Below are 72089 nucleotides of genomic sequence, written 5' to 3'. Positions count from 1 at the left end.
CTGAATTTATGAACAGATAAGAGATTATATTTGAAACTTGGCACATACAAGACATTATGTATTGTCAAGTCAGAGAATATTTGAACACTCTCTATGTGAGTAACAGTTATGAAATGAGAATTAGGAAGATTTATGTTGATTGGAATTCTAAGAGTAGATAGAGAGATAAATGACTCAGAATTGAAACACATATGCTCAGAAGCCCCTGAATCTATGATCCAAGTTCCAGAATTAAAAACAGAGAAACAAGTTCCAAAATACTTCAAAATAGTACCAGCCACTGCATTGGCATTGATCTCAGGTCCTGCATTTTTTGTTGCTGATTCTGGCAGTTTCATCTGCTTCATTACTTGAATGAACTGTCTAAACTGTTCCTTGCTCATGTGCTGACTGACTTGATCCATGTAGTAGTTAGGATCTTCTTCCTCCATGATAGCTCCATTTCCTCTTACTGGTGTTGAGTAGGTCTTGTCATTTGTGAAATTGAAATCCTCAGGGAAACCTATCAATCTGTAGCAATCATCTATGACATGACCTGTTTTACCACAATGAGCACAAGAAACATTAGGGTTGTATTTTTTCTTTCCTTTGAACCTTGGATTCTGTCTTGGATATCTAAGAGCCTGCTGACCCTGTTGGTAGTTGTTCATCCTAGGATAGCCCATGTTTGGCTTAGTTCCAGATCCTGATCCTGATGCACCTGGGCTGAATTTCTGAAACTGCTTACCATTTTTGTTTTGATTTATATTGTTATTAACCATGAAAAATGAGGAGTCAGTAGGAATGATAGGACTCATGTATGTTTCCTTTTGGTTTTCATCTTGTAAGATCAATGAATAAGCAACATTTATGTTAGGTAGTGGATTCATCATAAGAATATTACCCCTAGCTTGAGCATATGTGTCATTAAGACCCATAAGAAACTGTATGAATCTCATCCTCCACAGATTTCTCCAATTTCTGTTTTCCCTCACAGATACACACACAAGTACACTTGTCTCGTGAATCCAGAGAAGCTAATTCATCCCAAAGCCTTTTGAGTTTAGTAAAATATCCTGCAATATTGTTAGTTCCCTGTACCAATCTGTTAAGTTCCTTTTTCAGGTGGAAAAGTTTAGCACCATTTGATTGACCAAATCTGTGTTCTAGACTCATCTAGAGTTCTTTGGCAGTTCTAGAGTATATAACACTATCTGCTATTTCTTTTGAAAGGGAATTAAGAAGCCAAGATGTTACCATGTCATTACACCTGCTCCAAGGCTGCAGATCTGGTGATGTTGAGGCTGGTGAAGGATGTGTTCCAGTGATGAAACCTAGTTTGTTCTTTGCAGAGAGTGCTATGAGCACTGATCTCTTCCATCCCTGATAACCTCTTCCATCAAAAGTGCTGCTCACCAACCCCATTCCAGGAGAATCTGAAGAATGCAGATAGAAGGCATGATTGATATCAATCTTAGTTCCTGAGGGTGATCCTGCTACCAGAGTTGCAGGTGTTGATTCAGGATCATTGACAGCTTCGTTAGTCATGATTGTATTTGATTAATGTGATTAATTACTGCTCTGATACCATGTAAGAATAGCAAGAAACAGTATAGAGAATGTTTGGGAATTTTCTATGTATTCATCTCTTCCTCTAAACATGTATATATACACCTATAAGGAAAAACAAAGAACATTCTATTCCTAACAGACTGTACAGGTGTCCTGCTCCTATTTGCTAACTCCATAACAAACTTTGATTCTTTACAGTATCTGAGAAAGGGTAAAATAGGTAATCTAAGTAATATAATTCTAGGTATATACATGGGCTGAGAAGATTCATTGACTTCATTTCTTTGGGCCTATATTTATTTCTGTTGTCAAAGAGTGCTGAGACCCAATGCACTTAGGCCCAATTTTCTTGGAACCACTCGTGTGCTTCGAAGCACTTCAATGATTCCTAGGGTTCTCTTTACATTCGTCTTCATTTCTGCATTTCTCTATTGAAGGTATCTCTGAAAGTTCAACATATTTAATATATTATATCGTTCTCTATCGTTACGTAATGTCACACATCAATGATTTGAATGATAAATCAACTAGAAAAGTAATGTACGAGATAGAGCTACTATGAAAAGGTATGACCAAAATAAAATATAATTATTAAATAATAAATACAGACAAAATAAGAAGAAAATTTTAAGGTAACAATTCGATCACACCAATTGATCATTACATAAAATGGATTTTTTCATCGGTATCATATACTGTACATACCACATTCATTTTACATATATGCCCTTAACATGCAGTTGACCTGCACATACAATTCGAAAGCACACACATTGAATATAATTGACCATATAGAAAATTGAAGTCTTCACATATATACACATACATCCAACTTTTGCTCTAAGAATGCATGTATACAGTTAAAATCAAATATTATATTCACCGCGATTTCAGTTATACTTAGATATTACATGCTTGGAAATATAGTGTATTGTGCTCCGTTTTGAAAGAAAATACTACTATTTAAAAAATAAATAAAAAATAATCTACATAAACATTATTAAAAAAAACAATAATAGCACTACTTATGAAAGTTTCCCTAATTAAAATACCTAGTTAGATAAATATTTTGTCACGCCCCAAGCATACACCCTGGGCGGGACTGACACTCGAGAACCATTGTTGGCCCCAAGCGAACCCTTGGCCTGACTTACTTACTTAGCGGAAGACTTAACTCAATCATAACTGTACTTTTAAAAGTAAACTGAAAGCTCAAAGATAACTAAGAATGTATTAAAATAACATTCACTGGCCAAAGTGGCAACTCAAGTCTCAAAACATAAGCCAATAACAAAATAGTGACAAATGAACTAACTAACTGTCTATCTATGAAGCCTCTAAAACTGAGATGGATGTCGAAACAAGACCTACGCCATCCTAATGAACTAAAATACTGAAAGTAATAAAAGGGATCCTCCGAAAGCAAGGAGGCTCACCAACAACTCTGGAGCTCAACTAGAATCAACAATACACTGGATACTGATCCTGATAACCTGTATCTGCATCATAAAAAGATGCAGGCCAAATGGCATCAGTACATTGAATGTACGAGCATGCGAGGGGAATTCTAAAACAAGACATAAGCTTGAAAGGAACTGTAAGAACAAACCTGGTCTCAACTGAACTGAACTGAACTGAATTCATTTCAACAAGTGTAGTAGAAAGAAAACTTTTTAAAACATGGATAACAACTCTGTGTATTTAGAAATACCATAGTAACTTTGTATGTATGCAAAGATACATTATGAACTTTTGGAATGTATATAAAAATACAATTTACTTCTGTGTATATAAGAATACCAAATACTGTTGTGTAAGTTTCTCTAACCAACAACCATCACTTAAGAGCTATTGTGATGATATAGCGTTTTGCCTCGCGCTGCTAGGGCCGTCCTATACCTTGCCGTGGGTATAGAACCTGGCTACGAAGTGGATCCACTAGTCTATGCTAAAAAGCACTAAGGAATCATCTAAAAAGTATGATCATTTTCTACCCATAATGGCTACATGATTTATAGGAGCTGGGAGTTGTCTCAACTCTCCCACATATCAGTGCTCAATACTACTCCCAAAATATAATACTAGCTCTTATGGTTAAAAAAAAACATAACTTCTTTTTGTGATTTGAGATAATTGCTCAAAACTTAGCTCAAAGGCTCATCTTGAAAATCAAGATTTCCTCTCATGCTTAATTGTGAAAGCATTTACTCTTTACTGAAAAACTAGTTCAAAGGCTCTTTTGGAAATCAAAGTTTCCTATCTTGATTAACTGTGAAAACATTTTATTCTTTGGGAATACATAGTCCCCATATAATCTTTTAAAGAAATGAACTTCAATTCTTACTCTTTATTCAACTCAAAACTCAAGTCTTAAAACAAAGTTAAAACGTTTGAAAAAAACTTTTGGAAAACTCTATGAACTTCTCTTGACTTGACTCTTAACTTTCCTTGAATTGAATTATGGATTTAAGGTTCATGATCTCATGTTATGAACATGGCGATTCCTTGCTTCTTCTTCGCTTTTCTCCTCTTCTTTTCTCTTCTCTCAAAACCTAACTTATTTTCAATAGCGTAAACTTAATCCAATCACTTGAGACCCAAACTTAATTACCAAAAATGAATTTAATTAATTGGGTAGTGAAAAGACCATAATACCCTTCTAAAATCCGGTATTGACTTTCCTTATCTAGACAGCACAACTTCAAATGGACATATCTCACTCATACGAACTCAAAACTGAGCAAACTCTGCGGCGTTGAAAAGACAATTCAAAGATCTTTTCTACAGTATCTTGTAACACACCTAACTCATCATGAGCTAGGAGTTATGGTCGTTTGAAGTTGACCCAAAACTCATACATACCACATTCATTTTACATATATGCCCTTAACATGCAATTGACCTGCACATACAATTTGAAAGCACATACATTGAATATAATTAACCATATAGAAATTTGAAGTCTTCACATATGTACATACATCCAACTTTTGCTTTAAGAATGCATGTATACAGTTAAAATCAAATATTATATTCACCGCGATTTCAGTTATACTTAGATATTACATGCTTGGAAATATAGTGTATTGTGCTCCGTTTTGAAAGAAAATACTACTATTTTTTTAAAAAAAAAATAATAATCTAGATATACATTGTAAAAACAAACAATAATAGCACTACTTATGAAAGTTTCCCTAATTAAAATACCTAGTTAGATAAATATTTTGTCACGTCTCGTGCCTACACCCTAGGTGGGACTAACACTTAAGAACCATTGTTAGCCCCAAGCGAACCCTTGGCCTGGCTTACTTACTTAGCGGAAGACTTAATTCAATCATAACTGTACTTTTAAAAGTAAACTGAAAGCTCAAAGATAACTGAGAATGTATTAAAATAACATTCACTGGCCAAAGTGGCAACTCAAGTCTCAAAACATAAGCCAATAACAAAATAGTGACAAATGAACTAACTAACTGTCTATCTATGAAGCCTTTAAAATTGAGATGGATGTCGAGACAAGACCTACGCCATCCTAATGAACTAAAATATTGAAAGCAATAAAAGGGATCCTCCGGAAGCAAAGAGGCTCACCAACAACTCTGGAGCTCAACTAGAATCAACAATGCACTGGATGTTGATCCTGATTACCTGTATCTGCATCATAAAAAGATGCAGGCTAAATAACATCAGTACATTGAATGTACGAGCTTGAAAGGGGAATTCTAAAACAAGACATAATCTTGAAAGGAACTGAAAGAACAAACCTGGTCTCAACTGAACTGAACTCATTTCAACAAGTGCAGTATAAAGAAAACTTTTTAAAACATGGATAACAACACTGTGTATTTAGAAATACCATAGTAACTCTGTATGTATGCAAAGATACATTATGAACTCTGGAATGTATATAAAAATACAATTTACTTTTGCGTATATTAGAATACCAAATACTGTTGTGGGAGTTTCTCCAATCGACAACCATCACTTAAGAGTAATTGTGATGATACAACATTTTGTCTCGCGCTACCAGGGCTGTCGTCATATACCTTGTTGAGGGTATAGAACCTGACTACGAAGTGGATCCACTAGTCTATGCTAAAAAGCACTAAGGAGTATCTAAAAAGTATGACCTTTTTCTACCCATGATGGTTACATGGTTTATGGAGGCCGGGAGTTGTCTGAACTCTCCCCCATATCGGTGCTCAATACTACTTTTAAAATATAATACTAGCTCTTATGTTTAAAAATAAAATTTCTTTTTGTGGTTTGAGATATTGCTCAAAACTTACCTCAAAGGCTCCTCTTAGCTTGGAAATCAAGATTTCCTCTCTTGCTTAATTGTGAAAGCTTTTACTCTTTACTGAAAAACTAGTTCAAAGGCTCTTTTGGAAATCAAAGTTTCCTCTCTTATTTAAATGTGAAAACATTTTATTCTTTGGGAATACATAGTCCCCGTATACTCTTTTAAAGAAATGAACTTCAATTCTTACTCTTTTCTCAACTGAAAACTCAAGTCTTAAAACAAAGTTAAAACGTTTGGAAAAGACTTTTGGAAAACTCTATGAACTTCTCTTGACTTGACTCTTAACTTTCCTTGAATTGAATTATGGATTTAAGGCTCATGATCTCATGTTATGGGTGATTTCATGTTGTTTAGACGTACCTTAGAGTGTAGAAATCAACTAGGAAACATAGGTACGTTTCAAGGGAACTAGTACGGAAAGAAGTGAGAAAGGGTAGAAGACCTAGCGTCCCTGGCGCTCTGAGTGGCGCGGGGCGCCAAACTCAAAACTTCAGACACTGGCTAGCGTGGCGCCCTAGAGGCCATACTACGGAACACTTTGTGGGGTGCTCTGAGTGGCGCGGCGCCCCACCCCTTTTCCCTAGATTTTTGACGAATTCTCTTGGTCGTTTTTCAACTCTAAACCTTCTAGATTCAATTAGGTCTTTCCCCCCAAACACTTAGATTCAACTACATAATCAATAGCGTAAACTGAATCCAATCACTTGAAACCCCAACTTAATTACCAAAAATGAATTTAATTAATTGGGTAGTGAAAAGACCATAATACCCTTCTAAAATCCGGTTTTGACTTTCCGTATCTAAACAACCCAACTTCAAATGGACATATCTCACTCATACGAATTCAAAACTGAGTAAACTTGGTGGCGTTGGAAAGATAATTCAAAGATATTTCCTACAGTATCTTGTAGCACACCTAACTCATCCTGAGCTAGGAGTTATGACCGTTTGAAGTTGAACCAAAACTCATACTTAACTTTGTCAAACTTTCCAAATTTGATTCTTTCCAAAAACGGTTTCTTTCTAACTCTAAGTCTTTCTAGTAGCGGGGAGTTACATAATCCTACCAGAATTATTAATTCTCCCTATAATTTGAAATAATTACATATTTGTCTCATAATTAATTATTTCATACAATATTTCAAATCATATACATCTACATACATGTATGTTTGCTACCAGATACACCGAAATAGGAAGAGAGACGAACGAGATAGAAGGGAAGGGAGCGAGATAGTCTATATATGCGTGTGTGTGAATTACACTAGATTTATATATTTGGGATACCTGATATATTTTGAAATACATATACATAGGGACAAAGACAAGAAGATAGGAGCGAGGCGAGCGAGATACTTGGATACAATGTATCTGAAATAAATTTTTCCTAATTTTGGCTTCATGTATCCGAGTTACATGTATCTGGACGCGTCAGATACACGTACCTAGACGTTCCATATACATTTATTTGAAATCCAAATTCTGATAAATTTTATAATGTTGAAAACTCGAGTGAAGGAAAGTAATTTACACCTAAACTAGTAGGATTTGTGTTGCTTTCCCTTCAAAGATTTTAAAAAAGTGGGTCTCTCCAAGATACATGTCAAATGGGTTGTGCTGGCCTGGACCTAATCTAGCCCATAACGCGATGGGGGATTTTGCTGGGCTCAGATTTTTAGCCCAGATCTTGGTCCGGTCCAGCCTAGTTTGCTGCCATATTGTGTTTTTAGACTAGCTTCTTTTATGGTTTTTTTCCTCATTAAATCAGTTAGTAAGAATTAAGAAATAAATATGAAAATAGTCTTATGTGACATGTGGGACAACTTTTTTATACGTTTAAAGTTTAGGGAAAATTACGCGAATAAGCAAATATATACTAGTTAATTAACTAACATAGTTATAGTTTGAATTAAATACGGCTCACAGCTTAATTTTAGATGTAATTATGTCACTTATACATACACAAATACAAATTTATATACACACACCACAATTATATGACAGATATGCAAATACAATTAGCCTCTCTCCACTCTCCTTCCTCTCTCAATCTTGCTCGCATCTCTCCTTCCTCTCCCAATATCGCTCGCATCTCTCCTCCCTCTCTCAATCTTGCTTGCCTCTCTCCTCCCTCTCCCAATCTCGCTCGCCATATTTACAAATACATATGTATATTAGTTACATATATACAATTATTTGACAGATATACATATACAATTCGACAGATAGACATATACAATCTGCTTCTCTCCACTCTCTGCCACTCTCTTGCTCGCCTCTCTCCTACCTCTCCCAATCTCGCTCACATCTCTCCTCTCTCTAACATGTAGCTACAAATCGTAATTAGCAAACTATAACTTAGGTTATTTTTGAGTGGCTATACGCGAGAATTCCCCTAAATTTTACTCCCTCCGTCCCATTTTATGTGGCACCATTTCCTTTTTGGTCAGTCCCAAAAAGAATGTCACATTTCCTTATATGGTAAGTATTTAAAGGTACAATTCCTCTTTTACCCTTGTTGGTCCCACTTAATCTTAAAAATAATACTCCAATACATTTATGAGGAGAGAGAAACGTGAGTCTACTTTTAAAGGGCAATTTGGTAAACATTTCAAAGTCTTCATTTATTTTTTAAACTCCGTGCCCGGTCAAATATTGCCACATAAAATGGGACAGAGAGAGTAATATATTTCAGCTACATTATATTGTTACTATTTTATATAATGTTAATATTTCATAGATACTGTTTATACGTATAATATACAATATATAAGAACTGTATATATACAATTTAATACATGTAACTAAGCAAATTAGCAAAATATATTATACATACTATCTAAATATGTTCAATTCTATTTTTGACTAAACCTTTACAGCTTCTTTAGATGGTAGTAGTTACCTATGTATTGTATCTTGTTGGTAGGGTAAATATAATGTTTGTTTTGATTTTTATTTAAATTTTGTTGTATCACATTGTTTTTTACTTCAATTTTATTATATCGTATTATTTTTACTTAAATTTAATCATATTTTATATCGTTTAATCCATTGTTATATAATGATCAATTTGGTTTTGATATAGATTAAAGTGTTAAAAACACACTTAAACTATCTCTTTTTTTAGGTTAATACCTAAACTATTCGGAGTATGACTTTCATATCTAAACTATCACTCATTAGTTTAATTTGAGAAACAACCGCTGCCTTTTATTTTTTTTTAAATTGTCACATGACACTCCTCCACATGGACAAAACATCCACCTTACTAAAATTAAACAAATTATTAATAATAATTAAAAGTTAAAAATTAAAGTATAAATATATATATAAAAAAACATTTTTGTTACCCACTTCACTACCTCCTCCCACCATATCCTCCCCTTCCCCCCTCCTCACCCTTTACAAAAATCTTTTTTTTTAGGAAGGAGTGGTTGGTTTGGAGGGGGGGGGGGGTTGAAGTAAGATTTTCTTTGAAAAATATTATAAATAACTTTTTTTTAAAAAAAGAAAAAGAAATTGGGGTGGGTGGGATTGTCGGGGGTATGGAGTGGGGGAGGTGGTGGAGTCAGTAAGAATTTTTTTTAAATTATATATATATATAATCAGACGCATCCGTTTGTAGTACTAATTTGTTATTTTCCTCTGATAATCTAAGTTTTGGTAACTTAAAGCATTCTTCTTTTAATTTTTGCAATATATTCCTTTTCTTTGCAAGGTCTAGAAGAAATATATATATATATATTCCTTCATTATTATTCATGTCTACTTCCGTTAAACCTATTATGGATCTTTTAGATTCTGACCATCTGCTATCATATAAAGTGATTAATACTTTAGTACCTAAATTTTTTCTAGTCAAACCTTTAAGTCCGATTAAACCCACATATAAATTAGAAAAAATATGGGTGATAGATTTAAATATTAGAATAAACTTTGTTTTAGAATTAGACTTCTTATTACATAACAACGGAAGCTGTCTCCTTACTAGAGACGAAGTAATATTTTCTAAAAATATGACTCAGGCCTCAATAACAACACAATCAGTTCCAACGAAATCTAGGTATATTAAAAATACTGATAAATTTAATATAAATACACAAAAATGTAATAAAGGAGAAGCGTGCAATTGTACTAAAATACATGTTATTGAAGAAGAAATTAAAGAAATTGAATTATTAGAACTAAGTCTATCTGATATACAACTGGAAAAAAGTTATAATTTAATAGAAATAAATACAAAACTTTATAATTTCAGAAAGGGATTACAACATATATAAGTCATAAAAAATTAGAAAGACCTAGAGGAGGTAATTTCCATCTTAGATAAATTAGAAATAATTGGAGAAAGACCTCTAAAGCACTGGGAGGCCAATCATATAACTTGCAGACTTGACATTATTAACCCAGAATATACTGTTAAAACTGCTTCAATAGAATCCACAAATGAAGACCTAAAAGAATTTGAAGATCAGATAAAAAAATTATTAAATTTAGGAATAATAAGAAGGTCGACTTCAAAACATAAGTCAGCCGCATTTATGGTAAGAAATCATAATGAAATACTAAGAGGAAAAGTTAGAATGGTAATAAACTACAAAAGACTTAATGACAATACCAGAATGGATGGATATAAATTGCCAGACAAATCAGAATTAATAAATCGAATACAAGGAAGAAATTTTTTTAGCAAGTTTGATTGTAAATTCGGATACTGGCAAGTCAAAATGCATGAAGACAACATAGAATGGACAACTTTTACTTGCCCAGAAGGACATTTCGAATGGTTGGTAATGCCCTTCGGTTTAAAAACAACTCCTCCGATCTTTCAAAGAAAGATGGATGATATATTTAGAGATTATAAAAAATTCACTTTAGTCTATGTAGACGATATCTTAGTTTTTAGTAACAACACCAATGAACATCTAGGACATTTACAAACGGTGTTTAAATTGTTTGTAGACAATGAAATTATAATTAGCAAAAAGAAAATGAAATTATGTAAGAATCTTATAAAATTCCTAGGGGTAGAAATCGAAAATGGAAAGATAAAGTTACAACCCCATATAGCAAAAAAGGTCCTCGACATGCCTGACAAATTAGATAACACTAAAGACTTACAAAAATTTCTAGGAATATTAAATTATGCACGAAGTTTTATAAAAGACCTAGGAAAAGTAGCAGGACCCTTATATTCTAAAACTGGAATTCATGGGCAAAAGACATTCAACATGGAAGATATAAAATTAGTACAAAAGCTCAAACAAATGGTTAAAATTATACCAGATTTAGCCCTCCCACTAGAAACTGACTACCCAATAGTAGAAACCGACGGAAGTCTAGAAGGATGGGGAGCAGTATTAAAAACAAGAATAATAAATATGGAGACAATAAAGACGAAAAAATTTGCGCCTATCACAGTGGAAAATACAAAGAAAAAGGAAATATGAGTAGCATAGATGCAGAAATTTTAGCAGTCATATCTGGATTAAATAGTTTTAAATTATATATTATTAATAAAAAAGAGATTTTGGTGAGAACTGATTGCGAGGCTATTAAAATCCATCAGAAAATAGAAGGAAAAAATAGTAGTAAAAGAAGATGGCTAAATTTTTTAGACACTACGTCAATATACAATATATCTTTAGAACATATAAAGGAAAAAGATAATTCCTTAGCAGATCAACTAAGTAGACTTATGAAAACTAATTGTTTATTTACAGAATGAGTACAGGCAAAAACAAAGACAAGGCATCCAGTTCAAGTTCAAGCAACAATGGATAGCAAGACAAAGACTTATATCTGCAAATTCTATTAAGAAACACTTTATTTCAACCACAGACACGATCAGAAGAATCAAGACTAAATATTGCGAGCATGAAAAGACTACATTTTGGGAAACAAAATCTGATTTTTTATCCCCCATCTAATCTAAGTTTCAGGGTAAAACCAGAAACGGAGATAGATAAACCTCAAAGATGCCTAATAGACAACCTGTGGATAGCATACAACAGAATTCCTAGAGACAATAGTTATTTCATTTCAGTGGTAAATTCATTAAGCCATTACTTTACATACAAAAATAAAGACAAAAAATTCAGATTCTATGTAGTAGTCCAAGGGAGATTGCCAGGGGTTTTCCAGACATGGATAGAAGTAATAGACTCAATCAAAGACTTTCCTACCCCACTTTTTAAAGGATTCAATGATTTCAATGAACCACTAAACTATGCTAGAGGAACTCTTGGGCCAAATTATTTCACAAGCCCAACTTTAAGACAAACTACAAGACCTTTTCTGCAATACAATATCCAAAAAGACACAGACAAATTAATATTCTGCGATCATTGTTCTTTAATGACTGAAGGATTCAAAAGACTAAACCACAATTGAGAAACTAGAGACCGAGAAAGGAAAATTGACTCAACATATCCACTCATTACAAAGAATAAGGCTTTTACTTGAGAATACTAATCAAACCATACCATTACAAATTCAAGACAACTCAGAAGGACTAAAGAGTTTTCCATCTCATTTCAAAATGGATAAGACGGGTGTACATTCCCCAAAGAATGTAGAAAGAGCTATTGTACCGGCTAAAGGTACAGCTAGTCCTGTTCAAACGATAGCGGGTAAAGACTCATCAAATCCGTTGATGGCTGACACTTTGCCAAAAAGTGTAAGAATTTTTCCAGCAAGTTTCAATGTGGTGGCAGAAACAAGTAAAAAGACAAAAGGATTCTTACAAAAAAGAANTACCGGCTAAAGGTACAGCTAGTCCTGTTCAAACGGTAGCGGGTAAAGACTCATCAAATCCGTTGATGGCTGACACTTTGCCAAAAAGTGTAAGAATTTTTTCAGCAAGTTTCAATGCGGTGGCAGAAACAAGTAAAAAGACAAAAGGATTCTTACAAAAAAGAAAAAATAATAAAAGGATAGAAAAAATAATAAAAAGTTCCCTTTACAAGTTACTTACAGAAAAAACTAAAGAGGTTATACAAGAAAAAAATATACGAGAAACCCCAGAGCCAGACCCAACAGATTCTGATCCCGAAGACACAGGGAGTAGAAGTGATGAAAACGATCAATTTATTCGGCACTACGACCCAAATAAAGACAATGATTCAGGAATGAGTTTCGATTCCGAAGTGCTACACAACCTGGATACCTAGAGAAATATGTAAGCAATGATGTCGACATAAGAAGACAAAAAAATATGTAAGCAATGACATCACAAGCCATTATTATAAAGAAGACTCTACTAACTATCCACTACTATAGAAAGGACTCCACTACCTATAAAGAAGACTCCACCAGCAAATGAAGACAAAGAGGGACCATTAAATTTTGAAAAAAGTTTCATAAGCTATGTGACGACGGGGCCCAAAGAGCACCTGACAGGTAAAGAAAGTTTATTCGAAATTTGAAATTCGAACTTAAAATCTGGATCCTCAGCTACAAATAGAAGGCCATTTGCCAAAAGAAAGGTAGAGCTAAGAGAAAGCAGAGCATACATCAAAGAGTTTGAAAGTTCTAAGAATTAGTTTACATATTCCCCTTCCCTTTCAAAAAGTAAAAAGAGTGTGAGTGTTTGTTGTGTTTGTACAAAGAGTGTGAGTGTTTATTTCCTGCAAGTAGCTGCAAGGTCACCCGGGGCTCCCGAAAAGGAAACCTCATTTCTGACCATTATCATGTAAGTAGTTATCTGTTTTTCTAGAACTTAGTAAGTTTCTCTTTACGTTATGTATGTATTATTATGTACTGTTATTATGAATGTATAATATGATGTTTATATCACAATGATGTTCATATACTGTTTAAATTACTCTTAGTAAATGGTTAGTTCCTTACCTTCTTAGTAACCCCGATGGATTAACCTGTAAATACCTAGGGAATTTGAAAGTCCGCCATGGTCAGGGAACCGAAAGGATTGTGTATCCCAGGGTGTGGTTAAAGAAGCAGGTGCTAAGAACATGAGTTAAGGAAAAGAGATGAACAGAGTAAGATGAACATTAAAAAAAAGAAAAGTAATTTTGGGAGAAATTACATAGATTTAGCAACAAAAAACTACTAAACTAGATAACGGAGCAGGAAGAGGGAGTACTAAGTAGGATTTTACAACTAAAATTTTACAACTGCAAGCATATTATTTAAACGTATTTACTGTACTGAGTAGGATTTTACAACTAAAATTTTACAACCACAAGCATATTATTTAAACGTATTTACTGAGTAGGATTTTACAACTAAAATTTTACAACCGCAAGCATATTATTTAAACGTATTATATTGGTATCAGAGCGAGAAGTTTTTGGAAAATTAACAGTTAAAATCTAGACAGAACTAATATATGAAAAAACACCCTTTTGCCAATCAATTAAGATTAAAATATTGGTACTTATATAGAGAAATACAGATAAAATCAGAGTGACTGAAATTAAAAGAGGCATAAAGTCTATATCTAAAAGTGCTAGAAACAAGAGACTTAGCAAACAAACTTTGTAATCACGGGGGTCTATATTCGTCTAATAGACCAACACTCGTCAACCCAGAATTATTAAGCGCATTAAAGTGGGAATTACATAGCATATATAGTAATATCCAACACGCAAATAGACACATAAGAGTCCAAATGATACATATTAGTAAACTGACTCTTCATTTAGGATAGATAAGCAACTTAGCACAAGTAATAGTATATATGCCATTTAGAATATATAAGAAAAGATTTAGGTCATACGAAAAACAGATAGTAATTGACCAGGAGCATCATTGGTATCTACTAAGAATAAGACAAAACTATTTAGATATATACGACTTCTTAATAGAACCAGACAGTTATATCTAGAACAATTAGAATTGTATTCAGATTTATTGACATCTCCACAAATAATGTCTATACACTAAGAAATAAGACAAATATATTTACAAATACCTACAATAGGAGCTAGAATTTATCATTACATAAAAGAAATTAGAATAGAAAAACAAGATTGAAAAAACAGAACCTTATATTTAGCATAAAAACAAGGATAGGAAGTATTAAGAAGTTAGAATACTTAGAATTAGAATTAGTTTCAGAAAAGAAATATCGAAGGCTAAAATTTGGATCAATACTTAAGTGTAACTTTACAGAAGGAGACCATATCCTACATAGTGATAATCAACATTTAAATACTATTACAAATTTAATAATAAATTTAGCAGAACACAGTCTTAAGAAATTTATTTCTAGTTTGCTAATCTGAATACGTGAGATAACAAGCTTAAGAATTTTATTATTGATGGTATTTTCTGTGGTAAGAAAATTACTTTTATTTTATGTGCTCTTTTTGTTGAAAAAAAGAAGAAGAAAAAGAGAATTATTTTATCATATGATAAAAGAGATTTGAGATGAATTAGTACTACTTTAATATGTTCAAGTATATTTTCTATAGTAAGTTTTCTTCGAATGGGTAAAATTATTTTTATTTTCTTCCCAAGTGCATTGAAGCATTGCACCCCTTCAGTCTTCTTTTCAATAAGAAAAGTTATTTTGTGCATAAAGGTTAAAATATGCACTTCAATTTTTTTTTCTATATTCTTGGTTTTATATAACTATGAGAAGAAGTAAATGAACAGATGTTATCTCCTAACAATATTTGAACATAAGTTTAGTTTCTCGTTGAAATTCAATGTCTTCTGAGGAAAATTGGAATATGACGGAAATTGGGAAAGAAGGAAAAAATTAGCAAGAAAAGTGTCTTGCATGAAATTATTGCTGACAGATAGAATATGATTCAATGAGAGTAAAAATCAGGTTCTATCTTTATTTCTCTTGATTATTATTTTCTTTTTCTATCCTTTATAAGTTATGAAATTTATTTGAGAAAATAGCCAAAAGCCCCCTCAACCTATTAGCCAATTCTCAACTACACACTTATTCTATACGGAGGTCCCATTAACCACCTGAACTATTTAAATATGGAATAATCACCTCCCTAAAAAGGCATAACCAGTTTTATGTCAAAGCTGTGCAGCACACGCGATGAATCACTGTACATTCATTTTTTTTTTATTCTTTTTCTTTTTTCCTTGTAAATTATAAGCCTAATCAAAATAATAATTTAATAATCTCCTGTAAAATTATATGAAGTATCCATTTTTATCAAACCTAGAAATTGAAATTTACAAAAAATGCTTTCAAATAGAGATTGTTTTTCCAAAATACTAATGATTTCTTTAGAGAATAATAAGAGAAAATGATGAAAAAATCTCTACACCAAATTAAAGAAGAAGAACAACTCCATAGCTAGTCTACATAAACTTTCAATTTGAAATCCAACCCAAAAACAAAATTTCCCAAATAAGTATTCACAAATGTGGAAGTGAAAAACAAATTTGGTAAGAATGAAATTAGAAAGTGAAATTTCAAATTCACCATTGTTGGTTCATTGTGGTTTGACTTCTTTTTATTTATTTATTTTGCTGAAATTATGAGGAATTTAAGAAAAAACTTGAACTCCATTTTTGAGCTTCATATATGAAAGTTTCTTATGAGTTAGGTGATTGACGTTGTTACTAAAAACAGTTGATATATGATTAACTAAGCATAAATCAATAGCTATAAACTGATTGGGAGCTCCTAGAGACGAAATTTAGAAGACCACCATTGAAGGACTTTGAGAAAAACTTGAAGAAATCATGAAATGGGTATAACAATTTTGTGATATAAGAAAAGGAAAAGAATTAAAAAAAAATGAATTACTTATATAATCTCCAATGAGATACCGCCACATGGATTATTTAGTTCAATTTTAGTCATTTTATGTCTTTTTTTTGAACCCTTATGCGCCTACAAGAGGTGTATTCACCTTCTTGGACAGGTCAGCGTTTAGGGGTCACAAAACATCAAAAATAAAAAATTCAAGGGGTTAATAGGACCCCCGTGAAGTATAAGTGTGTAGTTGAGAATTGACTAATAGTTTAGGGGGGCATTTGACTATTTTCTCAAATTTGTTTCATAAATGTTAGGATAGATGGTCATTATGTGATGATCTCAGAATATGTATTTATTACTATTAATATGTATTCTGTTTAGAGGAGGAAAAAAAACTCTTGTAATTTTCTACTCCATGTGAAATTTGATTGTGTCTGACTTTTGGAGACTAAAATTCTTTGATTTTTTTACTTCTTTGGTTTGAATAATATAAGCACTTCACAAACAAATCAGATTGTGCATTGGTTTGAAGAATATAGAAACTTCACCAATTTGTTAAATACTCTGTTTGAATGAATATTCTGACTTGAAGAGTACAAAATCTTCGTCATGAATATTAAGGCTAAATGATTTGAAAAAAATAATATCTTCATCGTTAGCTAGAAACAATGTTGTATTTGAGGTTTTTGGAGATTAAAACCTTTTTGGTTTACTACTCTGTCTGAATGTGAAACTGATTAAAACTTCATTCGAATTCAAGGTTCATTCGATTAACGATTAAAAGAATATAAAAACTTCATCGTTAAAATAGAAACAAGTTGTATAAAGATTGAATCTTTATTGTTAGTATTCTAAATACTAAGTGGTCTGTCTAATTGTGACAGAAAGGAAAAAAACACTAGTGACATAAAATTAGTGATTTTTGTGTATACAATGGGTGTTTATATGGATTAAATCTCCAAAAGAAGGCTTCGTGTTGCCAATGTGTATTTGATGGTATACAATATGAAAGCATGAGAAAAAATATGTGGAAAATAATTTCAAATACTTGAAAAATATTTTTGAGAACATATTTAAAATGTGAGGGGTTCTTTACTTGTGATAAAGATAAAATTAGACTTGCTATCTAATTTAAATTTGAAAATACAAGATATGAAATAATGACATTCTTGTATTATGCTTCAGCTTAAACGGGGCAAAAGTAGCTATCTGGCACATTAGGGAGGAGGTCTCATATGAGGAAGGCGGATGATAGGATAGCCCTGTTAGACCCACAAAATTCTTGGAGTATATTTGATATTGTGGTCGTTAAGTCTCTCTTTACTAGTATATGATATGACTAGTATAAAACCACAAAATTATATTACTCGTTCAAAAGAATTGTATTCTTTGATGAAAAAGTTTTACTTAAAATATTGTGATTTTTCATGAAAAGATATGTCTATTAATTTTTTTTTTTGTATAGACATGAACATTGGTGAAAAGTGATCTGTTCTGTTTGTGTTGTAAAACAAATATTTGGGTCATATTGCCCCTATTGGACTGATGAAACTATGATCGTGGGTAATTCTATAACAAATTGAATGTTATGGAAAGATCCTTTTGAAAATGACATATGACAAGGTGTTGACTCTAAAACAATGTCTGTATTTGAGAAAGTTATAAAAAGTAAAGAACAAAATATTTGTGGGAAAATGTTACCTCACAGAAAGTCTTTTCAAACTTAGTATTTTTGTTTGTTCGAAGTTTAATACCTTAGAATTGATTTACACTGACATTTGTGATATGAAGTCAACACCATCTCGTGGTGGGAAAAAGTGTTTCATAAATTTTATTGACAATTGCACTAAATATTGTTATGTTTATTTGCTGAATGGTAAGGATAAAACAATAGAAACATATTGGCAATATAAAACTGAAGTTGAAAATCAGTTGGATAAAAAGATTGTCATGATTAGAAGTGGTAGATGTGGAGAATATGAATCTTCTTTTGCAGAAATATATTTGGAAAATTGAATCATCCATGAAATTGCTGCACATTCTCAATCTAATGAAATTGTTAACAGGAAAAAAACCGAACTTTGAAGGAAATGTTGAATGTCCTATTTATAAGTTCAGGTTTACCACATAATTTGTGGGGGGTGCTATCATTATAGCAAAAGAGAACAAAAAAAAAATTGTATGTTCAGAAAGAGAGAAACAAAAAGGTTTGTTTGTTAGTAAAGGGAGTAACAAATTAAAAAAAAACTTTTGTTTGTTAAGAAAGGGAGCAACTGAAAGTTCTGTTTGTTCAGGCTATGTTGTATCTTGATAGAGAATTGTTTGTCGTCCCTTAAAGTTTATACAAGCAATAACTCTTGAAAGATAGTGATCAAACAATTTCCAATACAGTCTATTTCATATGAGAAATGGAAATAAGGGAACTATTCCCAAACGGGTCAAAATAGGACCTAAGACTTTGGATTGTATGTTCATTGGATATGCTACAAATAGTAAAGCATGTCGATTTATGGTTCATAAGTCTGAACCGTAGGATAGTCAAGTGAAGGGTCTAAACGACCTTGGAAAGAACCAAAGGAGAATGTACTTAATAAAGAGATTCAGAGGCGTAGTAAATGTCAATGGACAAATTACTTCCTACGAGTTTGATTTTGTAACATTTCTTCTTGAAAACGAGTCTCATATATTCTAAAAGTTATGCCCTTTGTGGACTCATTCTCTTTGACAAAAGGTTGTCAATAGTAAGATAGATTCAATCTTGAGCAACCATACTTGAGAGTTGGTTGATCTTCCTCCAGGAAATAAACGTTTGGGTTCAAAGTGGATCTACAAAAGGAAAAGAAAGTTGATGAAACTATTGACAAATACAAAGACAAACTTGTTGTCATAGGCTTTAGACAATAAGAAAGCCTTGTTTGACAGATAATAGCACTAACTAGGATTACATCAATTCAGATGTTAATTGCGCAAGTTGCGAAATATGGCCTTCAAATTCGTCAAAATGGATGTGAAAACCTTTTTTTAAAATGAAAAATTGGAGGAAGAAATTTACATGGAACAACTCAAGGGCTTTGTGGTTCTGGTAAAGAAAAGAAAGTCTGTAAACTTGTTAAGTCACTCTGTGGACTAAAAACAAGCGCCTAAATAATGACATGCGGAGTTTGACCAAACTATGTTGTCAAATGAATTCAAGATTAATGAATGTGATAAATGTTTTTACATTAAAGACACTCCAAATCACAAGGTCATTGTTTGTTTTTATGTTGATGACATGTTGATCATCAAAAGAGACATTTCTGACATAAATGCTACTAACCATATGCTAGAAAGTAACTTCGATATGAAAGACATTGAAGTTACTGATGTGATTGTAAATGTACTTGACAAATTCAAGCATTTGGATTTCAATATTGTCAAGACTTCAATAAATGTGAGATTTGTACTTCAATTGAGTTGTGCTAAAGTATTGAGAAGTATGATATATATCATAAAGTGTACGCGATCAGATATAACATATGCTATTAATAAACTAAGTTGGTTCACGAGTAATCTCAATCAAACTCATTGGATGACAATGAAAAGAGTTTTGGAGTATTTAAAGCATACTTAAAAAACTATTGCTTTGCATTATAACTAATATTCAACAGTATTGGAAAAGAATATAGTGATGCAAATTGAATCACTAGGTCAAATGAAGTAAAATCCACAAGCGAATTTGTATTTACTCTTGGTGGAGGAGCTGTCTCTTGGAAATCTTCCAAATAGAGATGTATCGCTCGCTCCACTATGAAATATGAGTTTATCACTCTAGATAAGGCTGGTAATGAAGTTGAATGACTCCAAAATTTCTTGAAAGATTTTTGGCCCAAACCTTTTAGCTCCAATATGCATACACTGTGAAAGTTAATTTGCAATAGGTAGGGCATGGAGCATGATGTATAACGGAAAGTCTCGTCATATATGACGTAGCCATAATATAATTAGAGAACTACTCTCTAGTGGAATTATCATAATTGACTATGTAAAGTCAAAAGATAATGTGTCGGATCCCCTTATAAAAGGCCTAACTAGAGAGGGAGTTGATAGATTATCAAAGGGAATTGGACTAGAACAAGTCATTGTGGCGGTAACTCTACCTAGAAGACTGGAGATCCCAAGATCTAGGTTCAAGGAGATCAAACAAAGTCATTGATGACGGTTCAACATTGTCAAAATATTTTTTATGGTCCATTCTCATGATAAGACAATGTTCAGTAACAAGGATAAAGGCATTAGGACTTTTTAATGATTTCTAAGTTTGATACAGGGTATATCAAATGGTGTATCTACGGGATAACACATTTAGAAATCACCTATGTAAGTGTGAAGTGTAAGCCGCTTCAAAGAGAATCCGGTAAGGCAGTTCTCTACGCACTTATAAACCAAGATGTGTTCATGGCTGAAACGAACAAAACAGTGAGAACCAAAAACAGTTCAAGGGTTGATTGTGTGACTTATGTTGTCTAGGTATACACCAAAGCTCGACGGTTCAAAGACATCAAATCTACCGATTGACCGAGTATATCCGATATATGTTCACTATGGAAAGTTCAAAGGGAAACCCACTTATCCAGAGGCAATCAATCCTTAATTACAAATCACACAGGTTTTCATGCATATGTTTTAACAATAGCCATTCCCTATTCATGTGGGGGATTGTTGGGTTTTAAAGGTGTGAATAGGAAATGAAGGGTTGTGACTCTCCTGAAGAGTTGTGACTATGTTGAAGGGTTGTGAACTTTATGAAAGGTTGTGTCCATTCTAAAGGGTTGTGACCGTTTGAAAGGTTATGCCTTTTCCAAAGTGTTGTCTTCTTTCTGAAAGGTTATGCCTTTTCCAAAGTGTTGTCTTCTTTCTGAAAGGTTGTCTTCTTTCCAAAGGGTTGTGACCTTTACCTTTTGTTGACTATAAATAGAGAGGTTTTCTCTCATTTTTCGGCATCAAATTCTTCCCTTCTTTTGCATACATTTCTTACAAAATAAAATCGATCGATCGTGTTTGTGTGTGTGATTCATTGCTGTCATTTTGAGTTTGTTGAAATTATTGAAGTTTGAGGTACCACTACTTCTTTAATGGTTAATCCGTTTTATTTTGGGAGGAATTAATCTACAACCTCGGGTACTTGAGGGGATTAAATTTCTTAAGGACACACAGTTGGTTCTGTGGACTCGGATAGTTCTTTGTGTTTTTCTTTTCATCTTTTATTATTTCTGGTTTGCTAATCTGAATACATGAGATAACATTACAAGGTATTTATTGATGTTCTCATTCTATTCGTTGTTGTATTTGTGCAAATTTCGATCTTTGTACTATTCGAGCTCGGGAGTGAATGCGACTAAGTGGGTAAGATTGACGTAGTGAACTTCTAGTTTCATCCACAATTGCTTGAAATTTTTCTTTTGTTTTATATTGTTCTTATTGCTCGAAATACATGTTTTGTTGAGATATTTGTACTAAACAAATCATAGAAGCTCACTACTTGCATCATTAGATTTTGGAGATATTTTGATCTTTCCACACTTTATTTATTTCAAATTTATTATCCTTTAGTAATTACTGTTTTTAGATTACGATGTACTATAATACTATTGAAATTCTCAATAGGTTAGAATTTTATGGCTTAGACAAATTTGATCACAACAATTTTAGTGTTTCCCAATTGATAATCCATTGCCACTAAAAGCGCGATACGTATAACAAGGGCATAAATGTCTTTAAACCTACGGAAAAAAATGGAATGAAATTTTTTTTTTTTAAAAATAAATTATAGAATGGACCCAAAACTTTAACTATTTGTGCATTTCCCCCATTATATTTGTTGAGTTGATGATTTAACCCATTAACTTTTAAAAGAACATTCCAGAAAAGATCCCTCTTTACAAGCCAAAGGGTATGGTCCCAAAATAGAAACCGCCCTCTCTTCTCACAAAAAAAGCAAAACCATAACAAATAAACAGCCAAAAATTTGATTCGCAGTTTCACACGCAAACGCACGCAGCGCCCTAATTTGATTTTTCCTCTTTCGTAAACGATGGCGAATGATTCCGGTATCAATCAACCGCCGTCGACAGCGGCGGCGGTGGTGTCACCATCGCCGTCATCTACGCCGGATTCGTATATCGGTAGTTTCATAAGTCTGACATCGAAGTCCGAGATTCGTTATGAAGGAGTGCTGGACTTTCTTAATACTAAGGACTCTTCCCTTGGCTTGAAGAACGGTTAGATTTTAGCGTCGTGTTGTAATTTTTCGTATTAATTATACGCATTGTTGTATCTGTATATGTTGTTGATGTGAAACTGGAAATGGATTATTGTTTTGTTTCAAAGATTATATTGGCTTTGTTAAATGATGACATGGTTCTGTTGCATCTTCAATAACAAAGAAAAGGAATGCCAGGAAAAAGTTCTCAACTGGATGTGAGTTTGTAAGATGGTGCATGGTTTCATGTTGTTGTGGATTTTGGAGTGAAACAGAAGGTTGACACCAATCTTGCACTCTTTGAAGCCTCAAGTGCAGCGATACTTAGAATGCAAGATTGGTGTCAACCTTCTGTTTCACTCCAAAATCCACAACAACATGAAACCATGCACCAACTTACAAATCTAGTTGAGAACTTTTTCCTGGCATTCCTTTTCTTTGTTATTCTAAGTATCTAGCTCTAGAGCATTGGGTAGATTGGTGATGTTGACAGATTAATGCCTCTAACTTTATCTTCTAATTGATTTTTTTTAATAATGGCTTTGACTTATTTATATGTCACACTGGCCTCATGGGATATTTCAAATCTTTGGCACACTTGTGTAACCAATAACTGGCTTTACACCATTGGGTTTTAAATCCTCTTAATTTTGGTCCAACTTAATATTAAATATCATTTCTGCAATTCAAATGAACCTGATGATGTTTTTCTTTCCCTAGAAAATAAAGTTTAATATGATGTGTAAATAAGTTTACTTTTATCATTGCTGGAGTTTAATCATGCGTGGCTGAACTGAGTTGCATCAAAATGGGGCAAATGGTGAAGAGTCTTCTTCTCCACCCTTGTGTGAAACACTGTTTTTTATGGAATGAAGCTTAGTTTTTCTATAGCGCTGCTTTAGTGCCTTTTTTTGTCAACCATATAGGTTTCTCAAGAATTTGTGCATTCCCGAGATAGAGGGTCAGGAATATTAGTTTCAGAATTGGATGCTGGCTTTATGCTTATGATTATTTCCATTTCGGAGCTCTCATCAATTATGGACAAAATGCCTTATTTTAACCAGTGATCTATTTGCAGTGAGATCATATGGAACTGAGGGGCGTAAGAAAGACGGTCCACAGATTCCTCCAAATGATAAAGTTTTTGAATTCATTTTGTTTCGTGGGAGTGATATTAAGGTACATGCATATATTTTGATTGGTATAAATCTCACTTCTACTTTTAGTAAAGAGACTCAATGCAGTTTGCTTAACGTGATGCTTCTACTTTTGACTTGTATATGCTCATTCCAAAGTATATGTGCCTAAATTTCTTAATTTCTCTTTCAAACTTACATATCATTACTCAAATTAGAAACCAATATTTTGTTCGTACAGGGAGTTTATTGTGCCATGTCGTGTTGACTATGTCTTCTTTTTTTTTTTGATAAACCGTGGTGTCCGGGCTGGGCTAGGCCATCTTGCGCGCACTTTGATGATTCACTTCATCTGATTTGACTAGTTAGACTCGCGAGGATAATTTCGTACTGGACAACCTAGAGGGTATTTTGTGCAAAATTTGTGAATATATATTCAATCAGGTGTAAAAATTAACACCAAAATGGTGCCAGATGTACATATTTGCACACAACCTTAGGCTTCCAAAAAATTGATCCAACTGTTCTATACACACAAGCTCCTCTTTACAACTAACTTAAATAAAACAAGGGGACCTTTTATCTTCTGCGTTGTTTATTCTAAGTTTGAAAGCTTTGAGCAGGATGATGGATCAAACTGTTTTGGTGGGTTACTTGAAGGGTTTTGATTCTTTCGTTGGGGGTGTAAGGACAATATTGGTGTCTCACTTATTGTTTGCAGATGTTACCTTGATCCTTGTGATGCAGTTGAGACCCAGTTGGATGATTTAGGCCAAGTTCTCACTTGGTTTCAGTCACAGGCAGGGACAGGACTTAAAAATTAATTTGAGGGAGTGAGATTATTCCTGTTGCAAATACATTTAAAAAATTCATCGAAATCACCCATGAAAGCTTCATTTCATTTGATAAGATAAAACCTTTGTCCGCCGTCGAAACCATTTAGAACTTTGTCTGCCATTGAAGTAGCAATTTAGCAGATAAAGTCTTCGCCGTTGATATAAGGGTGTATATAGGGGGTTCATAACCACAAAAATACAATCAAACAAGAATACATCACAAAATATAGTCAAGTAAAATAAAGTCAAATACAAATACAAACAACAAAAAAATAAGGGTGTATATGGGGGTACATAACCAAAAAGATACAGTCAAACAAGAATACATCAACAAAAATACAAGAATGACATGGGATCGCTTGTTCAAGTTTTGAAATGTAGGGTTGGGGTTCTTCTTACAACATAGTGTGGAATTTGGTTATTTAGAGAGTTTAGAGGACATTAACAGGTGGCATAAGAGATATTTGTTGAAAGGTTGAAAAGAAGTGCTCAATAAGAGCACACTATCGAGCATCCCTACTTAATACATGTGTTTATTTTATGCTCCATTTTCTGTCACGGAAAAATTGGAATAGATTTGGAGAAATTTTATGTGGGATGTGGCAGATAGACAAGGAAATTTTACTTGGTGTAGTGGGACACTATCCCATCTGCTTAAAAATAGGGAGGTCTTGGCATTGAAGATTTAAAGGTGTTTAATAACGCCTTTCTTGACAAATGATTATGGAGGTTTGTGGTGGAGGTACAAGCATTGTNGGATAGCTGTAAATATGGTCTAGAGATATCACTTTGCCTTTCAGGTGTGGTCTATAGAGGAATCTCTTGAAGGTATGAGAGGATTTTATGGGAAAATATCTCATTCAAGGTTGGAGATGACGGGAGAGTAAATTTTTAGGGTCATAATTAGTGTGGGGACATTATTGAAAGATGATTTTTAGAGATTGTACAGAATATATTGCCAAAGAGAATCGACAATATTACAACTTAGGGGGACACAAGGTGGAGACCTTTTTTGGACTTGAGATTTAGATGGGAATTTCAAGGTTGGGAAGTGTTGGAGTTACAAAGATTATTAGCCTTACTACATAGGGAAGTCAATCAGGTTGAGAACCCCGATGTTTGGTGGTGGGGCTTGGAAATTATGGAGTGTTCTCTGTTAAATCTTTCTATCAGAAGCTTTTAGTTAGGGAGGAGTACGTTTCCCCATGTAATGCAATATGGATTCCAAAGCTGCCGAGGAAGGTTCGGTTTTTCACTTGGTTAGCCGCTAGAGGGGTGATCTTCACTGCGGAAAATCTTTGAAAGCAAAAGGTTGCTTGTGTTAGTTTGTGTTACATGTGTAAGGAGATGGGCAAGGATGTGGATCATCTCTTGCTAAATTGTGGTTTAACCATGTGGTTATGCTGGGATTTGTCATATGTTTAGGTGGTTTGACACTCCATGGGCAATGCAGAAAACTGTGAAAGAGTTGATGTTCAGCTGGAAGAATGGGAGGAGGAGAAGACATAGGGCTTGGAACGTGGTTCCACTTGCGTCAATGTGGGTTGTTTGGAGAGAGAGAAATAAGAGAGCTTTTGTAGGAGTAGAGTCGAGTTTCTCTTAATTTGAGGAGTTAGTCTCCATTCCCTCATTTTCTTTTGATGTACACAAAAAGGTCCTTATTGTATAGATGATTGGGTGGAGTTTGTAGAGAAGCATATCCTTTTGTAGATTCTCTACCTTTTGGTATTTTCAGTAAATGCTACTTTCATTGCCCTTATCCAAAAGAAGAATGGAGCAGATGAGCTTAAGGACTATAGACCTATAAGCCTAATAGGAGGAGTTCACAAAATTATCTCAAAACTCATCACAGAAAGGCTAAAAACTGGCATGGAGCAACTTGTCAATGACCATCAGATGGCCTTATAAAGGAGGCAAATCCTGGATGCAGCCTTGCTAGCAAATGAGTTGGTAGCTTCCAGGACTAAATGAAACATACCTGGAATTGTATGTACTTGATGTCGAAAATTCTTCTGATCATGTCAATGGGTCCTTTCTCTTGAAGATTCTGAGGGATATGGGATTTAGAGAAGATATATAAACTGGTGCATCTAACTGTTAAGTTTTCAGTATTAATCAATGGAAGCCCCGAAGGTTTCTTTCACTCAAGTAGGGGGTTAAGAAAAGGGGATCCTCCATCTCCCTTTTTTTTTTTTAATTAGCAATGGAAGGCCTCAACCACATATTAAGAACATCTAAATCAAACAAATGGATCAAGGGCTTTGGATCCTTGAACAACATTGCAACAATCTGGAGATCACCCACCTGCTTTATGCAGATGACTCTAATCTTGTGATGCACAAGTGATTCAGATTAGGCACCTCAGATCCATTCTTACCATATTTGAAGCCCTCTGTGGCCTACATATGAACTGGGTTAAGAGCCATCTTTATCGAGTTAATCAGGTTGATGATGGGCTCAATGCACTTGCTAGAATCTAGACTGTCAGTTGGGATCCCTACAAATAGATATCTAGGAATGCCAGTTGGCGCAAAGAGCTAATCTAAGGAGATTAGATTTGGAATGAGGTAATTGAAAGATGTGACAAAAAATTAGCAAGACTGAAAAGCGACTACTTGTCATTAGGGGGAAGATTAACTCTAATCAATTCAGTACTAGATGCTCTCCCAACTTATATGATGGGTTTATTTCCTATTCCCGGGAGTGTGGAAGAAAAGATTGATAAGTTGAGAAGAGATTTCCTTTGGCAAGACAACAAACAAAGAAGAAGCTGGAACCTGTTGAAATGGGAGAAACTAACTCTCAATAAGAAGCAAGGAGGTTTGGGCATTAGGAACCTCAGTTTCCACAATCAGAGTCTTCTCCAAAAATGGGTATGGAGATTCATATTTGAAGACAACACAATCTGGAGAAAGTTCATCTCCCAAAAGTATGTTATGCCAATCGCCCAAGCCAATGGACAACATTAGCAAGTGCCAAGTAGATCCACTTATGGTACCAGACTACCATCTTATGGTGAATAATCAGGAATCAATGACCAGCTTTAAATAAACCATATGTGTCAAGGTTGGGAATGGCCTAAAAACTGATTTTTGGGATGATATTTCGACGGGTCAAAGTCCTCTAAAGAGAACCTCTTCTCTGAACTATACTCTATCAGCATGCGACTACAACCAAAGGTTAATCAGGTATGGGCAAACACAAATGAAACCTGATTTTTAGGAGAGCTTTAAATGACGGGGAACTCAACTAAGTAGCAAACTTGCTACACATTCTGGAAGCTTTCAAGATGACTGCTAAAGTTCCAGACAATCCAAGTTGGAAGCTGAATAGCGAAGAAATCTTCACTGTTAAATCTGTGTACTGGAATCTAAACTATAATACCTCTGTAACAGTGTTTTGGCCCTGACCCTGAGTTGAAAGTCAATATCCCTCCCAAGGTTTCTTGTATTACCTGGCTGGCGAGCACACGATAAATTATGAAGAATAGGTTTCCAGATTTGCTCAAAGTGTTCTTTATGTGGACTGAATGGGGAGACTAATGAGCACCTATTAATTTATCACAAGATAACAACAATTTTGTGGCACATGTTCTTAGGTATCAGCTGGGTCATGCCCATAACCACTTTTGATCTACTTAGTAACTGGAAGGAGATTGGAAAAAGATATAGAGGTGAGAATTAGTGGCAATTGATCCCAGCTTGCATATGCTGGATAGTCTGGATAGAGCAAAACTCAAGAATTTTTGAAGATACAAGCAGCTCCATTCACAAAATTAGGATGAAGTGTCTTAGTCTCTTCTACTTTTGGTGTAAACACAATCTTTTTGGGGATAACAGGGGATTTGAAAGATCAAAATAGGTAAAATTGTAATATTGCAGCTCTATAGTTCTGGACAGTCTCCTTTTGGCTCTTATATGAGCTTGTAACTACTCATTTCAGCACTACCCAAGTGCCGGCACTGCCGCCTTTTGCTATATATGCAAATTGTTACCTTTCTCAAAAAAAAATTCAGAAAAATTATTTCCCATTCTTAAAATAACTCTCTGCCCCTAAAAGGTGGGTGGTGGTGGGGCAATTAATGGAAGGAGGTTACATACAAGAAGTCTACCTGGTTGTTGTCCTTGCAATGACCAATTGGAGTGACTTCATTGCATCAATTTATTCGTAAATTTTGTGCTTCACTGATTTTGTGGTAATCAGTTTCCTTTTTGTCAGAAGATCAGCATTTTCTCTCTTTGCCTTTGAAGGTTGATTCTAAGAAAAATATCTTCTCTTTCAGGATTTGCAAGTAAAATCCTCGCCATCTCCTCAAGTGGAAGAATCATTGGATAATGATCCTGCAATTATTCAGGTGCTTAATCTGCTTTATTTGCAATAGATGATGCCTTACACTATCTATTGTAAAATTTGCATGGGAGATTATGCTGATAATATGTACCCAAAAAATCTGATAGTAGTTGCTAGATTTTATTTTTCTTCCATAGTAATATAATGCCATTTTGATTTCTGTAGTCACGCTATGCTGGAGTCTCCCCAAGCTCTTCAAAATTGGTGTCACTTAATGGTGGATCTTTTACAGAATATGGCTCTTACAAGGGACCTGCTTCCTTGAATAGTGTGCCACCTTTGCATCAATCGGTAAACCAGACTGAATATGGCGCTTCTCAGGCAACTCAATCCAACATGGGTTCTTATGTAGCTCCCTCTTACCAGCAAAGATACAGTGAACCCGCTAGCAGTCACCATGCTTCACAACATTCTCTTCCACCTTCTGCTTCACATGTGATGATGCAGGATTTGAAGCAGGCTTACCCACTCCAAGGCCCTGAACATTTCACTTCAGCTGTTCTACCAAAAAGCGTAGCTCCAGTGCCTGTGGTTACCACTGCAAATTCTTTATCTTTAACTAGCAGACAAAGTCTTGCACCACAGCAACTTCCTATGGCTCCCAGTACTAACATTGTATCTCCCTTATTATCTGTAACCTCTTCCATGCCTTCTTATGCATATACTCCTGCATTTCCCCAATCTAGTCAAACTGTGGGCAACTCTGGTGCTCCGATCTTTTCTAGAATAGGTTCTAATGCTTCACCCTTATATCCTGTATCCCCAGTTGTAGATTCCTCATCAGGTGTCTTTCCACAACAACCTCCCAGATTGCTAACTCCAGATCAGTTATCTCTACCTAGTTTTTCTGGGCAATTATATTTAGATCAGAAGAACCTTGGTGTTCTCAGCTCAGAACCTCAGAATCCCTCGTCATCATTTACTACTTCAGCAGTCCAAGCGCCATTGTTGCCACTGCCACCTGCTGCAAAGAAGGTTATTTGCTCTTCATTTTTTGACCAGTGTCTGGTTGAATTTTTACTGTAATTATTGATATAGAACCATTTCTGCCCTTATGTAGTTCAATTGCCTTATTCTATGATTTGTAGTGGCAAGTCCATTGGATGCCAGTATTAAAGTGGTGGAATTACTGTGGAACTGGTTCTGCTTGTCATTCATTTAATTGCTTCGACAAGTGACCGTGTACATCCGATGCTTGCTTGCTTTCCATTTTTATTTGAGGTTGGGTGCTACTAGGATCCTAAGTTATGCCCTAGCTTGTCAAAGTGTGATGTGCTTGGTAGTTTGATTCTATCACTGTTTCCTCCTTTGCCTTTAAATTCAAACTTTACATCCGTGTTCTATATTGATCTGGACATAGTATGTTGCATGTACTCTTCTACGGGTAAAGTAGATTGGATTGACACAATTATGCATATTTGCGGTTATCTTGTAACAATCAATGGGTTTACATTTATTTTACTGTTTTCTGGAAAAAGAAAAATCTAGAAGCAATGGAGAACTAGAACTCAATAAATCTAGATGCAGCTTTCTTGTCACAATGTGGATTTAAGATGCAAAAGCTAATTCCTGCTTACTACCTGTCTGAAGCTCAAGTAAAGTTTTTTTATAATGTGTCTGTATAGGCATGTGGTGGGTATGAATATGTTGTGGTGAAAGCCTAGCAAATTGATGTAGGACGTATTAAGGCCCCTGACGGAAGGGGATGGTAGAAGGGATGCATTTTCAGTAGAGAAAGAGAGATGAGATAGAGAAACGATGGAAGAAATAGCATTACTAAAGTAAGAGTGTTGTGAGAATTCACTTTGTATACCTTTTAGGTTTTACCACTGGCAATTCAAGCTGAAAATATAGAGTGAAGGATGAAGAAGGAGAAAAGCTTTCGTGGTATTCGTTTTGGGCCATCAGAAGAATGTAAGAGATCGAATAAGGGGTTTAGGCGGTCGGGGTTTATGAAATGACTGGTCTAACATTTTAAACGAGAATAATTAACCCATAGTAACACTCCTGCATTCCTCGGGCATAATACCTAAAGGGTGGGAATTGCATCAAACATAGCTTCTTTAAGATTCTCTGTTATCAATAAGTTAAGGGACTTGAAGATCCATACCACTTCCAAAAGTGTTCCAAACGAACGATGCTTCCGTAACAATGCAAATTACCTTTGCTTTATAAATGTTTCTTCCTTGTCAAAAACTGTTTCTGCCTCTGGAAGCAATTTCGTAACCAGCTTATGAATTTTTTTTTGTGTTGAACTTTTGCAGTTGCAATCATCTTCAGTGTTTACCGAAGAGTTTGATTTTGTTGCAATGAATGAGAAGTTCAACAAAGATGAGGTGTGGGGTTATCTTGGAAAAGCAAAACAAACAGCTAAAAAGATGGACAGCATGGATATTGCTTTGGTCAATGATAACAAGGGGAATGAAGTAGATCATGGCTTGGATTCTAATGCTGATCCCAAAGTAGGTGTCAAGCATTTTAATCATGTATAATCGAATTATCCACATGTTATTTTGCATTATATTCCTCTTTACCAGCCTGAGTCGTATTACTCATATAATATGATTGCCATAAGCGTTTTAAGTTTTTGATCATTTAATTCTCCTCCTGATTTCTGCGCAGCCTGCCTATAATAAGGATGACTTCTTTGATAATATATCCCGCAATACAGTTGCTCGTGGAGGTAGGAATGGGCAGAATCGCCTTTCTCAGAGGATGAGGCAGGATAGTGAGGTTTGTTCGTCTACCCCTCAACTAAATATTCACTGAGTTTTGATCAATTACTATTACACACTAGTGACAGTAACTAACAAGTCACTCCTTTTTTTGTTATTGCCTCCAGACTTTCGGTAACCATCAACAAAGGCCTTATGCGAATGGTGGCTATGGGCCTGGTGGCTATGGACCTGGACATGGTGGGCACCGTGGTGCATATGGCTATGGGCCTGGAGATGGTGCTCACCGTGGTGCATATGGCTATGGTTGGGGAAGGGGGTATAATAACTATGGCGGTAGGGGCCGTGGAGGAGCGCACATGAGGATGTAACGTATTCATTGGAGTTCTGCATGGTGTCTTGTTATGTCATTTTCTGCAGTATTCAACACAATGGCAGAGTAAATCTCCCGCTAGTTTATGACATTTGCTGAGGAGTTCAATACCAAATGTTACCAAACTACCAATTGCTACAGTTGCAGGTGTATTAGGAATTGTTATTCATGGCTGGTTCATGTTTTATTTTTTGGTCCAGCGAGCCAGGTTTTTCTACATGCTTTACACGACTATTGCTATCGTGTATGTATGCCCTAGTGGAGATTTGATTTTTTCAATCAGTTCACTTGTTATCTCGTCTGATATACACACAACTTGTCGTTAGATCAAGGAGATTTGATGTGTAAGTTGTCTGGTAGTTTCTTTAGCTCAAATTAGACTGAGGAAATGAACTTGGTCTTCTCTTCAGTATTAAAAAACATAAGTAGACACTTGTATAAATAATTACATATATTTGGCATATTCAGTGAATACGAACAGGATTCTTGGAGAGGAACTGGTCCCCTAATTTAGCTGTGTTTTTTTTTTAGAAAGATTTTCTTAGACTAGTGATATTGACAAATGTCTCCTAAGATGGTGGAGGATTTTTCTGCTGGACACGTGCATTTTCTGACTCCTTGAAATATTAATTATACATCTCATGATCTCAATGTATTAATTTGCAATTTATAACACATCACCACCATGTGTGGAGGAAGAAAAAAAGTTTGTGCATTTCCAATCTTTTTCTTAGATTGAAAGGGACCACACCCATAAAACATAGGTCTTCACTTTATTCTCCTTCCATCCCCCCCACCCCACCACCCCTTACCCCAGCCCCAAAACGGAGGGTGAGGGGTGTTGACATGTAGAAGGTAATAACATGTACTCCATATAATCAGTTGAGATATGTGCAAGTTGATCTGAACATCATAATTATAAAAAGGAATGAGAAAAGAAAGTGATACACATTTGTATTTGGAAGTTGGATCTTATGAGCTTTTTTAAAGAAGGTTGGAGAGCATTGATTCTCTATCATAAAAATAGAATAAGAAAAAAGTTGTTGCCAAGTAAGTCTATGCATTTTGTATTTCATAATTTCTCATATATTTGTATCTTTTTTTTTTCTTCTATATATTCAACTTGTTGTAGAGGTATTTTGCCATCTTGTTTGTACTTGGTCCTTCTTTCTTATTTTGAAGATAAGGGGACCAAGTGTTGTGCTCAAAGTTATAAATACCAAAATAGCTGAAATAATATAGACACCATTATTGACTATGTAACATTCACCATCTAGCCACCCTTCACCGAGTGGTTGGGTTTTGCTCATGCTAATGCTAGTTCCTATTAAAATTATTGCCATTACAAAGCTCAACCTGCAAAATATAGTCATTTCTCAAAATATTAAATTTATTACATTCAAAAGGCAATATAGTAAAATTGATATTCTATTTATTGTTCCTTAAGGGTGTCCAAGTAAATACTGAACAAGTAAAGCAGATGGTAAGGATATTTTGATGGGAAAATTATCCAAATGTGCATCAAGAAAAGATAGTACTACTATTTTATAAATTAATTTGTTTTATAAAAAGAAGGTAGCAATGAACTTTTAAGAAATTAATATTGAATCTTATAATTCTTTTATTGGTGGGTAACTATAGCCCACATGCAATGTTATTTCTCATCAGAAAAATAGAGAAACCTGATCAATTAAAATAAGAAAAAAATTTCTTGAATTAATTTAACTTCAAACATTCATGTGCATATGTTGCACATTCTGTTTTAACACTCGTATCTTGCCACTTCAATACTAATTCCTATTCTATCAAATGAATAAGTATAAAAATTTCTCTATTAAAATTTCATAATTTCCCCTTATTTAGACCTGATAAAAGCATTAAATGATTTATATCACCAATATAAAGAATTTTATATAAGATCATCTTTATCTGTTATAGCAATTATCCTGTCATATTTTTAAAATTGTAATTCTCACTTTTCAAGAATGCTTATGTGTTGGGTATATTAATAATTTTCTTTTTTATATTCACGATGTATATAACTTAAACTCAAAAAAAAATTGATTTTAGAAATGGATGGAGTACCTACCATGAGATAAAACAAATGATGCCAGTAATGGTAGGTTTCTTGTTAGTCTTTGAATTGTTTTGATGATCCCTTGAGAAGACATTTCTACAAATCAACAAATTCCCAATCACTTGACCCATAATTAAACAAATTAAAGCTCCAATTCCCAATTCAAAAGCTACACTTTTTGGCAAGTAACACAATTTCCCATCAAACCTCAGATCTTCCTTCTACAAATATAAAAAAAATAAACAATCAAACAAAATTGAACAAACAAAAAAAAAATCCAATTGAAAAGAAAAAGAAACAACAATAACAACATATCCAGTGTAATTCCAGAAAACAGAGTCTAGGAGGATAGAATGTACGCAGATTTTACTAAAACATAAAAAAAAATTACCTTTGTTTTCTTGAATTCAGCAGCTATGCATAGAGAGATGGAAACAAGGGCAAGGGCAGTGATAAAAGAGATAAAAATTGGGTAAATGAATTGATGATTTTCCATAACACTTGTTTTTCTTTTTATGGGATTATGTTTTTTCAATGAGAAAAGAAGAATAAAGAGAGAAAAAACAGATTTCACAAAGAAAACTTGAAGATTACTCAAAGGATATATAGTTTGGTGGTAGAAATATTTGGTTTTCTTGGAAATATAGGCATCAATTCTTGATTTGTAATTACTCAACTAGTCAACTGATCTTTAAATGTTTTAGTGGATTTTCAAGTTGTTGAAGGAGAGAGACATATTGGGGTGGGGGGGGGGGGGGGGGGGGGGNCTTTTATGGTTGGAAGTGAGGAAATGTTTATTTGTTTTGATTTTGATGAGGTTTATGTGGGGATGGGGAAATTTGAGGTTAATCACACATTTTCTATAATTGATGGGATTATATTATTGTATAGTTGTAATAGAGCTTATGATATTTTCTCCCCTATAAAATAGTCGTAGAGTTTCATTTTTCAAGAATTATTTCATTAATTTTTAAAGTTAAAATGCTGATTAAAATTCATATAGTTTAATTTTTATAAAGAAAGAAATTATGACAATTTTGAAAAAAAGGAAGGAAGGAGTAATAAATAAGGTACTTTTTTGAAATTAAGGAATTCATTTTTCAGTCACCTTTCTTCCATATTAATAATAAAGAAATTTATATTTTACTAAAACAAACATAGGCAATATTAGGTATTATACTAAGATGATTAAAATTTTGTACTCTTATGATGTATTTATATTCTCTTTCTACGAAGATGATAATTAAACAAATAAAAGTATGTTCTAATATGATATTAGAGTAGATAAAAATATTAAGTTCGAATCTTATATCATTCATTATATATATATATATATACATACTTGTTCATGGAAAAGAGTCAAAGTCACTCAGGAAAAATATGTGAAGATAATAAGGAATTACAGAAAAATATATTATTTTTAATACCTTAATCTAAAAATGAAAAATGATCACACAACTTGAAAAATTATGACTAAGAAGTTTAAATTCTCTTCTACAAATAAGAAAAAAGGAAAAATTTCTTTTAAGTTACTCAATTACAGGTCAGATTGAGGAATTAGATAAATTGCACAAAGACAGAAAATAATTAAATGCATATTTGAGCTGTTGTGCTGTATTTGCCACCGAATGATGCAATTTTGCAAAATGATCTGGAAAGCAAAAAGACAAAATAAGAAAGAAACTAAAAAATAATAATTAAAAAATTGTGGAATTTGGTATTTTAGATAGTAAAATTTCCACAAATACCAATTTATGGTGGCCCCTAGATTTGGATGCTTACAATTAGTTTGTCACAACTATTTTGAACCCATTTTTAAAAAAAATAGACTTAGGTGGAATGAGTACAATAATTTACGGTGAATTTTAGTAGCTAAGTCGATTGGCTACGTAAACTTTCACCTATTGATAATGATTTGATTCTCCACACCTATTTTTGAAAAAAAGGAAAGAGTACTATAATTTACAAATATTTTGATAATTAAATGAGATTTTTAGACAACAAAGCTAATATGATACCAACAATACTTCGCCTCTTTTCGAATATATAAGGATTGTATGATTTTTTTAATAAAAAAAATTTGTTCTTTCAAGAATGAGGGGTTTAGAATTAATACTTAGTTTGAAACTTTTGCGAAGCGTATTAAATCTTAAGTTGATTGAATCGCATTTAAATATGTTGTTTGTGAATATTTACAAAATCAACTATAATTATCAACTATCTTTCAAATAAAAGATAATATATTTCGACTTTAGGTTATATTTTCTATTGAACCGTCCTGATTTTGTATAGATTATACATATAAAGTGAATTTTTAAGACAACACAGAACATAGGCTAAAACTATTAAATTTTGCAAACTAATAAATAGAATGGTAGCTCCACTCTGACGTGAGACACAACAAACAGCAAATAACTATTTATAGTAAAGGTTGTTGTTTTGCACGAGATATTGTCTTAGCCTTACTGTCTAAAGTTGACACAAAATTTCATCTTAAATACCTCAATTAAGACTTATATCTTTTAAGAGACATCCGTAGTAGAATCTAATTATGACATTTCAACACTTTTTGTTGACTTAAATCAAATTCATTTTTTCTTCTTGAATAGAAAAGCTGAATGTTATAAATCTCGCAATAAATTATACCACAAAGAAAATAAAAGAGCGCTCCAAGTTTCACTCAAAAGATGTTTATATTATACATTGCATTTGTGTAATATACATAGGAAGGAACAATATACCCTTGTTGTCCGATCCTTCTCCAGACTCTGTGCATAGCAGGAGCGCACGGGGCTGCCCCTTTTTACATAGAAATATGTACATGTGCAAGAACATGTAAAACATACCACAGCATTTCATTAGGAATTGTAGACTGCAAACTATCTATGAAATGCTTAGTTCTCATCAGTGAGTCTTGAAAGGAGATAGAGGCAGCAAGAGCAAAGAAGCACAGAAGCTGCAAAGCAAAGTAGATCAAATGGTGAATGTATAACAGCCCTCTTGCTCTTGTCAAACAAACCGATGAGAAGAAGCATCACGATAACATGTCCAATTTTGGTTTTCAGCCCGCTCACAGTAGTTATTTCCAACCATCTTGGTCGTTCCTGGCAATTTAGTGACATGTAGAAAGCAAGAATCACATTGTGTGGAGAGAATCATTCAAGCAAGAAGGAACCAACATGAACTAATCCTCTGCCAATGAACTAGACATTGGTGATCATAAAAACAACAAGTACCAATAACTACATGAGATCTATGTTGCTCAGACTCTCCAAAATGGTGTTGCACCCATGTCTGATACTCTAGAAATGCACTACTTTTGAAAGATCAGACACGAATCTAAATTTTTGAAGAGTCTGAGCAACATAGCATGGGATTCATTGAAAAGTAGGTAACCCTATGAATTGCATCAGCACGGAGCAAGAAATTTTCAGGGGTCCTTAGAGAACTATTGGATGGAAGAGACTACAACATATAAAACCAGAATATAGAGTTGTGCAGGTGCAACTTAGTATTGACACAAGTATAGCTCATAAAAACATTTTCAAATTACTGAGACTAACCTTTAGAGTGAACATGCCGAAGAGATTTGATCTATATGGAGTTGTCTCCCCTGACATTGATTTTCCTTTGTCGAGATTGCTGATGAAGAGCTCATAGAGACCCATACCGAAGACTAACATCACTGTTCCTAACAGGTATATATCTAGAAGAAATATAATACATCGTCAAGAACTTCTTAAACTAGTGAAATTGAAACTAAGAGATTGTGCTCTGGTAGAAATCATGAAACATATTAGAGCAAAGGATGAATATCCGAGGATGACAGTATAAAACTATAACGTGCATCAGGAGCTACTCTGCATAGCAAATCATCAGATAGAAAGGAGGATAGATAGACTACATTTACGAGAAGGAACACAAGTAGTAATTAATGACACACCTATAGCTTCGACAAGATGCACAATAACGTTAGCTCGGCTTGCAAAGTACCCTTGGAATGATGCAATCACACATGAGCAACCCTGTTAATGGAGAAACAAGTTAGTTTAATCATTTACTAGTATGTTCTGGACATTAATATACCATTAGAAGATTATATTTTATCATAGACAAATATCAAAGCTTAGAGGATTTTGACATTAATCCAGAAATAATGTACTTTACAACCACTGAATTACATATTCTCTTCTTTTTATCAGTACAGGCTTGCAGTGGCAGACACAAAATTCGAAACAGTAGTAGCAGGGAGATGTATGCATGTCTCATACATCAGATAAAGTTCATGTCGTCTTAGCGCAGTGATTCTTTTGTTTTCCTTGACATAGGCAATTCTTGATTCGTTGTTGCTACCTATCATTTGTAACTCTCCATATCTAGTGGGTAATTATACTGTTATTTGCTTGAAACAATAATAATCCATAAAAAGGAGTGAATTTAGGCAACAAAAGATAAAAGTTATCAACACAGAAGATAAGCATTTCATCAAGCACAGGAATACTCTCAGATTACAATACTTTCTAAAATAAAACTAGTTGTAAAACTCATCAAATAAGTCAAGATCTTCCAAAAAGAGTAGGTGACTATACTACAAAGTTGAAAAAACATGTAAAAGAAAAGGGATAGACAACACCACAAATTCAATCTAATTCACTCCAACAATCCAAATAAAGGAATAATCTCTAGCTAAATTATCCGTTCTTTTAAACTTAACGACTAGAAGGGGGAACTTGGCGTTACTGGTAAAGATACTATTATACTATCATAGGTCGAGTTGTGGTAAAACTTAACGACTTGAAAGGGAGCCTTGGCATTACTAGTGAAGTTATTGTTATATGACCAGGAGGTCATGGGTTCGAATTGTGGTAACACCTCCAACAGAAATGCAGGATAAAGCTGTGTACAATTAGACCCTTATGGTCCAACCCTTCCCTAGATGCGTGAGAGCTTAGTGCACCGGGATGCTGATCATCCTTTTAACTTAACAACAAGAAATGAAACTCAATAGCAATGCATAATCAAGTAAAAAAATGATCAAAATACAAAAGGGTTAAAGACTAAATTTACCTTTATAAAACAAAGAAAAGATCCAATCAAGGAACCCCACACTGCAAGAATCGTGAAAAACCGACAGCTATAAATCACCTGCAAGAAATCAACCCAAAATTTCAAGAAAATCACAAAAAGTGAAAAAAAAATTCAAATCAAAAGGCAAAAGAGTCACCTTTTCTAGTTTTTTCTCTACCCCTTCAAATTTTTCTTCAGGAATATGAAGCATACTTGTATCAGTATCCGATTGAATAACTGGTGCTGATGGAACATGAACTGTAGAATGACTACAACGAGCAGTAGATAAAGTAACAGGAACTTCAAAACCAGAAAACTTAAACAGAGGTGCCCATTTCACAAATGAAGCTGAATTTGAGTTCTTTAAAATCAAGATTGGAGCTTTAGGATTTGTAGATAAACCTCTAGGACAAGGTTTCATGGTGGAAGAACAAAAATACATAGAGAAATTGTGCATGAATAAAGTTAATTTACATAAATATCTTTTATGGAGTACAAGATAGCAGTAGTGTAATATTGGACTTTACTTTTTTGTCTTTTTTTCTACTGATTTTCATTAAGTGGAAGAGTATTGGCCGCACATGTAAGCTCAAAGTCATTTTCATTATGCTAAAGAGCAACACATGTAACTTCCAACAATTATAAAATTTGTCAAGTTCTTATTAAAGTTTTGCTCCTGACCCGAGACTCGATCCCTGACCCAACCAAAACTTGGACCCCAGCCCAGATGACCCTGACTCCTGAGCTTCGACTTAGGATACAGATACAACCCCGACACAACCCTACTAGGGGATCCAAGTCCTGACTTTGACCCGATCCCGACCCTGACTGGGACCACACTTTGACTCGAAAAACGAAACATAAGTGACCTTGACTTGATGATTGATCTAATCTTTGGTGTATAAGCTGAGTTATACTAAGTAAAGGATGAATCAACTAATATATGATCTATTTAAAACTTTATTAAAATTAAATAATCAACTTTTTATAATAAGTATTATATCTAAACGCATGGTTAATAGGACATATTACAAATGTTCTTCCGCTTAGACTTTAAAATATTACAATTAATGCTATATCTAAATTCTTGATTATAGTATATATCCCAACAACTTTAGCCTTCAACTCATAAGTTGAAGGGAGAGATACTACACAAACTTCAACAAACAATTCCTCATGGTTCCCTTTGTAATAGTGTTGTTTTACTCCAACTTTTGATTCTTAAGAAGTTGGAGCACAGATTGTGCAGTGCAGTAAGAAATGGCCTGAATTGTGACCATTGGATTCACTCCAATAGCTGTTGGACACACACTTGAATCACCAAGAAACAAACCTTCTACTTCCCATGTTTCTCCTTTGGAATTAACCACTGAATTTGTTGGATCAGTTCCCATTCTACAACTTCCCATTTGATGTGCTGAACATATAGGAACTGAATGTTTTCCAATTCCTATTGAACTTTCTTCTTTCACAAACCTCTCAAACTCCTCCAAACTTGCATCTTTCACCTTCAAACTCCTCCCTTTTTCTTGTTGAGTTCCAATCTCTTCTGCACCAGCAGCTGCCAAGATTCTTAGTGTCTTCTCTAGGCCTACTTTTAGATTTTCTTCATCAATTTGATCCAACTTGTAAGATATTGAATATGGTGAAAGTGCTTCCCCTGATCCCTTGTCCCTTGCCAATGCGAAGATACACGCTGTTCTTGAATATTTGCTCATCCTCATCTTGATATCTATGCCTGAAACCCATGGCATTAGTGCTGAAAACATTCCAGGGTGCAATCCTGGTGTCTGTATGACTGCACCATATCCTGATCCTTCGAAATTCGCCACGACTTTAGACATGGCTGTCATTATCCCTCCTTCATAACTTTTCTTCTCTGCTTTTGGCCATATTTCATTAGATGTTGATGGTGAATCTGGAAAGTATCCCCAAGCGATGACGACTGGATGGAGGTGTAAGTTTCTGCCAATATTTGGATTCTTTAAGCCACTCTTCTTGAGCAATGAAGGAGTGCTAAGAGCACCACAAGCTACTATTGTGACTTTTGATTTCACCATACAAATTTCTCTCACCCCTTCAATATTTTGAAATGCAAAAGTAACTCCAATGGCTTTATGTTTTCCTGAATTGTCATTCTTTTCTTCATGGATCACTTCCAATGCTTCACACTCAGGAAGTATTGCACCATTACCTGATTTCACCAAATCGACTAACCATGTCTCAGCTGTGCCTTTTTTCTTCCCATCTTTGCAACCCATGCTGCACCATCCACAATAATGATCCGAGGGTGCGTTCCTAGGGATTGTTTCCACTGGATATCCTAATTCTTGACACCCTTTTCTCAAAATCATGTTTTGGAACCCTTCATCTTCAATTTCAGACTGAACTCCCATTTTTTCACATACTATCTTCATAGCCTCCTTGTAGAGTTCACTTTCAAACAGTTTAAGATTGTAACTTTCGGACCATTCTTTTAGTACATGTTGTGGAGTTTGAATCGAAGCTGACCAATTTATCGTCGAGCCACCACCAACAGTTGATCCAGCAAGTAGTATAATATCCATGTCCTTGGTTGCTACTACTCCACTTCCAAGGTACATTTGATCCATTGAAGTTCCTTCAAGAAGTGAAAGATTACTTCTTGCAAGATAACTTCCTTTTTCTAGGACAAGCACTTTGTGTCCAGCATTTGCAAGGATACCAGCTATAACTCCACCACCAGAACCTGAACCAACCACCACAACATCACTTTCTATAGTGAAAGCAGGGCACTCTGTACTTCTCCTCGCGTTCTTGAAATTATGCGGTTTAGATACAGAAAATCCTAGTTTTTTCAGCCTGTCAAATGTTATTTTCTGTGAATTTTTTAGACTGATGATTCCTTCGTAAAGTGGTCCAAATGGTTGATCATCCTTTTTCTTAGAGTTCATGTTTTCTTGTTTTTGCTTCTTGAAATCTGGATCAGGTCCAATGTAGCCAAGTGCTTTCCATGATGGATTCTGACTTTCCTCATTCACCTAAAACGAATAAAGATTTTCACTTTCGAGAAAGAAACAAGAAGGAATTATGGAATATATTATTTACGTGGATGTCCACTCCACCATCTTCCCCCTTAATATCATGTTTATGACATTCTCTGTGTTTACCTCTATGCAATACAACACATAGAAAATGAAACTCATATTGTAGACACACTTGAAAGAAGAAAGTTATCTTATGTTGTTTCTTTTATCATATATTCTTCTTCTTCTGAGCTTAATTTTATAACAAGGTTTTATTTACAACATAGTTCAGACAATATCTTTGTAGTTGCATCCTATATTGGATATAGTATATGAACAAAGTCGCACATGAACAGCACAATGCAAAGAAACAAGAAAAATTTACCTACTTTAGCAAACATAGTTACTATATCTACTGTACATAACTATAGTTTTAATATATTACCTAACATAGCTATACTTAGAGTTTTAATATATACCTAACATAGCTATACTTAGAGTTTTAATATATTATTAACATAGCTATACTTAGAGTTTTACAGTAAATCTCTCCTTTTCCTCCCTCTCTTGCTTGCGTCTTTCCTCTCTCTGTTTCACCTCTCTTTTCTCTCATTCCCTCTCTCTGCTCACCGAGTTTTGCATATGTGTATCTAATATATGTATATGTATGTGAGGTTGGGAGAGAGGTACAACTTGTATCTGATATACAACATGTATCTAACATCTCTGATCCTCTCTCTCCAAACTCTCACTCGCCTCTCTTCTCTCGATCTCACAGGTCTCTCTTCTTTCCAAAACTATTGCTATGGATAATAATTAGATATGCTATAGCTATTATGAAGCAAATTTACCCCTTGGTCCCAAAAGTAAAACTTAAAAAGTTAAGATGTACAAAAAGAAAAGAAAACTAAAGTGCCTATCAAAAATATGTAATTGCATCTGATTAGAAAGGAACAAGAACCTAATACTACATACTGTTTTAATTAATGTTCTTTAATGACACAAGCCAAACATTTCTAAATTGTGCTAATTAAATGAGTTTATGTTCATTTTATTCGTTATTTATCACATATCATGCTATATATTCTTTTATTTCTCAACTAAGCTGGTAGACCATATGGTTTAAATCACGTTAAAAGTATTGAATTCAGATGAATCTGATATCTCAAAACAACATCTCGTTAAGTGTCTATTTGTTCACACCCAGAGTTGGAGTGCATAAATGTGAAATGAGGCCAATTAGTTAAATGACATATTTATGCATTGCGCCAAAAATAAAAGACTACATCATGAGAGATACATTGTTTTATTTTAAGATGAATGATATAGAATTTAATCAACTAATAACTTTTATATTAATTAAATATAGTACCTGAGTGAAGAATACTAGGAGAACTAGTACTTTCATGGCAAAATAGAGAATCCTTAGGAGTTTGAAACAACTTGTTGCCCATGATTTAACAATTTCTTCTCTTTTCTTTGGTGAAATGTTAGAAAATTTCTGTAAATATGGAAATTGGGTTGACAAGCTTGCTTTACCACAAAGTGTAAATGTTCCAATCCTTGTTGATAATAGCCATAGTGCTAATTTGCACAAGTTCAGCCTTGGATGTTGCAATCTATTACTTATCATCCATGCCATCTGAAAAATAAATAATGAATTAAAATCGAGGATGGGATGATTAATACTCTTAGTCAGTTCTGGAGATAGATTTTTCACTTAAGGGGTTAATCACGTACGTATTAAAAAGAAGAAGAAGAAGACCTTATATATATATATACTTACATGTTGAGGAGTTCCATTCATGGATGCTGAAGTTTGGAGGAAGTTAATGAAAGAATCATCATCAATATTATTGTCTTCTTGATGATGATGATCATAGGAATTATCATCATGAATTGAAGGTAAAAAAGTGTCACAAATAGAAGTAAGAGAGTCCAATTGGTTGGAGGATAGTGTCACAAACTTAACATTTTTTCCTGTGATTTTCTGATCCATTTTTTTCTCTCAATGTTCCTAACTTTTTATTTTTATTTTTTTTGAGAATATTGCAAAGTTCATTTAGTTAACGTGGTATTTATAGGCAAGGGGATAACGAACAAATCAAATGTGACGTTTATATGTTGAGGAGCGGGGGTGGGTGGGTGGGTTTATATGTGACGTTTCAACGTTTTATTTTGCTTAAATGTGGATGAATTTTTTATTTTGGTTACACCATTAGTTCCATCTCGTCATTTGTGACGTAGAGGAACTGATTTATTGAATTCCGACTTGTATAGAAGATTTTAGGCACGTTTGAGGAAAAACGACTTTCTAAATGATGGATAATGTGATGACACATTTAACACCAAAATTATAATATTTCAATAGTTTTCTTGTCTTGGAGTCTAAGAAAATATTAACTGATTATCGATTTTACTCAATATTAAAAATTAATATATACAAAAGGGGAAGAATACCGAAACACGAACCTAATACCACATTGTTTTAATTAATGTTATTTAATGACACAAGCCAAACATTTCTAAATTTGTGGTTGAAGGAGTGGGTTTTAACTAAATAAGAAAAAGGGGAATTAATTTAAATGGACTAAACAAGAAACACGATAGCATTAGATTGGCTTATGTTCGTTGTGTTCGTTATCTATCAAATATCATTAGGTTGGCTACAAAAACTTCTTTCTTTCAAAGTTGTCACAATTGAAATAATGTCATATAGATTAGTTTGGTACAGACCTAAGTACGTGTAACACAAATTATTTTACAAAAAAGATTTATATATGTCTTTACGATATTTGAAATTGAGCAAATATGTCTTTTAATAGTTTGGCTCATATATATTCTTACCTTTCGTACCTCATCCAAGTATGTCCTTAATTTAGTATGCAAAATTGAACATAAGACCTCATTTGTTTTCATTAAAAATAAGTGAATTTCAAGAAATATTAAGATGTGTATTAAAATTTAGAGGTCTGCATCTAAATACACATATGAATATTAAGTTGTTGCATTAAAATTTGAATACTAAATAATTAAGACTGATTATATCTTTTTTCAATATCTGAATGTGTAATAGTCGTCTTTGTTTAAAAACAATAAATAAAAAATACTAAATTAATATATTGTAATATTAGATTAATAAAAAAATTAAAATTTTCATTACAATTAGTGATGGTGATAACTAACGATAGTGATCGTGTGTTACCAATGATGGTGGTTAGAGCAGTATCTTGTTGTGTAGTGATTGACATAATGACTAACCGCAGTTGGTGGTGACAATTGATAATTAGTAATGGAATGATATTGATACCTAATGACGATGGTAAATGATGATGACGATTAATTTTGGCGATTGACACTAGTGGCGGTTGTAGTTGGGCTGAGGATGATAGTCGTGGATGGTAGGTGATAGTAATTGACGGTGGTGATAGTTATAACTAAAATGATGGTTATGATGGTGGGTGAAAGTAAATAGAGTAGCGGTAAACTGCCATATTTATTATACATCTTAATGATATAAAAACTTTGTTATAGATCTTAATCAAACTCATTAAGTGTTGTAAAAATAAGAATAACAATCACACTTTATAATTAAGATCTGAATAATTAAAATTCAGATCTCGAAAACAACTGTTGTTGTTGATGTCATGTGATTAAAGTCGATGTAGATTTCAAGTATTTAAACATTTGTTGAAGCATATGTTTTCTTGGGAGAAGATATATATTGAGGTGAGTTCCGATACGTCTTTACTAAAGTTCTTTTCTCACAATTAACATGCCTCTAAGGTATTTGTAGAAATGTATTGGAACAATTAATGAGTGTTTCGATTAAATCGAGCAAGCAGGCATTATCTATGAAAGTTTATAAATGTTTAGCTAATCATGAATTCTCATATTCTTGGTTTTTTACCCAGAATTTTTAAATTTATTTTCGTGGCTTATTATGTTTTAAATCATGATACTAGAAATTATGTTCAAGAACTAATTAAAAGGTAGATTTTTCATTACAGTTATCATATTAGAAAAAGAATTAGACACAAGGGGTAACAGAAAGAATAATCTGAAACTCATATTGTAGAGACACTTGAAAGAAGAAAGTTATCTTATGTTGTTTCTTTTATCATATATTCTTCTTCTTATCTTTATGTATATTGTTATGAGCTTAATTTTATAACAAGGTTTTATTTACAACATAGTTCAGACAATATCTTTGTAGTTGCATCCTATATTGGATATAGTATGAACAAAGTCGCACATGAACAGCACAGAGAAACAAGAAAAATTTACCTACTTTAGCAAACATAGTTACTATATCTAGTTAAAAGTATTGAATCCAGATGAATTTGATATCGCAAAGCAACATCTCGTTAAGTGTCTACTTACGCACACTCAAATTTGAAAGACATAAATGTGAAATGAGCTGGCCAATTAGTTAAATGACATATTTATGTATTGCGCTAAAAATAAAAGACTACATCATGAGAGATACATCTTTTATTTTAAGATGAATGATATAGATTTTAATCAACTAACATTTATATTAATTAAAAATATAGTACCTGAGTGAAGAATACTAGGAGAACCAGTACTTTCATGGCAAAATAGAGAATCCTTAGGAGCTTGAAACAACTTGTTCAGAGGCGTATCCAGGATTTTGAGATGATTGGTGCACTATTACAAAAAGGTGGATCTAAGATATAAATTTGATCGATTTAACATTTAGGTTCTTATCACTAAAAATAATTAAAATTTTAAAATTATAGGTCCAAAGTTATTTTTACCTATCCAAACCACTTAGAGAGACATTACCCAATTTTAAAAAAATAAATAAAACAAGATAACTAAAAGATTCAAATTTCTAACCTCACTTTGAGAGGTGCACCCAACATAATCGCACGGTACAATACTTCAAGTGTGAGTTCACATATCTATATTTAAATATTTAAAAAAAATATAACACTACTATATATAATTTCAGGAGGGAAGCATGGGTTCACGTGAACCCGGTGACCCCCACCTGGATACGCCTCTGAACTTGTTGCCCATGATTTAACAATTTCTTCTCGTTTCTTTGGTGAAATGTTAGAAAATTTATGTAAATATGGAAATTGGGTTGACAAGCTTGTTTTACCACAAAGTATAAATGTTCAAATCCTTGTTGATAATAGCCATAGTGCTAATTTGCACAAGTTCAGCCTTGGATGTTGCAATCTATTGCTTATCATCCATGCCATCTGAAAAATAAATAATAAATTAAAATTGTGGATGAGATGATTAATACTCTTAGTCAGTTCTGGAGATAGAATTTTCACTAAAGGGTTAATCACGTAGTACTATACATACGAAAAAAAGGCCTTATATATACTTACATGTTGAGGAGTTCCATTCATAGATGCTGAAGTTTGGAGGAAGTTAATGAAAGAATCATCATCAATATTATTGTCTTCTTGATGATGATGATGATCATAGGAATTAGTGTCATGAATTGAAGGTAAAAAAGTGTCACAAATAGAAGTAAGGCAGTCCAATTGGTTAGAGGAAATTGTCACAAATTTAACATTTTTTTCTGTGATACCGGAATACGAACCTAATACTACATTGTTTTAATTAATGTTATTTAATGACACAAGCCAAGCATTTCTAAATTTGTACTTGAAGGAGTGGGTTTTAATTAAATAAGCAAAATGGAATTAATTTTGAATGGACTAAACAAGAAACACGATAGCATTCGATTGGCTTATGTTCGTTGTATTCGTTATCTACCAAATATTATTAGATTGGCTACAAAAACCTCTTTCTTTCAAGTTGGCATAATTGAAATATTGTCATATAGATTAGTTCGGTACATACATTAATTATTTTACCAAAAAGATCTACATATGTCTTTACAATATTTGAAATTGAGGAAATATGTCCTTGTTTAAAAATAATAAATATAAAATACTAAATTAATAGACATTTTAAAATTTTCATTTGACTATTGGTGATGGTGATAACTAACGATGGTGATTGTGTGTTTATCGATGATGGTGGTTATGGGCAGTACCTTATTGTATAATTGTTGACATAGTGATTAACCGTAGCTGTTGGTGGTGACAAGATATAATTAGTAGTGGAATGATATTGATACCTAATGACGGTTGTGAATGATGATTGTAATTAACAATATATAATAATGACAATGGTGATAATTATCGATGGTGAATTTAATAAGAGTTGGTGGTGATATTTGTAAATAATGGCTAATGATGATGACTATTAATTTTGGTGATTGACACTGGTGGTGGTTGTGGTTGGGCTGAGAATGATAGTTGTGGATGGTAGGTGGTAGTAATTGACGGTGATGATAGTTATCACCAAAATGGTGGTTATGGGTGGTGGGTGAAAGTGGATAGAGTAGCGGTAAACTGTCAAATTTATAAAAAAATTAAAATATACATCTTAATGAAATAAAAACTTTGTTATAGATCTTAATCAAACTCATTAAGTGATTGTAAAATAAGAATAACAAATAGACTTTATGATTAAGATCTGAATAATTAAGATTCAGTTCTCGAAAACAATCCTTGTGGTCGATGTCTATAATGAACTCAAATCCAACAATAACTCCAACTCGTTTCTCAACTATATTAATTAGGCTAAAGATCAATTACAATTCCATCAACTAAATGCAACAACTCAAAAGGCAAAAGCCCAAACAGAAATATTGAAAGTAAGAATTAGGATCGACTGAAGAAGGAGACGAGGAACCAAACTTAGAGAAAGCAGGATGAGAGATACATACTTTGCCTAAGCATGATCATAATACGCACACCTATTTTGCTCTCACAAGTCTCTATTTATCAATTCGGATTCCACACATAGCCACTTAATCCGGTGTTCGGCTGCTTTGCCAATACTGGTCGAGGCCCATTCATAACAATGTCATGTGATTAAAGTCAATGTAGATTTCAAGTATTTAAACGATTGTTGAAGCATATGTTTTCTTGGGAGAAGATATATATTGAGGTGAGTAACGATACGTCTTTACTAAAGTTCTTTTCTCACAATTAACATGCCTCTAAGGTATTTGTAGAAATGTATTGGAACAATTAATGAGTGTTTCGATTAAATCGAGCAAGCAGGCATTATCTATGAAAGTTTATAAATGTTTAGCTAATCATGAATTCTCATATTCTTAGTTTTTTACCCAGAATTTTTAAAATTTATTTTCATGGCTTATTATGTTTTAAATCATGATACTAGAAATTATGTTCAAGAACTAATTAAAAGGTAGATTTTTCATTACAGCTATCATATTAGAAAAAGAATTAGACACAAGGGGTAACAGAAAGAATGTTCTGAAAAATATTATTTTTAGAGAAAGATTTCTCGACTTACAATGGTTCATGATGTTGAAGGTAGAGATATTACACAAACTTAAATAAACATAAACAATATTTTCACCCCAACTTTTGATTCTTGAGAAATTGGAGCACAGATTGTGCAGTGCAATAAGAAATGGCCTGAATTGTGACCATTGGATTTACTCCAATAGCAGTTGGACACACACTTGAATCACCAAGAAATAAACCTTCTACTTCCCATGTTTCTCCTTTAGAATTAACCACTGAAGTTTTTGGATCAACTCCCATTCTACAACTTCCCATTTGATGTGCTGAACATATAGGAACTGAATGTTTTCCAATTTCTATTGAACTTTCTTCTTTCACAAACCTCTCAAACTCCTTCAAACTTGCTTCGTTCACCTTCAAACTCCTCCCTTTTTCTTGTTGAGTTCCAATCTCTTCTGCACCAGCAGCTGCCAAGATTCGTAATGTCTTCTCTAGGCCTGCTTTTAGATTTTCTTCATCAGTTTGATCCAACTTGTAACTTACTGAATATGGTGAAAGTGCTTCCCCTGATCCCTTGTCCCTTGCCAACGCAAAAATATACGCTGTTCTTGAATATTTTCTCATCCTCATCTTGATATCTAGGCCTGAAACCCATGGCATTAGTGCTGAAAACATTCCAGGGTGCAATCCTGGTGTCTGTATGATTGCACCATATCCTGATCCTTCGAAATTCGCCACGACTTTAGACATGGCTGTCATTATCCCTCCTTCATAACTTTTCTTCTCTGCTTTTGGCCATATTTCATTAGATGTTGATGGTGAATCTGGAAAGTATCCCCAAGCGATGACGACTGGATGTAGGTGTAAGTTTCTGCCAATATTTGGATTCTTTAAGCCACTCCTCTTGAGCAATGAAGGAGTGCTAAGAGCACCACAAGCTACTATTGTGACTTTTGATTTCACCATACAAATTTCTCTCATCCCTTCAATATTTTGAAATGCAAAAGCAACTCCAATAGCTTTACTTTTTCCTGAATTGTCATTCTTTTTTTCATGGATCACTTCCAATGCTTCACATTCAGGAAGTATTGCACCATTGCCCGATTTCACCAAATCGACTAGCCATGTCTCAGCTGTTCCTTTTTTCTTCCCATCTTTGCAACCCATGCTGCACCATCCACAATAATGATCCGAGGGTGCGTTTGTAGGGATTGTTTCCACTGGATATCCTAATTCTTGACACCCTTTTCTCAAAATCATGTTTTGGAACCCTTCATCTTCAATTTCAGACTGAACTCCCATTTTTTCACACACAATCTTCATACCCTCCTTGTAGAGTTCACTTTCAAACAATTTAAGATTGTAGCTTTCAGACCATTCTTTTAGTACATGTTGTGGAGTTTGAATCGAAGCTGACCAATTTATCGTCGAGCCGCCACCAACTGTGGATCCAGCAAGTAGCATAATATCCATGTCCTGAGTTACTAGTAGTCCACTTCCAAGGTACATTTGATCCATTGAAGTTCCTTCAAGAAGTGAAAGATTAGTTCTTGCAAGATAACTTCCTTTTTCTAGGACAAGCACTTTGTGTCCAGCATTTGCAAGAATACCAGCTATAACTCCACCACCAGAACCTGAACCAACCACCACAGCATCACATTCAATTATGAATGCAGGGCACTCTGTACTTCTCCTCGCATTCTTGAAATTATGCGGTTTTGATACAGAAAATCCTAGTTCTTGCAGCCTATGGAATATTATTTTCTGTGAATTTTTTAGACTTATGATTCCTTCATAAAGTGGTCCAAATGGTTGATCATCCTTTTCATTAGAGTTCATGTTTTCTTGTTTTTGCTTCTTGAAATCTGGATCAGGTCCAGAGTAGCCAAGTGCTTTCCATGATGAATTCTGGCTTTCATCATTCACCTAAATCAAAAGAAATTAACAGTTTCACTTTCAAGAAAGAACAAAGATGAAGGAAATATACATTACATTAATCATTTTTTAAAAATGAGCTTTTACGACAATAACATATCCAGTGAAATCTCACTAATTGGGGTCTAGGAAGGGTAGAGTATACGCACACCTTACCCCTACCCAGTGGCGGAGGCAGCATGTAATGAGGGGGGTCATCCGACCCCCCTCGGCGAAAAATATTACTATTTATACATGGTTAAATTATTTTTTAGATATGTATAATAGATGTCGAACCCCCTTCCACTAGTTCGTGTGTTTACTTTTCAGATTTTGAACCCCCTTGTTAAATTTTCTGGCTCCGCCACTGCCCCTACCTCGTGGAGGTAGAGAGCTTGTTTCCGAAGTGCATCAAATACAGGTACAATAAGAAGAAAACAATAACAACAACAAATTAGTGTAATAATAGAAACACAATAAACAACCTAGACAAGAATTACAACTAGTACACAACAGACACTAACAAGCCTACACCTTTGCAAGGCAAGACAACACTCTACCACAACTAACATTCTACCCTAATACGCGACACCCACTCCTTCCTTTCTAGAGTCATGTCCTTGATTGCGACATGTCATGTCTAATCACCTTTTAGAATATGACACAACTTCATATTACTAAAGACGTGCTAATATTTAAGCTTTTAACATAACTTTATTCATCAAATGTAATGTGACATTATTATTCCTCTAGAATGAAATTTAAAAACAAATATTGTGAATATATGGGGTTTTATTTTACAACAAAGTTCAAATAATATCTTTGCACTCTACATTTTCTTTAAAAAAAATATCATATCATGAACTTCTTTGGAATAAATTTCCAATTGAAATGTACTGTGTCAAGTGTGCTACATTAATGAGCTACGACTTCTATTTGTTTGTAAATGTAAGGGCCCAATATGTTTGCCCACTAGTATTATGCAGACATAAATTCAATATTATATTAGGTGACATATATTTACATCAAATCAAAAAAATATACGATATATGCTTTCAGATAAATTATAATGTGATCAAATTTTTTAAATATAAGAAACATACATAATAAAAAAAACTAAAGTAGAACTTAGGGTGTGTTTGGTATGAAGGAAAACATTTTCTGGAAAATGTTTTCCAATTTTCTCATGTTTGGTTGGGTTAAATGTTTTGGAAAATATTTTCCAAATCAACTCATTTTCCTCAAATTTAAGGAAAATCTCAAATGATGATATAGGTTAAAGAATTCTTTTTGCAATGAAGTTATNTGTTTTCCAGGAAAACATTTTCTAGGAAAACATTTTCCTTCATACCAAACACACCCTTAGTTTCTCAAATGATGATATAGGTTAAAGAATTCTTTTTGCAATGAAGTTATTAAACTAATTTTGTTCATTTAAAATAACTAAACTTTTTCTACTATTGTCCCAGATCAGCTACAATAGTACTCTCTTTCAAATGTATATGTTTGTTACTATTTGGTTAATTAAAAAATATATTTTTTCAAATACTTTATATCGCTATATATTCTTAAGTCATTAATTAAATATTTATCTTTTTATTTTTAATTTCGGAAAAACCTTTGAAAAAGAATCTAATAATTTAAGTTTGAATTTTATATTTGAATTAAAGAATTTATTGAATATATTTAAATAATTAATTCAAAATTCAATAAATAAGATGAACCAGATTGGAGCCATTATTGTAAAACTAAAAAAGGATTTATTGTTGCCGACAAGTAATTATTTTAATCACGTAACATCTCACATCTCTATCCGTTCAACAAAATTCTTTAGTATGGAAGTTGGAACTATATAATAAATGATGAAAATAATTATGTGTCATTAATACTAAAATGAACTCTCTCCCACTCAAAAAATATTTTATATTTAGCTTCTAAAATTAATAAAAAAAATAATTGTTGTTTTATAAAATTTAAAAGGTATTTCATTTTTTTTTCAATAATTTTGAAAAAAAATTATCATAATTAAGAATATCTTGATCAAGGCTTTTTTTAAAAAAAAAAAAATTTAGGAGTATGTGAACTTTTAATCTATATTTTCAAATCTAAAATATCAATTATTTTGAATTAGAGAGAGGAAGTATACTAATAAAAATAGTCATTAAATTATATAAAAGTATTATATTCTACAAATAATACTTTATGATTGGGCCGCCTATTAAATTAAGTTTAATATTATCTTGAATTGTGACTTTTGCACGTCACAATATTTTGTAGGTCATTTTCTTCTAATTTTAAATTATAAAACGTGATGTTTGAACCGTTTCCTCTCCCACAGAAAACGAATAAATTTAATTTAAATATTATAAAGTTTTAAAAAAGCTCTTTTATTATTAGTTTTTTTTTTTATTTACATATTTAGTCGAAAGAGTGCATTAATTGCCTAAATTATTTTAAACTCTTGGATAGTTACATGCATCTTTTATACTCTTACAAGTAATTTAAAACCTCTTGCATAGAATGTACTAGTAAAAATGTTTTCCTTATTTATAATTTCTTAAAAAACGTGTGAACCAGAAAGTGGACAAGTAAATTGCGTGCAGGCTGTATATGTACGGATTTTTCTGTTAGAAAACAGATGAAAAAGTAAATGCAGATGATAGGTGAATATTATGAGAAATTAAATTACTTGCAGCGAAAAAAATGCTGATGGACAAAAAAACAGAAGGGGGTAGCTTTACAATTAATTAATGTTGGGAGTGTACGTAAATTAAATATATACGTACTAGTTTAGTGTACGTGAATTAAATATGGTAGTTGTGTATACCTGAGTGTAGAATACAAGGAGAACCAGAATTTTAGCAGCAAAAAAGAGAATCCTTAGGAGTTTGAAACAACTTGTTGCCCATGATTTGACACTTTCTTCTCTTTTCTTTGGTGAAATGTTAGAAAATGTCTGTAAATATGGAAATTGGGTTGACAAGCTTGCTTTACCACAAAGTATAAATGTTCCAATCCTTGTTGATAATAGCCATAGTGCTAATTTGCACAAGTTCATCTTTGGATGTTGCAATCTATTGTTTATCATCCATGCTATCTGAAAAATAAAATGACTTTATTATTGAGTATAATCTAGTGGTACTCATAATCATACGAGTCTTTCATACCCTAAGGAGGTGTGTTACCGTTCTTTTTTCATTTTCACTACATATTATTAGTTACTTTTTTACGTCTATGAGGCCGAAGAGTCTTACTACAAGGGTTACTACTCCTGGAAGACTGATTTGGATTCCAGAGTTGTTACAAGGGTGGGACGGTGAGAGGAGCAAGGGGATATGAGATAACATAACGGATGTCTCAGAGAGACATCAAGTGGTTGATATTATCCCTCTCAGACGAAAACTTCAACGATATATATAGAAAAGCCAGCGGTGGAGGTACAAGTTTGTGTGCATGTGTTCGGTTGAATTTAATTACTTTAGACTAAATTACTTTAAGAAATTCACTGAATATGTATAAAAATGAAATTCAAAATTCAGTATAATTCCATATGTTGCTCTCTTATTAGAATTCAGAACTCATAATGTTCAAATCTAGTTGCCTCTTAATTCAGTGGTGGAGCTAGAGGTTTTGTATGCATGTGTTCGGCTGAACTCAATTTTACTCTAAATTACTTTGAGAAATTCACTAAATATGTATAAAAATGAAATCCAAAATTCAGTACAACACCATATGTTGCTATCTTATTATAATTCAGAACTCATAATATTCAAATTCTGGCTCTGGCTCTGGCTCTGGCTCTGCCTCTTAATTCAACGTGGAAAAGTAATACTTAATGAGAAGTATATAACAGAATCTTACATGTTGAGGAGTTCCATTCATGGATGCTGAAGTTTGGAGGAACTTTGTGTAAGAATCATCATCATCATCAATATTGCCTTGATCTTGATGACCATAGGAACTAGCATCATGAATTGAAGGTACAAAAGTGTCACAAAGAGTAGTAAGAGAGTCCAATTGGTTAGAGGAAAGTGCCCCTAAGTACTCAATTACACTCCTACTGCTTTTGGAGAAAAAACAACAATTTTGTGTCATTTTCTGATCCATTTCTTTTTCTTCTGTTCTAATTCTTTCTTGTGATAATATTGTAAACTGCATTTGACTATATTAGGTATATATTTATAGGGAAGGAAATTAAATTAGAGGGTACCCTACCTAAATAATCAGAGGCATTAGGAGTTTGGGGTTCTAAATTTCCTTCCCCTTTCTTACCATTGAGTTGTCAATTAGATTTGTTAGGGGTTCACAAGTTATAACTTAATTTTCTAGTACAAATATAGGATCCAGGGAAAAGCTATTGGGTTCGTCCGAACCTATGAACCCCACCTAGCTCCGCCCCTGACCCTAACCCCACCTATCAAGGCCAGAGCTAGCTTATGGTTAGGGTTTCATTCAAACTCCATTTGACAGATCAAATTATACTCTATTTATATATGATTAAATTTTTTTATATGTATATATAGTAGATGTCGAACTCCCTTCGACTAGTTCGTATGAAAGTTCAGGCTCACCACTGTCACCTATTATTAGGTTGGGTGAGGAGGAGCTTATAACACAGAGCCCAACGAATTAAGGAGACTGTTTGTGGTGGAAGTAAATTATTCAATGCACAAACTCCTCAAGATATGGCTAGAAATTGTTATTTATAAAAGTGCATTATATTGAATTTATGATAATAGATTCATAATTAAAAAATGCCTTTATATTTTTTTAAGAAGAAATGAAACAAAAGATATATTAGAGCTAGCCAGCTAGAACTATTATTATATATAATAGGTCTACTAAACCAAATCAATTGGAAAAATAACTGTCAATTTGGTTATTGTGGTTTGGTTCGGTTTTCTTTGGTTTTTTCAGTTCGAAAGTAATAAATTTCTTGAAGACATATGTATCTCGATAGACACAGACACCTAGTACATGAACAATCCATATGAAAGCTAATGTGGATTCAATTAAGCAATACTAGAGTTATTACTACACGAACAAAGTGATTCAATTAAGAAAAAGTGTGACTATCTTATTGTGAGGTACAAACAAAATGATTCAATTAAGAAAAAGTGTGACTATCTTATTGTGAGGTACGAACAAAGTGATTCAATTAAGAAAAAATGTGACTATCTTATGTGCGGTAGGATAGGTAAAGACTAAAGTAATGAATTTTGATGGACTTGGATTTAGGATTGTAATAGTTGGGCTAAAATTTAAGTGTTGGACTTGAGAAAATGGTAAAGTTAAAGACTTAATTAAAATTTAACAAAATATTTATATTTTATTTATGAATAATATATAAATAATTATAAAATTTATCTATATGTTTTCTCGGTTTTGTTTGGTTATTTTTGCGGTTTTTTTTAGTAAAATCAAAACCAAAACAAAGTATCGATTGTCATAAAACCAAACCTAACCAAACCAACTATTAGTTTTGTTAATCGATTTAATTTGGTTCGAATTACGGTTCGGTTTGATTTTCTAACCATAATCATGAAAAACCCTAGGTATAAGCAAGCAAAAATATAAATTTGTAAGTGTATGAATTACCATCGGTTTGATTTTTTAACCATGATCATGACAACCCTAGGTATATAAATTTGCTAGTGTATGAATTACAATACCAATAAATTTATCTGCACAGAGTGTTTATATCTGACTAATAAATAAATTACATTTGTCACATTGTTTGATTATATATTATTATAATCATTTATTATATTTCAATTTCACCAACAATATCTTAATATCAATTAGTTAAGAGTGGATGTGATAGATGGCAAATGCGCTACGTAACTGCATATAATAACCAGAAATTTGCAATAATTGAGAAGATTTTGGTAATAAAAAAATTGTGTTCAACTAGATATAAGGATAAAATTATTTTAGTCAACAATTCTTTTTAATAGGCTTAAAGTACATCTTGATCACAAACCCAACAACCAACAAAAAAACAATAATGAAGAACACAATTTTGATTATATAATGCAAGGTATTACCGTAATCAATTTTTCGACCAATAATATATAAGTATTTTAATAAATTATGTACAAATTAGTTCTTGGACTATACTCTGAAATTGTTACTTCATCTTTGATTTTCCAGGCGATATTCGATATCTGCATTGAGCCCTGACTAATTTAAATTAATGTTATGTAAGGTTCATTTTTTATAAAAAAAATACCCACTAATTAAAAATTTCATAGTAAAAAATTCAAACCTCTACTCTATGAAATATTACGTATTTGTGTATCAAAATCTAATTATGCTTTCTATTATGTCTGTTGCATAAATAATTGAAAATGGATATTGGATCAACAGTAGTGTTTGCAACAAATTTTAAATTTTTATTGTCTGCGAATACCAGGTGAAATGCAACTCACGTTCCTTTCTATAGAACGACTAGACAATAATTTTCAGAGAAAATTTATGTTCATTATCAAAACTCACACATTATTTTTATGGATCGGAACGTCATGCTACATGGTTTTAATTTTTAACCTCCACAAACATCTTTTATTGTTGGAATATTTTTTTATCTCGATTTATGTGATATTATTTTATTAAAAAATTCGTGATATTGATTAATTCAACGCACAATTTGACAAGAAATTATGAATATTGAAATTTATTGTGTAAAATAAATCTTATATATTTTTGTAGCTAGCTAGGTGCTCTTGAGCTAGACATTCATCTACCTAATTAGCATTCTTGTAAGTTATCGAAGGAGTTCTCTTTGTCTCCGAAAAGATAAAGTTAAAAGTAAAAACTTATTTGATTAAGAGGGAAAAAAAAACTTTAAAATTAAGTTATTTTAAGTTATAAAAAAATATTTTTATTTAATATAGTAAAAGGAAAAATATTTCAAATAAATTGAGACGGAAGGAAAGAATAGTAGTGACCAAATTAATTTCATGCATAATTACTATATACCTAACTACTTGCAAAATCAATGCCTGACCAATGTGAGCTGCACAAATAGTACTCCTTGACCTCTAGACCACATTTAACCAGAAAAACAAGCCATATATATTTTAGGTAGATTGTTTCTAAATATTAGAAGGTTTCATGATTATTTTTTTTCATTTCGAAAGAAAGTATAGAAGGAAATGCATCACATAAATTAAAAAAATTAAAGTTAAAGGATCAGAGTAGGTTTCTAAAATTAATAATTCGTATGAATACTTAATAAATTTCATAACACTAAATATGTCATTTGAATTAAAATTATTAAGGAAAAATCCTTTTGGCCAGAATTTGGCCAGAAAATTAAAAAATATATGTTATTTTACCTTTTAAAACATTTTTATCCTTTTAACTTTAATACATTTTAATTAAAAAATGGAAAATAAATCAGTTTAACTTTAAATAAAAAGAATACTATAGACTTTTTAAATTTTCTAATCAAATTCTGACCAAATTTTCTGGCATTTAACATTACAATACAACCGAATCCTTACCTTATATTCTGAATCCACCCTACTAAATGATGATAGGTGTCTGTCACAAATGTATGAAACAAAACATTACTCTTTGACACATAATAATAGAAGAAAACTCTGCAATTTTGACTTGTTGCAATTCATTGTCGTGTAAGTTGCATATGAACTTTAAAGCACCATAAAACCCAATAAAGGAGCGATATTTTAAAATTATACTCTCTTTTTTTTTCGTCCTAATTTATATGACATAATTAAAATTTCAAGGGAGGCAAGTAACTGACCAATAATAAGGAGAGGTTAAGTAAGCTATACATAATTGGATTATCTGTTTACAACGGGTCCCACCAGGGCAAAATTTTATATGTATTTTTTCTAAAAAAATTATATCACAAGTATGGGTGATGTTAAGTGGCGGACCCAGAATTTTTGCTCAGGGGGTTCGAAGTATAAAGAGGAAGTTCAGGTGGTAATGCAAGTGCGCGGTGAGCGTAGTAGCCCCTCGGCATGCTCTTTGTACAAGAACCATAGATATTTCATTGGTTCATAAAAGTAAAGACTAAGCTAATCAAAGATATTGAGAACAAAGATGCATTGATAAGAATTTTAGTGGATCGACTGTATTACATAAGTTAATTCCTAAAACACATGAAAATTAAATGATGAAAAAGGGAGCGAGACGGGGAAGAAAAATATTTACCTTATCATGCTAAATTTAACTCACTTTATCATACCGTATTAAACATTTCTTTTTACTTTTATCATGCTCCATCGAGCATTCTTAAAATTTCTTGTGCTATTTATACTTTTATTTTGTAATGTTTTACTTTATATTTCACTTTTTAAAATTTTTAAATTAATATCCATTCAATCAAATATTACTATGAAAATCGTCAAGATTCTCTAAAAAGTGTGTAAGAATAGAGTTACTAATATTATAATGCATATTATTAATATAAATAAATATCATCGTCAATTTTGTTAGTTCATTTAGTTCAATTTACTAGGTTAGTCATAATTTGTAAAAAAATAAATAAAAAACAAATAAATCAAATAAGTTTAGTTTTCATCTCACTAAAATAGAATTAAAAATATAAAAGAAATTTCATTAATTCTATTTAAATTAATATGTTTAAAAGGACGTTGACGATATTTAAGTTTCTTCACTCAATTACATCTAATTTAACATTTTTTAAAAAAATAAACTATATTTTCTATCTCAATTTCAAGTTCAATATAATTCATCATTTTTTAAAAAAAGTTATTCAAACGTATATGAAAAAAGAGTTGCGTTGAAACAAAATGAATAATAGATATAAAAAGAATAAAATATAAAAATAAAAAGAATGTGTCAAATAAATTTAAACAAATATAAATTAAAAAGAAGAAATGGAATAAAAGGAAAAAATAATGAAAAAGAAGGTCTAAGCCTAAAAGTTCCATTTTCCAAAGCTAATATTAAAAAAGGGAAAAAATGTTGCCAATGGGACTTGAACCCATGACATAGGGGCACTACATGAACCACTTATCCATTGAGCCAAGTCTGTCCTTTGTTCTCAAGGGGTTCATTTTAATATATATACATATAAACTCAAAATTTGACGTTATATATACAGTGTAATTTTTTGACGAGGGGGTTCGGGTGAACCCCCTGGGCTCCACCTAGGTCCGCCCCTGGACTGATGTATATATCAATGTTAGAGTGTTTCTCATAATTCATAGGCATAAGTCATCGACGACCCCTTAAAGTTGTTCACATATTTCATTTGGACACCTCAACTAGGGTTGTACCTATTGAATATTTTATTTGTTCAAAAATCAATCCTATTTGACACAAAACGCTAACATGGCAAAAAAAGTGTGCTCCACACTCCTTAAGCGCGTAAAGCTTTCCTTTTTTATTTTCTCATTTATACACTTAAATTTTTTTATTTTTTTTAAAAAAGAAATAAATAAAAGCATGTCTTCTTCCCACAATGTTCCTCTGCAAGACTGCAACCATTGTTCACCTCTTTCTCTCGCTCTTTTTTTTTTATTTTATAAAATCATAATATAAATCAATTGAAGAATGATTTTAGTTTAAATTTAAAGACAACAGAAACCTAGATTTGGAAAATTTGCCCTATGTTGGGAATTTTTTAATGCTGAGTATACATTATAATTTTCTATTTTTTAGCGCAACGAAACCCACAATAAAGCAACAAAATCGTACATACATACTTATAAACATCTAAATCTCAAATATTCTAACAAAACTCCATTTTTTTCGATAAAAATAATACGAATTGATTATTTTTTCCAGCAAAAGTTGTTATTATTTTTTATATAATTATGATAACAATTGATTATTAGTGGGAAGAAAATAAAGGCAATGGATTATGGGCAGTAAGGTTCAATGGTAAAGAATAAAAAGGTGAGAGTTTGGTTGGAGGCCTGTCGCCGCCGGTGGAAGGGTGAAAAGAAGGAGAAGAAGGAGGTTGGGGTGGAGTGGGTTGATTCAAAAATTATTTTTTTTTTGAATGATTTAAATAGAGATTAAAAAAAATTGCATTCAATTGTCACGTGTCATTATTTTATTGGTCCATCAGCAATGTATTTGTGTTTGAGACACACACACTTTTATCTTTCAACTAATTTTCATTTTGTGTTAAATAAGTATAAATTTGTTAAGATTAAAGTGTTCAATAGGTACTAGGTGTATTTGAGGTGTCTAAATGAATAATGAGGACAACTTTGTGGGATCGCATATGACTTTGGCCTAATTCATAACATGCCATTGCCATTAGGCATTATGTAGCTTTTAAAACTAAAGAATTTAAACTTTTGTCACTTACAAGTATGGGTCATGTATTTAATTTAATTAATTAACACTTATTTTTGAGCTGGAATATTTTAAAATATTAAGTACCATAAGAAGAATGGAATTTCCAATCTTTTTAGTTTTTTCCTCATGGGTGGAAAAGTAAAAAATAAAGAAAAAGGGCAGATTACACCTGGGTTGGCTACTTGTGGAAATTGTTTTAAAATTTGGGCCGTAAGATAAATTTGGGTCCAAAAGTTACGAAGATTTGGGGTCATTAAATAGGGCCTAAATTAAACAAAATGTCCATTAAGATGTATTTTTTAAAAATAAAAAATAGGAAAAATTACATGTTAAACAAACATATACTAGTTAATTAGTCATCATACCTATAGTTTTAGTTAAGAGGAACTTTCGCTTATAGCCACTCAAAAATAGCCTAATTACGCTCCATATATATATATATATATATCATTGTTCCAAATCTTATCTTTTCTAGTATGCCCATATATCCATTATCTCGACATCTTTGTTTTTGTTGCTTTCATCTTTTGGACGCGTGGATTCTTGACCGGACATCACCTCGCCCCATACAAATATGATTGGTCTAACAACCATTTCATAAAACTGATATTTAGTCTTGGTGCATATTCTTATCACACAAAACACCGGATGCAAACATCTATTTCATTCACCCCATTCCAATACGATGTACAACATAATCTTCAATCTCTCCATTCCTTCGACCGAAATACTTGAAACTTCTTTTCTTGGAGATGACTTGTGTATCGATCCTCACTTCCACATATATATCGTGAGTTACATCATTGAACATGCACTTCAAATACTCCAAATCAACCTGAACACCTTTTATTTTAGGGTCTTTCTCTAAAACTCTACCTTATCATTAACTCCACCCCGTGTGTCCCGTCAATCGATATCAAGTTATTCGCATATGCACACAAATTGACATCTCTTCTTGGATATGTTGCGTCAGTTTATTCATCGCCAAAATAAATAAAATTGGGTTAAGAGCTGATCCCTTGTGCAACCCCATCATAACATGAAAATACTGTGAGTTTCTTTCCACTATCCTCACCCTAATTTTTATAACTTTATTATATAATATATGTCCTTAATTGTTCCTACCAATACACTTTAAGCCTCCAAATATCTCCATAAAAAACCCCATTGATTGGCCATTCTTGGAAAGGGAATATCTACATTCTACACATACAATTTGATCTGGCCGTACAAAAGTCCAACAGATGTTGGATCAACAATTCCTTAAACAAAATCAGAGCTTCTTGATGTTGACTGATGTGTTTTTAAGAATGGAGCAATTTCTTTGTTCTTTTTGTTTTCAAATTTAGCGCAAGGGGTCGTTGGGTGTGAGGTAAACAAATATGGGATAAAAAAAAGTGATGGAATAACTTTTTTGTGTCTTGTTTGATTGCCACGTTTTGGATAACTTATTCCACCATTTATACCATAGTGATGGAATAAGTTATTCCAAAATAACTAATCTTGGAATAACTTGTTCCCAATCAAACGACCCTATAGTTTAAAGGTTTGCAAGGAGACAAAAGGGCAAAAAAAAAAAAACATTTGGTCAATAATCACTTGTTTTATGAAAACAGGGATTAAGAAAAAAAGCAATGAAATCAAATTCAAACTTCAGGTGGGGAATTAATAAATATATATATATATATATATATATATATCCGCTTGATCAGATGTAGCTTCCTTTCCTTATCAATTTCCAACATAAAATTTTATATATACCTCCAACATAGAAATGAAGACAACGACACAGATATTACAAGTTGAAAATAGCATGAGGATTTAAAGAAAATGATGATAAAATAGTGGAATTTCAATGAGTGGAAGGAGCATTTACCACACAACTTTTGAATTTCTCTCTCCATTTCAAAATTATTGAATTTGCTGGAGTTTTCACACTTTTTAATAATAAAAAAAATTAGGACATAAATTAGATATTATTTTCCATTTTTGCCTTATTAATTATTGTCAAATTAATCTTTAGAATAATTCAAAGCAATTAAAGTTTCTTGAACTCATCTCATAGAAAATCCATTTGGAGGATAAAAGTGAATGAATATTTTTAAAATAGTCTTGAAGAATGAATAATTAAATTAATTTGAAATATGAAAAATATCTCAATAATTCAATTATATTAAAGCGGAGGAAGTACTTTGTATCTTACGCTGACTTTTTAACTTTTAACATAAAGCAAATTGTTAGTACTCCCGCCCTTTTAAATTTCATGACTTTGTATTGATTTGACACAACTTTAAAAAAAACTTTTAATAAAGAAATATTAGTAAACTAATCTTATGTTAATAATATTTTGAAGATTTAAATCTGACTATCAGTTAATAGTAAAATTTCATGTGTGCACATACAAAGTATATTATGATTTTTTTTGTCATCAATTTTATTTTGACTATTATTATAATACTAAGGGTAGAAAATAACAATATAGTAAAATTTTCTTAATTTTTTAAAATTGAACAAGCAAATTAAAGAAATCTACTTTTAATACAGGATCAAGTAATATAAAACGAAGGGAGTCAGAGTATTATTTTTGAATGTCTAATCAAAGTCCATACAAATTAATGCGCTTTCTAAAAAGATCGATTAGAATTTCAATGAGTGGCTACAACAAATATAGTACAAGTCAAGAAAACTTAAACTTGCCAAGAATGGAAATATTCGCATGTTTAGCTTCTTTTTAGACTTTTGATTATTTAATTACACAAATTAAATATCTTACAAGCACTACCATGTCCATCCATTTTCACTAACTTAATTTCCTTTTGTTTTAATTAATAATATAATTAACCAACAGGGCCATGATGGTGGGACATTACAAACTTCCTTAAATATCAGCCATGTTGATTTCATTTCATAATGTCAATTAGTCAATATATTCTCTAGGGTTTAATTTAAATCTTAGTTCAATTTCTTTGTATTGAGATAAAATCTTCAATATTTTTTTTCTTAATGGCTTCATCATATAAGAAAAGTATTTATATGGTTCTTTTTTATGTGTTTCTTTTCCTTCTTCTACAACAATGTGAGTTGATTGTTGCATCAAGAGTAGTTGTTATGAAATTTCATCAACCTAAGCCTCCTTCTACTAATATATTTTCGTTCAATCGTTACAAGAAGTCTGAAGTCGTAAAAGATTATAGTGGTCCAGGACATAGCCCTGGTATGGGCCACAATAATCCACCAGGCGCGTCATGACCTACTAAGTACTAGCAGAAAGGTAAATTCAGAAACTAAAGGTGTGTCACGAGTGGGATTTTACTATTTATATATGTATACATCCTTTTTTGGGCGTATGTGTATACATATTTCTAGCCAGAAACAATGTGCTCGGTTGAACTTACAGAATTTGTCCTAGATTTGCCTCTGCTAAACGACAAACACACCGTGTTTCAATCGAGTACAATCGATATTTTAGTTCATTACTTTTTTTTTTTTGTGGAGGATGTTAAGGTTGATGCTGAAGGGTCTAAGAATATTGTGACAATATTTTTTCTGCAGCTTGATAGAGACTTCTACAAATTTCTTGTTTTTTTTAATTCTTCTCAATAATATTCTATTGAGATTACACATGCATGTAACAATTACTAGTGTGTTTGTTTTTTTGCTACTTTTTGTTGTTTTCTTCTTATATGTATTGGGAGATTTTGATTGATTTATTGTACGATTGTTCATTTTTTATTTGTTAAGTATTTAATCTATTTCAAAGAAAATGAAAGGTGCGAGCACACGGATTTACCTAATTAGCCTAATAATGAGAAAAGAAGGGGAAAACTTAATAATGAGGTGTATCAGTAGCTTACATCAAAATTAAGGATATGTATGATGGAACCAAAGATCCAAGCAAAAACAGTAGAAGAAGACTTAGAATAATAGGGTTACATCAGAATATTTTTAACTGAATTATATTTTAAAAACTTAACAATGAAATTCTAACAGATTACCAATCAAAATCTTACTAAGTATTTTAGTTGGTAAATACAGTGGGAAAAAATGACGCCAAATTTAGCAACATTCTATCAATTAATTACCAACTGAAATATTACTAACGCACACCTTTTGTTGGTAATATTACCAACAAAGTATATATCGGTTGGTAAATATGACAATCCAACAAAGTATATATCGGTTGGTAAATATGACAAAAAATTGTTTATATAATTTATTAACATATTACCAATGAATTACTAACCAAACATTTACCAACGGCAATATTGTGTTGCTAAATTTACCAACCAAATATAAATGTGTTGGTAAATTAGTAACGAAATGTAATTTGTTGGTAAACTTGCCAACCAATATCCAACTAGTTGAAAATTTTACCGACTAATAAAGATTGTAGTTAGTAAATTACTAACATCATTAAAATAGTTGGTAATATACCAACCGATCATTAATCCATTGGTAAAATTTACCAACATATTAATTATTAGTTGGTAATATTACATATGAAATGTTTAGTTGAATAGTAACTATTACTAACTGTGATAAAATTTATTGGTAAATTGTTAATTACTAACTTATATTTGAATAGTTGGTAAATTTATCAATTGAAGTTAAACTTTTTGGTAAATCAGTGTCTAGTGTTGAGGCTTTCATATTCAATTTGTGTCGTTAGACGTTTTAACTTTTAACTTTTAGCCAAAATTTGACTTTGGTCGATATTTTTGGTAAACGTGCTCAGATTAGAACTATGTCAGTGTCATTAGCTTCTAAAGGTTATTTTTGATCTAACAGGAAGGTTGGTTCAAGTAGGCTTCCGTTTTTTGTTTGTGGCGTTAGGTGTTTTAAATCTTATGTTTTGGCCAAAATTTGACTTTGGTCAATATTTTTGTGAACGTGCTCAAATGAGAATTCCGTCAACGTAATTAACTCCAAAGGTCATTTTTTATCTAATAGGATGGTTGGTTCGGGTTTTGAGGCTTTCATTTTTAATGTATGCCATTAGGTGTTTTAACTTATAAATTTTGGCTAAAATTTAACTTCTGTCAATATATTTGATAAACGTGCTCAAATGAGAATTTCGTCAGTGCAGTTAGATGCGGAAGGTCATTTTTTATGCAATAAAATAGAGGGCTCGGGTTTTGAGGCTTCCATTTTTAGTTTGTGCCGTTAGGCATTTTAACTTTTAAGTTTTGGCAAAATTTCACTTTAGTCAATATTTTTGGTAATCGTGCTCGAATTGAATTTTTGTCACCACGGTTAGCCATATAAATTCAGTTTTGGTCTCATAGGATGGTTGGTTCGGGTTTTGAAACTTTTATTTTCAGTTTGTGTCGATAAGCGTTTTAACTTTTAACTTTTGGGTAAATTTTGAATTAGGTCAATTTTTTTGGGAAACATGCTCAAATTGAATTTCGTCGGTGCGGTTAGCTCTGGAAGGTCATTTTTCGTCTTATAGGATGGTTGGTTTGGATTTTGAGGTTTTCATATTCAGTTTGTACCGTTAGGCGTTTTAACTTTTAACTTTTGGCCAAACTTTGACTTTGCTTAACATTTTTTGTAAACGTGCTCTGATGAGAATTCCGTCAGCACGATTAGCTTCGGAAGATCATTTTTATATCTAATAGGATGGTTGGTTTAGGTTTTGAGGCTTCCATTTTCAGTTTGTGTTGTTAGGCATTTTAACTTTTAAGTTTTGGCCAAAATTTAGATTTGAGCAATATTTTTGGTAAACGTGCTCAAATTAAATTTTTTGATATAATGATATGTGTCATATTGAGATTAATTTAACTTGTTATCATAGATTTTTCATTGTTTCATTCAAATATGATTTATAAAATTGATATTAATATTTTTGGATTTATATTTGTGTTCTTAGATTTTTAAATGCAATAAATTAATAAATTTTTTACTATTGGATAATCATTCAGTTAATAATATTTTGAACATATTGTCAATCAATTACTAACCTAACATTGAACTTGAATAATATATTACCAACAAACTAACAATCATTTAGTAAATTTATTAGAAAAACAAATAATTATACTAACGTATTTAAAATTTATTACCAACAAGGGTTGTGGTGGAGTGATAAGTACTCCTTCATCCTTAACCAAGAGGTCTCAGGTTCGATTCCCCTTGGTACGGAGTCGCCTTGAATGATATATTACCAACAAACTAACAATTAATTAGTAAATTTATTACAAAAAACAATTAATCATACTAACGTATTTAAAATTTATTACCAACAAGAATTGTGGTGGAGTGGTAAGTACTCCTTCATACTTAACCAAGAGGTCTCAGGTTCGATTCCCCTTGGGTACGGAGTCAGTCGCCTTTGTTAGGGAGCGCTTTACTCCCCAATGTGGGACTTCTTGGCGTGAATCCGAATTTAGTCGGGCTCCAATGTGGGTACCGGACACAGGATGGGAAACTAAAAAAAAAGTATTTAAAATTTATTGATAAATTACCAACATAAATTTTATGTTACTAAAATTGTCAACCAATTACCAATGTATCTGAAAAAGTTTACTATCAGACATTTGTTACTATAATTACCAACGGAATTGAATAATGAAGAAAAAAAAATTACTAACTCCTTCTCAATCCTTTAGTAAAGGTACTAACGATATACTAACCAAAAATTAGTTGGTGAATTTACCAACGGAAATTTCAGGGCCATGTTTCAAAATTTTGTAATAACATCTTTGGGTGTTTACCAACTGATTTTTGGTTGGTAAGTTTACCAACAAATTAAAATCGGTTGGTAATATTTACCGACGAGCCTTTTAGCAACGGATTAATATAAGTTAGCATTTGGTTGGTAACTCAATTTGATCAATTTACCAACGAATTTTTTTGTTGGTAATTGGGGTTCCTTTTGTAGTATATCGATTGACAAGATGTGTGGAAAAGTTAACTAGAGGTTGAAAAATTGGAGACAAACCTTGGATGCGGAATACACATGCTATACTTAGGAGAGTAAATTTCAAGTATTTTGGTACCACAATATAAGGTACCAAAGAGATTTATAAGGATGTTGTGCACCAAATTGGAGTATGTTGGATAAAATGGAAGCCCATTTCTGGAGTTCTGCATGATAAAAATGTGTCACTAAGGCTGAAGTCGGTAATTTCTACAAAGTGATGGCTAGACCTATTTTGTTGTGCGAGACAGAATATTGGCCAGTTAAGAACACATAGTTCAGAAGATGAAAGTAGGAAAGAAGATGATGCTCATATAAATATGTGGGATTACTAGGAGAGGTATGATTAGCAATGAAGCTATATGAGGCAAGGTGGGAGTGGGCTTCGTGAAGGACAAGATAAAGAAAACGAGGCTAAGATAGTAAGATCGATGGTTCGAGCATGTGAAGAGGGGTGCAGATGCACCAGTGAAGAGTGTGAAAGGTTGGCTATTGTGGAGGTAAAGAGAGGTAGTGGTAGGCCGAAAAAGAACTACATGGGAGGTGATTTGATAGAATATGCAATACCCCCAACTTACTGAGCACAAGATCCTACATAGGAAGATTTGAAGGTTGAAAATTAGGATAGAAGGTTAGTAAGTAGTCAAGTAGCACCTGAATGTGGGAAAATCTAGGGGCTAGTCTCCTCTTGCATAGTATATATCTTTTATTTTATATGTTACTCCATTGGTTGTGGTTATCTTGCCACTTTATTGTAGTTATTTTTTTCTAGCATGGTGTGTTAATACATTGTTGTTTTGAGGGTCTATCGGAAGTAATCTCTCTAGCTAACCCACAAAGGTAGAGGTAAGGTATATGCACATCCTATCCTTTCTAGACCTCAATTATAAAATTACACTAGGTATACTGTTATATATTATTGTTGTTGTATTTGGACCAACTATCAAACAATAAAGGCATATGTGAGCTAAAAACTACCAACGAAGAACATATCAGTTCGATTTCAAATACTTTAGGACATATTTACACTTTTTTTTTATAAAAAAATAAAGCGATTATACAATTTGTGGAGTAGACAATAGGGAGTTGCTTGGATGGTAAACACCTTTTATTTCTACCCTTAAGATTGTGAGTTCGAGTGATCAAGGGAGCTAGCAAAAATGTGAGAGCTTTCTGGGGAGGGGTTTTTTTAAAAAAAACTTTGTGGAGTAGTTTTTCAATTTTTGTTCAAAAAATTTGTCATGGTGTTTGGTCGACAAACAACTTGTAGGAAAAAAAAAAGTTACACCATCTTTTGGGACAAATGTCAATAGTTTTCTTGATATTTACTGAGAGAATAATTTTCTAGTCATTTACAAATTTTCTTTATATTTATATATTTTTATTAGAGATCTTCATTTTCATATATTAGAGATCTTTATTTTTACGCATAAGAAAATTCTTCTATCCAAGGTTGTTTTAGTTTAATCTTAATTTCCTCATAATAATATAATATTATCATTTATGCGCTCTTAAAGAAAAGAGAGCGACGACAAACTCTTAAAACGTCATGATATATCTTACCTTTAATTTCAATAAATAACATATAATTTTCAAAGTAAATGAGTTCAAAGGTTCTTTCCATGATAGTGATGATGTATATGATAATTATATTTATCTTATCTCAAAGTCCATTGTCTCATTTTTTTAATTTTTAAAAATAGTTAATGAAGTGCACCACTTATATTTTTTGAAAACGAGGGTATATTTCTTATAAAGATAAAGTAGGAAAACGCAGACAGGCTTGGCATGTCAAGATTCTGGTCATCATAATCAAAATCTTTATTGCAAGTTAATCATAGCTTAATTTAGTGTTTAATGGTGGACTTCGACAAAGATATTTATTATAAAAACAAAAATATTCTTGATTCATATGCACATGATGAGTATGTCAAATCTCCGTTGGGAAGTTGATTAAAGTGTTAAACATAAGTGATTATGTCACTCGATAAGTGGGGTAACAAAATAAATTTATTTTTTTGGGACAGCGATGCTTTAATTTTTAATTTTTAACTAATATTAATAATTTATTTAATTTTAGTTAAGATGAAATCTTTTGTCCATGTAGAATGTCACATGACAATATTTTTAAAGAACAGAGAGATTGTAGTACACAAATCATAAAAAAGTGTAATAAGAGAGAGAAGTGTGTTTCTCAAATTAAACTAATGAGGGATAATTTAGGTATGAAATTCACACTCCCAATAGTTTAGGTAGGGCTGTGTATCGATCGGTTCGGTTCAGTTTTGGAATTTATCGGTTATCGATTTGTAATCATGCTAGACCATTATGGAATCGTTAAGATATCGGTTTATCGCTTTATCGGTTATTGGTTTATCAGTTAATGATCGTTATCAGTTCGGTTATCGGGTTAACCATTAACAGTTCACATAATTTTCATGGAAAATTACTAATGGACTAATCATTAATTAACCGTACGCAGTAGCCAATAGTCACTGATGAACTTTTCCATGTTAGTCCATTACTACATAATACACTTAATAAAACTCCATACTAACATGGCCAGAGATGTCAATATTGCCCAACTAATAAAAACCATTAATGATCATGAGACAATTACTAATAAAGAGAAATTACTACAACACTACTAACGAAAACCATTAATGATCATGAGATCATTACTAATAAAAACTTTTTCATTACAGACTGTAGTATTGTAATATTGCAAACATATCTCATTGACTCACTCACTATAATGAGAAGATAAAAATAAAGACTTAAAGTAATATAACCAACCATTTGAACCTCAATTTAGATAGTTAGAGAATGATATTCAATATAACTCGCTGGCGTAGGACCAGTGACAGTGAATCAATGAGTGATGTCGCAGCTTTGGAATATTATTGTGAAATTTGAGTGTCAACTATATAGTCACTGTAAAGAGTCTGAAGACTGAAGTGTAAACCCTAAAGAGTAAAAGTGCCTAAGGCCTTAAGTGATATAAACTTCTTATCGGGTTATCGGGGCATCCGATAGAAATACGGCCAAATCAAGACCCGACCAATAAAAAGTTTATAGTAAATCGAGACCTGAACCATTGACCCAATAACCAAATTATCAGTTCGGATTATCAGTTTCAATTCAATTTTGAATAGCCCTAAGTTAAGGTATGAAACTCAACAAAAAGAAGATAGTTTAAGTGTGTTTTTGACACTTAACTCTATATAAGAACCAAACCAATCTTCATATAACAATGGATCAAATGATAGAAATTATGATACAATAAAGTTAGGTAAAA

The 72089-nt window shown here is 32.7% G+C and overlaps 4 protein-coding genes across 7 annotated transcripts; 1 reads left to right on the top strand and 3 right to left on the bottom strand.

Annotated features, from left to right (window-relative positions):
- Positions 1–22490: 22490 nt before the first annotated feature.
- On the top strand, positions 22491–32647 carry LOC125841239 (protein decapping 5-like). Its single transcript, XM_049520326.1, has 7 exons — positions 22491–22810; positions 23870–23970; positions 29046–29117; positions 29279–30088; positions 31378–31575; positions 31736–31846; positions 31956–32647. Exons 1-7 carry the CDS (start codon positions 22624–22626, stop codon positions 32157–32159), a joined length of 1683 nt encoding a protein of 560 aa, XP_049376283.1. The 5' UTR covers positions 22491–22623; the 3' UTR covers positions 32160–32647.
- A 529-nt stretch (positions 32648–33176) lies between these two features.
- LOC125841255 (protein MODIFYING WALL LIGNIN-1) lies at positions 33177–34962 on the bottom strand. Its single transcript, XM_049520341.1, has 3 exons — positions 34630–34962; positions 34251–34459; positions 33177–33517 (listed from the first exon to the last, which is right to left on the bottom strand). The coding sequence occupies exons 1-3, from the start codon at positions 34732–34734 to the stop codon at positions 33280–33282; spliced, it is 552 nt and encodes a 183-aa protein (XP_049376298.1). The 5' UTR covers positions 34735–34962; the 3' UTR covers positions 33177–33279.
- A 1933-nt stretch (positions 34963–36895) lies between these two features.
- On the bottom strand, positions 36896–39817 carry LOC125841248 (uncharacterized). Its single transcript, XM_049520336.1, has 5 exons — positions 39463–39817; positions 39306–39383; positions 38182–38263; positions 37802–37944; positions 36896–37342 (listed from the first exon to the last, which is right to left on the bottom strand). Exons 1-5 carry the CDS (start codon positions 39760–39762, stop codon positions 37133–37135), a joined length of 813 nt encoding a protein of 270 aa, XP_049376293.1. The 5' UTR covers positions 39763–39817; the 3' UTR covers positions 36896–37132.
- A 668-nt stretch (positions 39818–40485) lies between these two features.
- LOC125841234 (long-chain-alcohol oxidase FAO4A-like) lies at positions 40486–55708 on the bottom strand. 4 transcript variants are annotated; one of them, XM_049520317.1, is made up of 3 exons: positions 55420–55708; positions 43683–43952; positions 40486–42325 (listed from the first exon to the last, which is right to left on the bottom strand). In XM_049520317.1, exons 1-3 carry the CDS (start codon positions 55663–55665, stop codon positions 40508–40510), a joined length of 2334 nt encoding a protein of 777 aa, XP_049376274.1. In that variant the 5' UTR covers positions 55666–55708; the 3' UTR covers positions 40486–40507. The 4 variants fall into 4 exon arrangements, with proteins under 4 accessions (XP_049376274.1, XP_049376276.1, XP_049376275.1 ...); XM_049520319.1 differs by lacking the exon at positions 55420–55708 and adding an exon at positions 47680–47824; XM_049520318.1 differs by lacking the exon at positions 55420–55708 and adding an exon at positions 44097–44312.
- Positions 55709–72089: the final 16381 nt, after the last annotated feature.

Source organism: Solanum stenotomum, chromosome 10 (genome assembly GCF_019186545.1).
Source record: "Solanum stenotomum isolate F172 chromosome 10, ASM1918654v1, whole genome shotgun sequence".
Classification (NCBI taxonomy): domain Eukaryota; kingdom Viridiplantae; phylum Streptophyta; class Magnoliopsida; order Solanales; family Solanaceae; genus Solanum; species Solanum stenotomum.
This window is presented reverse-complemented; position numbering and strand designations above follow the sequence as displayed.

What these genes read in the sequence shown, in the direction of transcription:
- LOC125841239 (XM_049520326.1), top strand. Translation starts at nt 22,624, where the DNA reads ATGGCGAATGATTCCGGTATCAATCAACCGCCGTCGACAGCGGCGGCG. An exon ending in TTCCCTTGGCTTGAAGAACG is followed by an intron (nt 22,811 to 23,869) that starts GTTAGATTTTAG and finishes ATCTATTTGCAG; the next exon opens with TGAGATCATATGGAACTGAG. An exon ending in ATGATCCTGCAATTATTCAG is followed by an intron (nt 29,118 to 29,278) that starts GTGCTTAATCTG and finishes TGATTTCTGTAG; the next exon opens with TCACGCTATGCTGGAGTCTC.
- LOC125841255 (XM_049520341.1), bottom strand. Translation starts at nt 34,734, where the DNA reads ATGGAAAATCATCAATTCATTTACCCAATTTTTATCTCTTTTATCACT. An exon ending in CTGAATTCAAGAAAACAAAG is followed by an intron (nt 34,460 to 34,629) that starts GTAATTTTTTTT and finishes TTATATTTGTAG; the next exon opens with AAGGAAGATCTGAGGTTTGA. An exon ending in ATCATTTGTTTTATCTCATG is followed by an intron (nt 33,518 to 34,250) that starts GTAGGTACTCCA and finishes TATATTTTGCAG; the next exon opens with GTTGAGCTTTGTAATGGCAA.
- LOC125841248 (XM_049520336.1), bottom strand. Translation starts at nt 39,762, where the DNA reads ATGCACAATTTCTCTATGTATTTTTGTTCTTCCACCATGAAACCTTGT. An exon ending in GCATCTTGTCGAAGCTATAG is followed by an intron (nt 37,945 to 38,181) that starts GTGTGTCATTAA and finishes TATTTCTTCTAG; the next exon opens with ATATATACCTGTTAGGAACA. An exon ending in TCGGCATGTTCACTCTAAAG is followed by an intron (nt 37,343 to 37,801) that starts GTTAGTCTCAGT and finishes CTAAATTGCCAG; the next exon opens with GAACGACCAAGATGGTTGGA.
- LOC125841234 (XM_049520317.1), bottom strand. Translation starts at nt 55,665, where the DNA reads ATGGATCAGAAAATGACACAAAATTGTTGTTTTTTCTCCAAAAGCAGT. An exon ending in TGAATGGAACTCCTCAACAT is followed by an intron (nt 43,953 to 55,419) that starts GTAAGATTCTGT and finishes TTTATTTTTCAG; the next exon opens with ATGGCATGGATGATAAGTAA. An exon ending in TCCTAGTATTCTTCACTCAG is followed by an intron (nt 42,326 to 43,682) that starts GTACTATATTTA and finishes TATTCGTTTTAG; the next exon opens with GTGAATGAGGAAAGTCAGAA.